Source organism: Crinia signifera, unplaced genomic scaffold (assembly GCF_055691185.1).
Source record: "Crinia signifera unplaced genomic scaffold, ASM5569118v1 HAP2_SCAFFOLD_73, whole genome shotgun sequence".
Taxonomy (NCBI): domain Eukaryota; kingdom Metazoa; phylum Chordata; class Amphibia; order Anura; family Myobatrachidae; genus Crinia; species Crinia signifera.
The window spans coordinates 299,009-371,097 of record NW_028142632.1 but is presented as its reverse complement, the minus strand read 5'-3'; positions in this window follow the sequence as shown (position 1 = coordinate 371,097).

The window sequence follows — 72,089 nt, the reverse complement described above, 5'->3', positions numbered from 1 at the left end:
GTGGAACCCCCCCACAAGTGACCCCATTTTGCAAACTACACCCCTCAGGGAATTCATCTAGGGGTATAGTGTACATTTCAAACCCCCAGGGGTTTCACCAATTGTGGTACAACTGGGCTGTTCAAATGAAAAATTAAATTTTTTACACAAAAATGCAGTTCTGGCTCAAAATTTTTCATTTTCACAAGGAATGAAGGAGACAAAGCACCCGAAAATCTGTGCCCCAATTTCTCCCGAGTACGGCAATGCCTCACATGTGACCAAAAAATACCAGTTGGGTGCATGGCAGGACTCAGAAGGGAAGGAGTGATTTTTGTTTTTTGCAGCTCAGATTCTGGTGGAATGAATGGTGGGTGCTATGTGGCATTAGCAAGACCCCCGAAGCACGGTGAAATGATTAACCTAATAATCCATAGATGTGTGGTATATTTTAAAACACTCCTTTATACATAGGCCGGGTTTGTCGGGGCAAGTTTCACAGTGGAAAATAGTATCCTTTCTTATTCCCTTTTTATAGCAAACTTTGCACCTTTTTTGTGCCCTGCCCTTTCTTGCAGTGGAGGGGATTTCGTTAGGAAAATGCTGCCCTGGTACAATACGGGGACCAGTACTAGAAGTACTGGGGCCCTCTGCCTGCTGGTTCCTAAATATTAGGCCCTTTATGACTTCCTCTTGAAAGTGCATAAATGTCCCCCTCTGGCTGGTAGAACGGAATAGCACGTAAGCGTTATACAGTGCCATCTGGATGATATACACGGCCAGCTTCTTGTACCAGATTTTTGTTTTCCGCAGGGCACTGTACGGCTTCAGTACCTGATCTGAAAGATCCACTCCGCCCATGTACTTATTGTAATCCAGGATACAATTAGGTTTTGAGGTGTGGGTACTGGTACCTCGTACAGGGATGGAGGTGGTACTGTCTCCATGAATTGTTGTCAGTATAAGGACATCCCTCTTGTCCTTATATTTGACCAACAACATATTTTCGGTGCATATTCCCCTGCTTTCACCCCTTCTCAGTACTTGGGCAATGTGCATTTTTGGGAGGCCTCTTTGGTTCTTGCGCACAGTACCGCAAGCTGCTGTACCTCTTGAACCAAGGGCCTTAAACAGGGGGATGCTAGTGTAAAAGTTATCCACATAGAGGTGATAACCTTTATCCAGGAAGGGGTGCACTAAATCCCAGACAATTTTTCCACTAACACCTACGAGGGAGGGGGGGCATTCTGGCGGTTCAATTCTTGAATCCTTCCCTTCATATACCCTAAACCTGTGGGTGTACCCTGAGGTGCTTTCACACAGTTTATACATTTTTATGCCATACCTTGCCCTCTTACTGGGAAGGTACTGGCGGAATTTAACCCTTCCTTTAAAATGTATAAGGGACTCGTCGATACAAATAAATTTTTCAGGGATGTACATCTCTGCAAATTTGGCACTGAAATGATCAATGACCGGCCTGACTTTGAATAGCCGGTCAAAGGTGGGATCATCTCTGGGTGGGCACTGTGCATTATCGGTGTAATGTAAAAATTTAAGGATTATCTCAAAACGAGTCCGAGTCATGGCCATACGGTAAAATGGGGTGCTGTACAGAACATCTGTACTCCAATATTGCCTAATTTCTGGCTTTTTTACTATGCCCATATGTAACACCAGACCCCAAAACGTCATCATCTCTACTGCATCTACAGGGGTCCACCTAGCAAATGATGACGTGGGGTTTCGAGCAATAAACTGCTGGGCATATAAATTACTTTGGTCCACCATTAAATTTATAAAATCATCAGAGAATAATAATTTGAAAAAGTAAATTTCTCTGAGACCTGTTGAATCAAATTGGATTCCTGGGATGGCCAAAAACTCAGGAACCTGGGGCTCAAAATTGTCTGGTGGTGGGGTCCATACGGGATCAATCATTTGGGGGGGGGGGGTCTCAGCTGCTCTACGGGGGTGTCTTTGAGGGGGTCCCTCATCACCAGAGGAGGAAGAGGAGCTTAAGACGAATCCTTCAAATTCCCCGCTTGCATCACTGGCTGTGTCAGAGTCAGAGGCAAGCATGGCATATGCCTCCTCCGCTGAATACATTCTTCTGGATGACTGGGATGACATTTGGGATGACATTTGGGATGCCATTTTTATTTTTGTGTTTCTGTAAGTGTAATGTTTCAACACGTGTATAGTGTAGGGGGGGTACAAACTTTATTTCAACACGGGGGGTATGTAGTGTGTAGTGTGTATGTAGTGCAGAAAAAAAAATACTTTATACAGGAATTTGATCCCAATAAAAAAAAAAAAAATTGAAGGGGTTAAAAAAAAAAAAAAAATTGAAGGGGTTAAAAAAAAAAAAAAAAGGTCCTGCGCCAAAAATTGAGCACAGATGTTGGTCAGTAACGACCGTCACTGAACAGCGCTCAAAGGCAACAGGACACCCACAAAAGCAACGTGGGTGTAAAAACAAAAAAAAAAAAACAATTTAAAAAAACTGCAGAAAAAAAATTATATCAACCCTGTGCCAAAAATGTTGTTCAGTGATGTACGTCACTGATCAGTGGCCACAGGACACCCACAAAAGCAACGTGGGTGTAAAAACAATTTAAAAAAATATACCACAGCACTCTCCAAAAAAAAAAAACAATTTAAAAAAACTGCAGAAAAAAAATTATATCAACCCTGTGCCAAAAATGCTGTTCAGTGATTGTCCGTCACTGATCAGCGCTCAGCGGCCACAGGACACCCACAAAAGCAACGTGGGTGTAAAAAACAAAACCCCACTGCACTCTCCAAAAAAACAACAACTGCAGATCAGTGATGCAGTGATGCAACACTGATTAGCAGTGAGGGGCAGCAGGCACACAACTGTGGGTGCAACCTGACAGGGTATATATAAAAAAAAAACCTGGACCCCCAAAAAGTTGCTGATTAATTAATTTAAACTGATCAGCACAAAAGGGGGGGCAGGGGGGGCAGCAGTCAGTTGCACACGCAGCACAACCTTTGGTGCAACTGACAGGTATATATATATAAAAAAAAAACCTGGACCCCCAAAAAGTTGCTGATCTTAATTAATTTAAACTGATCAGCACAAAAGGGGGGTCAGCAGGGGGGGCAGCAGTCAGTTGCACAGGCAGCACAACCTTTGGTGCAACTGACAGGTATATATATATATATAAAAAAACCTCTGCACTCCCAAAAAGTTGCTGATCAGCTCAGACATAGTGATCAGCACAAAAGGGGGTGCAGCAGACACAAAATATAGCACTCTCTCTCACTATCTCTGACTATCTCTGACTATCTCTGACTATCTCTGACTATCTATCACTATATGTGACTCTATGACACTGCAGCAGCAGCACACAGGAAGTCACAAGATCCAGGAAGCATCCAGCTGCTGGCAGCACGCTACCAGCGGTGATCAGCGGTGATCAGGTAAGTATCAGGCAAGGTTCAGGTATGTATAGCAGGACAGAGTGGCCGGTGACCGCTCTGCACGCAATTCCGGACCGGAATGGCTTCTGCAGCGCAGTCACCGTTAGTTTGAATGGCGCTCCCTGGCTGTGATTGGTCCGTCGGTCCGACGGACCAATCACAGCCTTGGGGGCAGGTGGGGTTAGGTGTCGTCGTCACCGATGACCCCCTCATGCCCCCTCACACCCGGCGGTGATTGACACCTGTGTTACCGAGCGTCTGATTCGCCGGTAACACAGGAAAACGCTGCGAATGGCTGTTCACATTGAACAGCCAATCACAGCGATCGCCGACGGGGGGCGGCATCGCCGCCCCCCCTGGGCATTCAGGGACATGTCTGCTGTCAGGGACAGCAGACATCGTCCCTCTGTCACTGCGTCTCTAGACGCAGTGGAACTTTGAAGTCATGACGTATATATACGTCATGTGTCGGGAAGTACATCCCGGCCATGACGTATATATACGTCAAATGTCGGGAAGGGGTTAAACAAGTCCAATGAGCGTCCCAAAATGGCCGGCCTGCCTGCTTTCATCCATCAATTGTTCAAAATTTTTCATTACCCAATGAGCTGACGTGGAGTCTTAGCCAGTGGTACCATCAGGGAGGTGTGTAAAGCACTTTAGGCTAGACAGCCAATCAGCTGCCAGCTTCCATCTGTCAATCAAATACAGCAACCAATCAGAAAGCTGCCCATTGATCAGCAGGCCCTTTATGACATCACAAACAGACCCTCAGAACTATCTGTGCATGTCTAATGGCTGGCTGTCAGTTGGGCGGGTGGGTGGCAGAGGGAGGGGATGTCTGTCTCGTTTCTCCTGAAAATTGCGGTTTTTCTGCGTTTACGGGAAAAGTTGAGGTCCGACGCGCAAAAGTGGGGTATCGTAGAAATCACAATTTAAAGATGCACATTTCTGGCCCCCCAAAAATGGGCATTTCAAATGAGAAATGAGTCCAATGAACAAAATAGGGTGAATAAGTATGTATTTCAGGGGTGAGTTAGCAGATTATTGGGGAAGTAAGTCCTGATATTTTTGGAGGTTGCAGGGGCCACTACACAATTCAAAATAGGCAGGTTTTAGCATATGCAGTTAGGCCCCGTAGGATGATTTTAGCTAAAAAGTGCCCCAAACACTCAAACGGGCTTGTATCTGGGAAGAGAAAATATGGAAAACATGACTTAGACAGCAAATGATACACTGTTTGCCATGTTTCCAAATTTTATGCACAGTGGTTACAGCATGAAGCAAATGCATGTGAATATACAAAGGTGCATTGCATTAAACAAGTCCACTGAGTGTCCCAAAATGGCCGGCCTGCCTGCTTTCATCCATCAATTGTTCTAAATTTTTCATTACCCAATGAGCTGAGGTGGAGTCTTAGCCAGTGGTACCATCAGGGAGGTGTGTAAAGCACTTTAGGCTAGACAGCCAATCAGCTGCCAGCTTCCATCTGTCAATCAAATACAGCAGCCAATCAGAAAGCTGCCCATTGATCAGCAGGCCCTTTATGACATCACAGACAGACCCTCAGAACTATCTATGCATGTCTAATGGCTGGCTGTCAGTTGGGTGGGTGGGTGGCAGAGGGAGGGGATGTCTGTCTCGTTTCTCCTGAAAATTGCGCTTTTTCTGCGTTTACGGGAAAAGTTGAGGTCCGACGCGCAAAAGTGGGGTATCGTAGAAATCACCTTTTAAAGACACACATTTCTGCCCCCCCCCCCCAAAAAATGGGAATTTCAAATGAGAAATGAGTCCAATGAACAAAATAGGGTGAATAAGTATGTATTTCAGGGGTGATTTAGCAGGTTATTGGGGAAGTAAGTCCTGATATTTTTGGAGGTTGCAGGGGCCACTACAGCATTTAAAATAGGCAGGTTTTAGCATATGCAGTTAGGCCCTGTAGGATGATTTTAGCTAAAAAGTGCCCCAAACACTCAAATGGGCTTGTATCTGGGAAGGGAAAAAATGGGAAACATGACTTAGACATCAAATGATACACTGTTTGCCATGTTTCCAAATTTTTATGCACAGCGGTTACAGCATGAAGCGAATGCATGTGAATATACAAAGGTGCATTGCATTAAACAAGTCCAATGAGCGTCCCAAAATGGCCGGCCTGCCTGCTTTCATCCATCAATTGTTCTAAATTTTTCATTTCCCAACGAGCTGAGGTGGAGTCTTAGCCAGTGGTACCATCAGGGAGGTGTGTAAAGCACTTTAGGCTAGACTGCTAATCAGCTGCCAGCTTCTATCTGTCAATCAAATACAGCAGCCAATCAGAAAGCTGCCCATTGATCAGCAGGCCCTTTATGACATCACAGAAAGACCCTCAGAACTATCTGTGCATGTCTAATGGCTGGCTGTCAGTTGGGCGGGTGGGTGGCAGAGGGAGGGGATGTCTGTCTCGTTTCTCCTGAAAATTGCGTTTTTTCTGCGTTTACGGGAAAAGTTGAGGTCTGACGCGCAAAAGTGGGGTATCGTAGAAATCACCTTTTAAAGAAGCACATTTCTGGCCCCCCAAAAATGGGCATTTCAAATGAGAAATGAGTCCAATGAACAAAATAGGGTGAATAAGTATGTATTTCAGGGGTGAGTTAGCAGGTTATTGGGGAAGTAAGTCCTGATATTTTTGGAGGTTGCAGGGGCCACTACACCATTCAAAATAGGCAGGGTTTAGCATATGCAGTTAGGCCCCGTAGGTTGATTTTAGCTAAAAAGTGCCACAAACACTCAAACGGGCTTGTATCTGGGAAAGGAAAATATGGGAAACATGACTTAGACAGCAAATGATACACTGTTTGCCATGTTTCCAAATTTTTATGCACAGTGGTTACAGCATGAAGCGAATGCATGTGAATATACAAAGGTGCATTGCATTAAACAAGTCCAATGAGCGTCCCAAAATGGCTGGCCTGCCTGCTTTCATCCATCAATTGTTCTAAATTTTTCATTACCCAATGAGCTGAGGTGGAGTCTTAGCCAGTGGTACCATCAGGGAGGTGTATAAAGCACTTTAGGCTAGACAGCCAATCAGCTGCCAGCTTCCATCTGTCAATCAAATACAGCAGCCAATCAGAAAGCTGCCCATTGATCAGCAGGCCCTTTATGACATCACAAACAGACCCTCAGAACTATCTGTGCATGTCTAATGGCTGGCTGTCAGTTGGGTGGGTGGGTGGCAGAGGGAGGGGATGTCTGTCTCGTTTCTCCTGAAAATTGCGCTTTTTCTGCGTTTACGGGAAAAGTTGAGGTCCGACGCGCAAAAGTGGGGTATCGTAGAAATCACCTTTTAAAGACGCACATTTCTGGCCCCCCAAAAATGGGCATTTCAAATGAGAAATGAGTCCAATGAACAAAATAGGGTTAATAAGTATGTATTTCAGGGGTGAGTTAGCAGGTTATTGGGGAAGTAAGTCCTGATATTTTTGGAGGTTGCAGTGGCCACTACACCATTCAAAATAGGCAGGCTTTAGCATATGCAGTTAGGCCCCGTAGGATGATTTTAGCTAAAAAGTGCCCCAAACACTCAAACGGGCTTGTATCTGGGAAGGCAAAATATGAGAAACATGACTTAGACAGCAAATGATACACTGTTTGCCATGTTTCCAAATTTTTATGCACAGTGGTTACAGCATGAAGCGAATGCATGTGAATATACAAAGGTGCATTGCATTAAACAAGTCCACTGAGTGTCCCAAAATGGCTGGCCTGCCTGCTTTCATCCATCAATTGTTCTAAATTTTTCATTACCCAATGAGCTGAGGTGGAGTCTTAGCCAGTGGTACCATCAGGGAGGTGTGTAAAGCACTTTAGGCTAGACAGCCAATCAGCTGCCAGCTTCCATCTGTCAATCAAATACAGCAACCAATCAGAAAGCTGCCCATTGATCAGCAGGCCCTTTATGACATCACAGATAGACCCTCAGAACTATCTGTGCATGTCTAATTGCTGGCTGTCAGTTGGGCGGGTGGGTGGCATAGGGGGGGGGGATGTCTGTCTCGTTTCTCCTGAAAATTGCAGTTTTTCTGCGTTTACGGGAAAAGTTGAGGTCCGACGCGCAAAAGTGGGGTATCGTAGAAATCACCTTTTAAAGTCGCACATTACCGGCCCCCCAAAAATGGGCATTTCAAATGAGAAATGAGTCCAATGAACAAAATAGGGTGAATAAGTATGTATTTCAGGGGTGATTTAGCAGATTATTGGGGAAGTAAGTCCTGATATTTTTGGAGGTTGCAGGGGCCACTACACCATTTAAAATAGGCAGGTTTTAGCATATGCAGTTAGGCCCTGTAGGATGATTTTAGCTAAAAAGTGCCCCAATCACTCAAACGGGCTTGTATCTGGGAAGGGAAAATATGGGAAACATGACTTAGACACCAAATGATACACTGTTTGCCATGTTTCCAAATTTTTATGCACAGCGGTTACAGCATGAAGCGAATGCATGTGAATATACAAAGGTGCATTGCATTAAACAAGTCCAATGAGCGTCCCAAAATGGCCGGCCTGCCTGCTTTCATCCATCAATTGTTCTAAATTTTTCATTTCCCAATGAGCTGAGGTGGAGTCTTAGCCAGTGGTACCATCAGGGAGGTGTGTAAAGCACTTTAGGCTAGACTGCCAATCAGCTGCCAGCTTCTATCTGTCAATCAAATACAGCAGCCAATCAGAAAGCTGCCCCTTAATCAGCAGGCCCTTTATGACATCACAGAAAGACCCTCAGAACTATCTGTGCATGTCTAATGGCTGGCTGTCAGTTGGGCGGGTGGGTGGCAGAGGGAGGGGATGTCTGTCTCGTTTCTCCTGAAAATTGCGTTTTTTCTGCGTTTACGGGAAAAGTTGAGGTCCGACGCGCAAAAGTGGGGTATCGTAGAAATCACCTTTTAAAGAAGCACATTTCTGGCCCCCCAAAAATGGGCATTTCAAATGAGAAATGAGTCCAATGAACAAAATAGGGTGAATAAGTATGTATTTCAGGGGTGAGTTAGCAGGTTATTGGGGAAGTAAGTCCTGATAATTTTGGAGGTTGCAGCGGCCACTACACCATTCAAAATAGGCAGGCTTTAGCATATGCAGTTAGGCCCCGTAGGATGATTTTAGCTAAAAAGTGCCCCAAACACTCAAACGGGCTTGTATCTGGGAAGGGAAAATATGGGAAACATGACTTAGACAGCAAATGATACACTGTTTGCCATGTTTCCAAATTTTTATGCACAGTGGTTACAGCATGAAGCGAATGCATGTGAATATACAAAGGTGCATTGCATTAAACAAGTCCAATGAGCGTCCCAAAATGGCCGGCCTGCCTGCTTTCATCCATCAATTGTTCTAAATTTTTCATTTCCCAATGAGCTGAGGTGGAGTCTTAGCCAGTGGTACCATCAGGGAGGTGTGTAAAGCACTTTAGGCTAGACAGCCAATCAGCTGCCAGCTTCCATCTGTCAATCAAATACAGCAGCCAATCAGAAAGCTGCCCATTGATCAGCAGGCCCTTTATGACATCACAAACAGACCCTCAGAACTATCTGTGCATGTCTAATGGCTGGCTGTCAGTTGGGTGGGTGGGTGGCAGAGGGAGGGGATGTCTGTCTCGTTTCTCCTGAAAATTGCGCTTTTTCTGCGTTTGCGGGAAAAGTTGAGGTCCGACGCGCAAAAGTGGGGTATCGTAGAAATCACCTTTTAAAGACGCACATTTCTGGCCCCCCAAAAATGGGCATTTCAAATGAGAAATGAGTCCAATTAACAAAATAGGGTGAATAAGTATGTATTTCAGGGGTGAGTTAGCAGGTTATTGGGGAAGTAAGTCCTGATATTTTTGGAGGTTGCAGGGACCACTACACCATTCAAAATAGGCAGGGTTTAGCATATGCAGTTAGGCCCCGTAGGTTGATTTTAGCTAAAAAGTGCCCCAAACACTCAAACGGGCTTGTATCTGGGAAGGGAAAATATGGGAAACATGACTTAGACAGCAAATGATACACTGTTTGCCATGTTTCCAAATTTTTATGCACAGTGGTTACAGCATGAAGCGAATGCATGTGAATATACAAAGGTGCATTGCATTAAACAAGTCCAATGAGCGTCCCAAAATGGCCGGCCTGCCTGCTTTCATCCATCAATTGTTCTAAATTTTTCATTACCCAATGAGCTGAGGTGGAGTCTTAGCCAGTGGTACCATCAGGGAGGTGTGTAAAGCACTTTAGGCTAGACAGCCAATCAGCTGCCAGCTTCCATCTGTCAATCAAATACAGCAGCCAATCAGAAAGCTGCCCATTGATCAGCAGGCCCTTTATGACATCACAGAAAGACCCTCAGGACTATCTGTGCATGTCTAATGGCTGGCTGTCAGTTGGGCGGGTGGGTGGCAGAGGGAGGGGATGTCTGTCTCGTTTCTCCCTAAAATTGCGTTTTTTCTGCGTTTACGGGAAAAGTTGAGGTCCGACGCGCAAAAGTGGGGTATCGTAGAAATCATCTTTTAAAGTCGCACATTTCTGGTCCCCCAAAAATGTGCATTTCAAATGAGAAATGAGTCCAATGAACAAAATAGGGTGAATAAGTATGTATTTCAGGGGTGAGTTAGCAGGTTATTGGGGAAGTAAGTCCTGATAATTTTGGAGGTTGCAGCGGCCACTACACCATTCAAAATAGGCAGGCTTTAGCATATGCAGTTAGGCCCCGTAGGATGATTTTAGCTAAAAAGTGCCCCAAACACTCAAACGGGCTTGTATCTGGGAAGGGAAAATATGGGAAACATGACTTAGACAGCAAATGATACACTGTTTGCCATGTTTCCAAATTTTTATGCACAGTGGTTACAGCATGAAGCGAATGCATGTGAATATACAAAGGTGCATTGCATTAAACAAGTCCAATGAGCGTCCCAAATTGGCCGGCCTGCCTGCTTTCATCGATCAATTGTTCTAAATTTTTCATTACCCAATGAGCTGAGGTGGAGTCTTAGCCAGTGGTACCATCAGGGAGGTGTGTAAAGGACTTTAGGCTAGACAGCCAATCAGCTGCCAGCTTCCATCTGTCAATCAAATACAGCAGCCAATCAGAAAGCTGCCCATTGATCAGCAGGCCCTTTATGACATCACAAACAGACCCTCAGAACTATCTGTGCATGTCTAATGGCTGGCTGTCAGTTGGGTGGGTGGGTGGCAGAGGGAGGGGATGTCTGTCTCGTTTCTCCTGAAAATTGCGCTTTTTCTGCGTTTGCGGGAAAAGGTGAGGTCCGACGCGCAAAAGTGGGGTATCGTAGAAATCACCTTTTAAAGACGCACATTTCTGGCCCCCCAAAAATGGGCATTTCAAATGAGAAATGAGTCCAATGAACAAAATAGGATGAATAAGTATGTATTTCAGGGGTGAGTTAGCAGGTTATTGGTAAAGTAAGTCCTGATATTTTTGGAGGTTGCAGGGGCCACTACACCATTCAAAATAGGCAGGCTTTAGCATATGCAGTTATGCCCCGTAGGATGATTTTAGCTAAAAAGTGCCCCAAACACTCAAACGGGCTTGTATCTGGGAAGGGAAAATATGGGAAACATGACTTAGACAGCAAATGATACACTGTTTGCCATGTTTCCAAATTTGTATGCACAGTGGTTACAGCATGAAGCGAATGCATGTGAATATACAAAGGTGCATTGCATTAAACAAGTCCACTGAGTGTCCCAAAATTGACGGCCTGCCTGCATTCATCCATCAATTGTTCTAAATTTTTCATTACCCAATGAGCTGAGGTGGAGTCTTAGCCACTGGTACCATCAGGGAGGTGTGTAAAGCACTTTAGGCTAGACAGCCAATCAGCTGCCAGCTTCCATCTGTCAATCAAATACAGAAACCAATCAGAAAGCTGCCCATTGATCAGCAGGCCCTTTATGACATCACAGACAGACCCTCAGAACTATCTGTGCATGTCTAATTGCTGGCTGTCAGTTGGGCGGGTGGGTGGCAGAGGGAGGGGATGTCTGTCTCGTTTCTCCTGAAAATTGCGCTTTTTCTGCGTTTAGGGGAAAAGTTGAGGTCCGACGCGCAAAAGTGGGGTATCGTAGAAATCACCTTTTAAAGACGCACATTTCTGGCCCCCCAAAAATGGGCATTTCAAATGAGAAATGAGTCCAATGAACAAAATAGGGTGAATAAGTATGTATTTCAGGGGTGATTTAGCAGATTATTGGGGAAGTAAGTCCTGATATTTTTGGAGGTTGCAGGGGCCACTACACCATTCAAAATAGGCAGGCTTTAGCATATGCAGTTAGGCCCCGTAGGATGATTTTAGCTAAAAAGTGCCCCAAACACTCAAACGGGCTTGTATCTGGGAAGGGAAAATATGGGAAACATGACTTAGACAGCAAATGATACACTGTTTGCCATGTTTCCAAATTTTTATGCACAGTGGTTACAGCATGAAGCGAATGCATGTGAATATACAAAGGTGCATTGCATTAAACAAGTCCACTGAGTGTCCCAAAATTGCCGGCCTGCCTGCATTCATCCATCAATTGTTCTAAATTTTTCATTACCCAATGAGCTGAGGTGGAGTCTTAGCCACTGGTCATCAGGGAGGTGTGTAAAGCACTTTAGGCTAGACAGCCAATCAGCTGCCAGCTTCCATCTGTCAATCAAATACAGCAACCAATCAGAAAGCTGCCCATTGATCAGCAGGCCCTTTATGACATCACAGACAGACCCTCAGAACTATCTGCATGTCTAATTGCTGGCTGTCAGTTGGGCGGGTGGGTGGCAGAGGGAGGGGATGTCTGTCTCGTTTCTGCTGAAAATTGCAGTTTTTCTGCGTTTACGGGAAAAGTTGAGGTCCGACGCGCAAAAGTGGGGTATCGTAGAAATCACCTTTTAAAGTCGCACATTTCCGGCCCCCCAAAAATGGGCATTTCAAATGAGAAATGAGTCCAATGAACAAAATAGGGTGAATAAGTATGTATTTCAGGGGTGATTTAGCAGATTATTGGGGAAGTAAGTCCTGATATTTTTGGAGGTTGCAGGGGCCACTACACCATTTAAAATAGGCAGGTTTTAGCATATGCAGTTAGGCCCTGTAGGATGATTTTAGCTAAAAAGTGCCCCAAACACTCAAATGGGCTTGTATCTGGGAAGGGAAAAAATGGGAAACATGACTTAGACACCAAATGATACACTGTTTGCCATGTTTCCAAATTTTTATGCACAGCGGTTACAGCATGAAGCGAATGCATGTGAATATACAAAGGTGCATTGCATTAAACAAGTCCAATGAGCGTCCCAAAATGGCCGGCCTGCCTGCTTTCATCCATCAATTGTTCTAAATTTTTCATTTCCCAACGAGCTGAGGTGGAGTCTTAGCCAGTGGTACCATCAGGGAGGTGTGTAAAGCACTTTAGGCTAGACTGCCAATCAGCTGCCAGCTTCTATCTGTCAATCAAATACAGCAGCCAATCAGAAAGCTGCCCCTTAATCAGCAGGCCCTTTATGACATCACAGAAAGACCCTCAGAACTATCTGTGCATGTCTAATGGCTGGCTGTCAGTTGGGCGGGTGGGTGGCAGAGGGAGGGGATGTCTGTCTCGTTTCTCCTGAAAATTGCGTTTTTTCTGCGTTTACGGGAAAAGTTGAGGTCCGACGCGCAAAAGTGGGGTATCGTAGAAATCACCTTTTAAAGAAGCACATTTCTGGCCCCCCAAAAATGGGCATTTCAAATGAGAAATGAGTCCAATGAACAAAATAGGGTGAATAAGTATGTATTTCAGGGGTGAGTTAGCAGGTTATTGGGGAAGTAAGTCCTGATATTTTTGGAGGTTGCAGGGGCCACTACACCATTCAAAATAGGCAGGGTTTAGCATATGCAGTTAGGCCCCGTAGGTTGATTTTAGCTAAAAAGTGCCACAAACACTCAAACGGGCTTGTATCTGGGAAGGGAAAATATGGGAAACATGACTTAGACAGCAAATGATACACTGTTTGCCATGTTTCCAAATTTTTATGCACAGTGGTTACAGCATGAAGCGAATGCATGTGAATATACAAAGGTGCATTGCATTAAACAAGTCCACTGAGTGTCCCAAAATTGACGGCCTGCCTGCATTCATCCATCAATTGTTCTAAATTTTTCATTACCCAATGAGCTGAGGTGGAGTCTTAGCCACTGGTACCATCAGGGAGGTGTGTAAAGCACTTTAGGCTAGACAGCCAATCAGCTGCCAGCTTCCATCTGTCAATCAAATACAGCAACCAATCAGAAAGCTGCCCATTGATCAGCAGGCCCTTTATGACATCGCAGACAGACCCTCAGAACTATCTGTGCATGTCTAATTGCTGGCTGTCAGTTGGGCGGGTGGGTGGCAGAGGGAGGGGATGTCTGTCTCGTTTCTCCTGAAAATTGCAGTTTTTCTGCGTTTACGGGAAAAGTTGAGGTCCGACGCGCAAAAGTGGGGTATCGTAGAAATCACCTTTTAAAGTCGCACATTTCCGGCCCCCCAAAAATGGGCATTTCAAATGAGAAATGAGTCCAATGAACAAAATAGGGTGAATAAGTATGTATTTCAGGGGTGATTTAGCAGATTATTGGGGAAGTAAGTCCTGATATTTTTGGAGGTTGCAGGGGCCACTACACCATTTAAAATAGGCAGGTTTTAGCATATGCAGTTAGGCCCTGTAGGATGATTTTAGCTAAAAAGTGCCCCAAACACTCAAATGGGCTTGAATCTGGGAAGGGAAAAAATGGGAAACATGACTTAGACATCAAATGATACACTGTTTGCCATGTTTCCAAATTTTTATGCACAGCGGTTACAGCATGAAGCGAATGCATGTGAATATACAAAGGTGCATTGTATTAAACAAGTCCAATGAGCGTCCCAAAATGGCCGGCCTGCCTGCTTTCATCCATCAATTGTTCTAAATTTTTCATTTCCCAACGAGCTGAGGTGGAGTCTTAGCCAGTGGTACCATCAGGGAGGTGTGTAAAGCACTTTAGGCTAGACTGCCAATCAGCTGCCAGCTTCTATCTGTCAATCAAATACAGCAGCCAATCAGAAAGCTGCCCCTTAATCAGCAGGCCCTTTATGACATCACAGAAAGACCCTCAGAACTATCTGTGCATGTCTAATGGCTGGCTGTCAGTTGGGCGGGTGGGTGGCAGAGGGAGGGGATGTCTGTCTCGTTTCTCCTGAAAATTGCGTTTTTTCTGCGTTTACGGGAAAAGTTGAGGTCCGACGCGCAAAAGTGGGGTATCGTAGAAATCACCTTTTAAAGAAGCACATTTCTGGCCCCCCAAAAATGGGCATTTCAAATGAGAAATGAGTCCAATGAACAAAATAGGGTGAATAAGTATGTATTTCAGGGGTGATTTAGCAGATTATTGGGGAAGTAAGTCCTGATATTTTTGGAGGTTGCAGGGGCCACTACACCATTCAAAATAGGCAGGCTTTAGCATATGCAGTTAGGCCCCGTAGGATGATTTTAGCTAAAAAGTGCCCCAAACACTCAAACGGGCTTGTATCTGGGAAGGGAAAATATGGGAAACATGACTTAGACAGCAAATGATACACTGTTTGCCATGTTTCCAAATTTTTATGCACAGTGGTTACCAGGGGCGAATTTAGGGGTCAGGCCGCCCCTAGGCACAACATTTTGGGCCGCCCCCCCCCCCCCTCCATATATATGTATGTATATGTGCACCTGTGTGTGTGTGTGTGTGTGTGTATGTCTGTATGTATGTATGTATATTTATATATATATATATATATATATATATATACACTGTATATGCCATAATTAAAAAAAAAAAACACCAGCACTTAGTCACCAATAACATACTTTATTAGCACTTACTGTTAGACACAGGATGCAAACAGTTAAGTGCTCCAGACACTTTCTGCTCCGTGCAGCATGAAGAGAGGAGAGGAGGGAGGGGGGCTCGTAACCTGAGTGCAGGCAGTAGCAGACGGACGGACTCCGGAGGTTCACATTGTCAGCGTGTGAGCAGGGCACATGCCCTGCTCGGAAGAAGGGAGGGACGAGTATCTGTAGCTTCAGGCTGCAGTGCGGGCAGAGTTGGACAGGTACATCGGCAGCCAAAGAACGGCAGCAGCAGCGCTGCTGACCACACTGGCATAGCTGTGAGGACGGAGGCAGAGAGGATAGAGACCTCCTCCTTGCACTGAGGAGCGGTGGCAGGCTGCCGCTCTGTAAAGGAGTGTCGGACTGACAAACTGCGCGACAGCAGGTGCCTGCCAGCTGCCGCCCATAACAGGTGCCGCCCCTAGGCCCGTGCCTCACGGGCCTAGTGACAAATCCGGCCCTGGTGGTTACAGCATGAAGCGAATGCATGTGAATATACAAAGGTGCATTGCATTAAACAAGTCCACTGAGTGTCCCAAAATTGCCGGCCTGCCTGCATTCATCCATCAATTGTTCTAAATTTTTCATTACCCAATGAGCTGAGGTGGAGTTGTGGCAGTCCACTCCAGAGGTGTCCCTGTGCCCTCAAAGAAGGTCAATTGCAGCTAATGCTGCTCAGAGAAAGAACTGCATTTTTATAGAAACAGCAGGGCTGTGAGGGGTTAACAGACAGCTAGTGTCCCAGCTCCCCTGCACTTGTGACAGGAAGCTGAGAGGTCAGAGGTGATCCCAGAGAGTGTGCAGAGAGTGAGAAGACGTGCTGGGAGCATGGTGAGAGTCAGGCAGAGAGAGGAGAAAGCCCAGCAGCGTGTGTGCAGTGAATGGAGAAGCTGTTCCCCTGTCCTGCACTGAAGAGGAGATCAGGTGCTGCTGATAGGTGCCAGGCAGAGTGAGAGACCCAGAGAGGAGTGAGAGACCCTGAAGAGTCATGACCAGCAGGAGCTGGCATCTGCAGCTGAGAGTTAAGGTACAGGAGCTCCCCTACCCCCAGGCTGGCCTGCACCCCAATTTGGCCCACTTTACCCAGCTATTGAAGTGGCTCTCCACTGCATAGGGGACAACTGTTATTGGGGTGCTGATCACCCTGCGACATTACCAGCCCAGAGACACCTGCAACGCCCCTCTGGCTGCATGCCAGATTTGCCACCACTGCCAAGCCTATATCTACAGCCTGTGTTGTATGTCTAGCAGGGAGTTGCCCTAGGTAACGGGGACTCGCCTGTACCCCATTATAGGGGACCATTAATATTTTCTGGCCGTTATATAGTAGTGTGCACACTAAGGTAGGGCCTACCCTTGTACTTGTGAGGATCTTCCTTCGTGGGACCGTTTCTTCATTGACTGTTTTCCTTGCACCAGGGACTATAGTTCAGTATAGTGTTGTATGTGCAGTATAGTGTTATATGTGCAGTATAGTGTTATATGTGCAGTATTGTGTTATATGTGCGGTATAGTATTCTAGTGATGTCATATTATTGTCTTTAATATTGCTCTCTTTGATGTCATTGTCTTTGTGTTTTTTTTATCTTTCTTATTGATGTTTGCATATGTGTACGAGTATATCACAGCGACTAGTGCAGTTGTTTTCCTTTAATAAATATTTGTCGCTGCTAACCGAAGTAGCGTTGTCTTTTGTGGGTCCCTTGGGTTGTGCCGTTCCCTGCCACGGGTTCTCCAGCAGAAGCCGCAAAGAATCCAGAAGCCGCCGCCGTCACCAGCTCCAGATTAAGGTACGCCATCTTGCACCACACCGAACAGGGGCACTGTCACACTTGGCGTCACGAACAGGATTGCACAAGACCCCTGTGAACGGCAAGATGTGGCGATCGCAGTACATAGAACCGCTGGAGATGCGAAGAACCGCCACTCCACCAGCCCAAGCCAATCAGAACTCGATTGGGGCCATCATCGAAGCGATGACCGAAATGACCAGGATGATCCGTGAGATGCGTCAGGAATGGGCGGAGGATGAAAAGGAAAGACAGCAACGTGAAGGTGGCAGAAGGCATAGATGGCAACAGAATCGCCAATGGAGGTCGGAACGACTACACCGTGACCGAGCCGATGTATGCCCACAGACTGTGAGATGGCATGGGAGAAGAGGTCCACCGGCAGTGTTCCAGAACACGTCAAGAGCATCCGGTGTAACGCAGATGACTCATAGGCCGCGAACCGGCCCAAGAAGGATCACAGGTCGTGTCCTGTGGTTTGATGTGCCACGCGGATATGGATACATTAGACGTGCGGATACTGGGCGGAGCGTCTATGTCCATTACACCGCAATACAGAATGAAGACCCCCAGAATTGCTTTCGGAGCCTGAGCGATGGTGAAGCCGTCGAATTCGAATTAACAAGCGGGAAGAAAGGCACCAAGGCCGCAAAAGTGACGGGGCCGAATGGAACACCGGTGCTACGCAACAGACATGCCCCAGAACATCAGTGGCACTACCCGCACCGTAAAGAGCCTCAACCCTACCACCAATATAGCGGAAGCAGAGTTGAACCGAGAGTGGTCAAGCAGGAGAACGAAAGGGTCAACACCAACCCTCCTCGACCAGGACAGATGCCCCGCCCACCAGAACCTGACATCACGAGGTCAAGCAAGAAAACAGTCGTGCGGAGTGAGGCAGTCCATCAGAACTGGCAAAAAGCGACCAGGCCTCAACTTCCGGAGCCGACGCGGGAGTATGTGCCCAGGATGGACGATGCCGATTACCGGGTGGCGAATCTAAGGCCGAGAAATGTCGGAATGGTAGACCAGCAGAGAAGCCCAGAAATTGTGGTTCACATGGCTGTGACACAGACAGTGGAGCCGTCAGCAGCAGAACCAGTTGTGCCACTGCCTGAATCCAAGGCCAAGGTAGAAGCACCAGAGAGAGAAGACAAGGCCAAGATCTGTTTCATCGGTGGGAAGCCGGTAACAAGTGGTGAATATACGACCATCTCAGGAGAGGAATTCGCCCTCAGAATCCAGCAGGCGATACAGAGGTCGAAGAGGCAAGATCGAGAGGTGAGACATGCCTAAAGATGCGTACATCGTGAGAGTGGGCGCCATCCATTGACAGCCTTGAAGAAGCTGGACCGCGGAGGGATGGAGGTCCTGTGGCAGAGGGATGGTTGACCTGGGGAGCCCACATTAGATATCAGGTGGCAGGAAGGTAGTGATGTTTATAGTTTTTATTGAATGTATAATTGATCGCACCTGTTTTCATTTAGCGTTTGAATGTTGTCATGGACATTGACAGGACTTTGTCAAGAATTTATTGGTCCGGGTAAGTTGCCTGCGGACAGGCAAATTTCCAGCAGGGAGGTGTGTGGCAGTCCACTCCAGAGGTGTCCCTGTGCCCTCAAAGAAGGTCAATTGCAGCTAATGCTGCTCAGAGAAAGAACTGCATTTTTATAGAAACAGCAGGGCTGTGAGGGGTTAACAGACAGCTAGTGTCCCAGCTCCCCTGCACTTGTGACAGGAAGCTGAGAGGTCAGAGGTGATCCCAGAGAGTGTGCAGAGAGTGAGAAGACGTGCTGGGAGCATGGTGAGAGTCAGGCAGAGAGAGGAGAAAGCCCAGCAGCGTGTGTGCAGTGAATGGAGAAGCTGTTCCCCTGTCCTGCACTGAAGAGGAGATCAGGTGCTGCTGATAGGTGCCAGGCAGAGTGAGAGACCCAGAGAGGAGTGAGAGACCCTGAAGAGTCATGACCAGCAGGAGCTGGCATCTGCAGCTGAGAGTTAAGGTACAGGAGCTCCCCTACCCCCAGGCTGGCCTGCACCCCAATTTGGCCCACTTTACCCAGCTATTGAAGTGGCTCTCCACTGCATAGGGGACAACTGTTATTGGGGTGCTGATCACCCTGCGACATTACCAGCCCAGAGACACCTGCAACGCCCCTCTGGCTGCATGCCAGATTTGCCACCACTGCCAAGCCTATATCTACAGCCTGTGTTGTATGTCTAGCAGGGAGTTGCCCTAGGTAACGGGGACTCGCCTGTACCCCATTATAGGGGACCATTAATATTTTCTGGCCGTTATATAGTAGTGTGCACACTAAGGTAGGGCCTACCCTTGTACTTGTGAGGATCTTCCTTCGTGGGACCGTTTCTTCATTGACTGTTTTCCTTGCACCAGGGACTATAGTTCAGTATAGTGTTGTATGTGCAGTATAGTGTTATATGTGCAGTATAGTGTTATATGTGCAGTATTGTGTTATATGTGCGGTATAGTATTCTAGTGATGTCATATTATTGTCTTTAATATTGCTCTCTTTGATGTCATTGTCTTTGTGTTTTTTTTATCTTTCTTATTGATGTTTGCATATGTGTACGAGTATATCACAGCGACTAGTGCAGTTGTTTTCCTTTAATAAATATTTGTCGCTGCTAACCGAAGTAGCGTTGTCTTTTGTGGGTCCCTTGGGTTGTGCCGTTCCCTGCCACGGGTTCTCCAGCAGAAGCCGCAAAGAATCCAGAAGCCGCCGCCGTCACCAGCTCCAGATTAAGGTACGCCATCTTGCACCACACCGAACAGGGGCACTGTCACAGAGTCTTAGCCACTGGTACCATCAGGGAGGTGTGTAAAGCACTTTAGGCTAGACAGCCAATCAGGTGCCAGCTTCCATCTGTCAATCAAATACAGCAACCAATCAGAAAGCTGCCCATTGATCAGCAGGCCCTTTATGACATCACAGACAGACCCTCAGAACTATCTGTGCATGTCTAATTGCTGGCTGTCAGTTGGGCGGGTGGGTGGCAGAGGGAGGGGATGTCTGTCTCGTTTCTCCTGAAAATTGCAGTTTTTCTGCGTTTACGGGAAAAGTTGAGGTCCGACGCGCAAAAGTGGGGTATCGTAGAAATCACCTTTTAAAGTCGCACATTTCCGGCCCCCCAAAAATGGGCATTTCAAATGAGAAATGAGTCCAATGAACAAAATAGGGTGAATAAGTATGTATTTCAGGGGTGATTTAGCAGATTATTGGGGAAGTAAGTCCTGATATTTTTGGAGGTTGCAGGGGCCACTACACCATTTAAAATAGGCAGGTTTTAGCATATGCAGTTAGGCCCTGTAGGATGATTTTAGCTAAAAAGTGCCCCAAACACTCAAATGGGCTTGTATCTGGGAAGGGAAAAAATGGGAAACATGACTTAGACATCAAATGATACACTGTTTGCCATGTTTCCAAATTTTTATGCACAGTGGTTACAGCATGAAGCGAATGCATGTGAATATACAAAGGTGCATTGCATTAAACAAGTCCAATGAGCGTCCCAAAATGGCCGGCCTGCCTGCTTTCATCCATCAATTGTTCTAAATTTTTCATTACCCAATGAGCTGAGGTGGAGTCTTAGCCAGTGGTACCATCAGGGAGGTGTGTAAAGCACTTTAGGCTAGACAGCCAATCAGCTGCCAGCTTCCATCTGTCAATCAAATACAGCAGCCAATCAGAAAGCTGCCCATTGATCAGCAGGCCCTTTATGACATCACAAACAGACCCTCAGAACTATCTGTGCATGTCTAATGGCTGGCTGTCAGTTGGGTGGGTGGGTGGCAGAGGGAGGGGATGTCTGTCTCGTTTCTCCTGAAAATTGCGCTTTTTCTGCGTTTACGGGAAAAGTTGAGGTCCGACGCGCAAAAGTGGGGTATCGTAGAAATCACCTTTTAAAGACGCACATTTCTGGCCCCCCAAAAATGGGCATTTCAAATGAGAAATGAGTCCAATGAACAAAATAGGGTTAATAAGTATGTATTTCAGGGGTGAGTTAGCAGGTTATTGGGGAAGTAAGTCCTGATATTTTTGGAGGTTGCAGGGGCCACTACACCATTCAAAATAGGCAGGCTTTAGCATATGCAGTTAGGCCCCGTAGGATGATTTTAGCTAAAAAGTGCCCCAAACACTCAAACGGGCTTGTATCTGGGAAGGCAAAATATGAGAAACATGACTTAGACAGCAAATGATACACTGTTTGCCATGTTTCCAAATTTTTATGCACAGTGGTTACAGCATGAAGCGAATGCATGTGAATATACAAAGGTGCATTGCATTAAACAAGTCCACTGAGTGTCCCAAAATGGCTGGCCTGCCTGCTTTCATCCATCAATTGTTCTAAATTTTTCATTACCCAATGAGCTGAGGTGGAGTCTTAGCCAGTGGTACCATCAGGGAGGTGTGTAAAGCACTTTAGGCTAGACAGCCAATCAGCTGCCAGCTTCCATCTGTCAATCAAATACAGCAACCAATCAGAAAGCTGCCCATTGATCAGCAGGCCCTTTATGACATCACAGACAGACCCTCAGAACTATCTGTGCATGTCTAATTGCTGGCTGTCAGTTGGGCGGGTGGGTGGCATAGGGGGGGGGATGTCTGTCTCGTTTCTCCTGAAAATTGCAGTTTTTCTGCGTTTACGGGAAAAGTTGAGGTCCGACGCGCAAAAGTGGGGTATCGTAGAAATCACCTTTTAAAGTCGCACATTACCGGCCCCCCAAAAATGGGCATTTCAAATGAGAAATGAGTCCAATGAACAAAATAGGGTGAATAAGTATGTATTTCAGGGGTGATTTAGCAGATTATTGGGGAAGTAAGTCCTGATATTTTTGGAGGTTGCAGGGGCCACTACACCATTTAAAATAGGCAGGTTTTAGCATATGCAGTTAGGCCCTGTAGGATGATTTTAGCTAAAAAGTGCCCCAAACACTCAAATGGGCTTGTATCTGGAAAGGGAAAAAATGGGAAACATGACTTAGACACCAAATGATACACTGTTTGCCATGTTTCCAAATTTTTATGCACAGCGGTTACAGCATGAAGCGAATGCATGTGAATATACAAAGGTGCATTGCATTAAACAAGTCCAATGAGCGTCCCAAAATGGCCGGCCTGCCTGCTTTCATCCATCAATTGTTCTAAATTTTTCATTTCCCAATGAGCTGAGGTGGAGTCTTAGCCAGTGGTACCATCAGGGAGGTGTGTAAAGCACTTTAGGCTAGACTGCCAATCAGCTGCCAGCTTCTATCTGTCAATCAAATACAGCAGCCAATCAGAAAGCTGCCCCTTAATCAGCAGGCCCTTTATGACATCACAGAAAGACCCTCAGAACTATCTGTGCATGTCTAATGGCTGGCTGTCAGTTGGGCGGGTGGGTGGCAGAGGGAGGGGATGTCTGTCTCGTTTCTCCTGAAAATTGCGTTTTTTCTGCGTTTACGGGAAAAGTTGAGGTCCGACGCGCAAAAGTGGGGTATCGTAGAAATCACCTTTTAAAGAAGCACATTTCTGGCCCCCCAAAAATGGGCATTTCAAATGAGAAATGAGTCCAATGAACAAAATAGGGTGAATAAGTATGTATTTCAGGGGTGAGTTAGCAGGTTATTGGGGAAGTAAGTCCTGATATTTTTGGAGGTTGCAGGGGCCACTACACCATTCAAAATAGGCAGGCTTTAGCATATGCAGTTAGGCCCCGTAGGTTGATTTTAGCTAAAAAGTGCCACAAACACTCAAACGGGCTTGTATCTGGGAAGGGAAAATATGGGAAACATGACTTAGACAGCAAATGATACACTGTTTGCCATGTTTCCAAATTTTTATGCACAGTGGTTACAGCATGAAGCGAATGCATGTGAATATACAAAGGTGCATTGCATTAAACAAGTCCAATGAGCGTCCCAAAATGGCCGGCCTGCCTGCTTTCATCCATCAATTGTTCTAAATTTTTCATTACCCAATGAGCTGAGGTGGAGTCTTAGCCAGTGGTACCATCAGGGAGGTGTGTAAAGCACTTTAGGCTAGACAGCCAATCAGCTGCCAGCTTCCATCTGTCAATCAAATACAGCAGCCAATCAGAAAGCTGCCCATTGATCAGCAGGCCCTTTATGACATCACAAACAGACCCTCAGAACTATCTGTGCATGTCTAATGGCTGGCTGTCAGTTGGGCGGGTGGGTGGCAGAGGGAGGGGATGTCTGTCTCGTTTCTCCTGAAAATTGCGCTTTTTCTGCGTTTACGGGAAAAGTTGAGGTCCGACGCGCAAAAGTGGGGTATCGTAGAAATCACCTTTTAAAGACGCACATTTCTGCCCCCCCCAAAAATGGGCATTTCAAATGAGAAATGAGTCCAATGAACAAAATAGGGTTAATAAGTATGTATTTCAGGGGTGAGTTAGCAGGTTATTGGGGAAGTAAGTCCTGATATTTTTGGAGGTTGCAGGGGCCACTACACCATTCAAAATAGGCAGGCTTTAGCATATGCAGTTAGGCCCCGTAGGATGATTTTAGCTAAAAAGTGCCCCAAACACTCAAACGGGCTTGTATCTGGGAAGGCAAAATATGAGAAACATGACTTAGACAGCAAATGATACACTGTTTGCCATGTTTCCAAATTTTTATGCACAGTGGTTACAGCATGAAGCGAATGCATGTGAATATACAAAGGTGCATTGCATTAAACAAGTCCACTGAGTGTCCCAAAATGGCTGGCCTGCCTGCTTTCATCCATCAATTGTTCTAAATTTTTCATTACCCAATGAGCTGAGGTGGAGTCTTAGCCAGTGGTACCATCAGGGAGGTGTGTAAAGCACTTTAGGCTAGACAGCCAATCAGCTGCCAGCTTCCATCTGTCAATCAAATACAGCAACCAATCAGAAAGCTGCCCATTGATCAGCAGGCCCTTTATGACATCACAGACAGACCCTCAGAACTATCTGTGCATGTCTAATTGCTGGCTGTCAGTTGGGCGGGTGGGTGGCATAGGGGGGGGATGTCTGTCTCGTTTCTCCTGAAAATTGCAGTTTTTCTGCGTTTACGGGAAAAGTTGAGGTCCGACGCGCAAAAGTGGGGTATCGTAGAAATCACCTTTTAAAGTCGCACATTTCCGGCCCCCCAAAAATGGGCATTTCAAATGAGAAATTAGTCCAATGAACAAAATAGGGTGAATAAGTATGTATTTCAGGGGTGATTTAGCAGATTATTGGGGAAGTAAGTCCTGATATTTTTGGAGGTTGCAGGGGCCACTACACCATTTAAAATAGGCAGGTTTTAGCATATGCAGTTAGGCCCTGTAGGATGATTTTAGCTAAAAAGTGCCCCAAACACTCAAATGGGCTTGTATCTGGGAAGGGAAAAAATGGGAAACATGACTTAGACACCAAATGATACACTGTTTGCCATGTTTCCAAATTTTTATGCACAGCGGTTACAGCATGAAGCGAATGCATGTGAATATACAAAGGTGCATTGCATTAAACAAGTCCAATGAGCGTCCCAAAATGGCCGGCCTGCCTGCTTTCATCCATCAATTGTTCTAAATTTTTCATTTCCCAACGAGCTGAGGTGGAGTCTTAGCCAGTGGTACCATCAAGGAGGTGTGTAAAGCACTTTAGGCTAGACTGCCAATCAGCTGCCAGCTTCTATCTGTCAATCAAATACAGCAGCCAATCAGAAAGCTGCCCCTTAATCAGAAGGCCCTTTATGACATCACAGAAAGACCCTCAGAACTATCTGTGCATGTCTAATGGCTGGCTGTCAGTTTGGCGGGTGGGTGGCAGAGGGAGGGGATGTCTGTCTCGTTTCTCCTGAAAATTGCGTTTTTTCTGCGTTTACGGGAAAAGTTGAGGTCCGACGCGCAAAAGTGGGGTATCGTAGAAATCACATTTTAAAGAAGCACATTTCTGGCCCCCCAAAAATGGGCATTTCAAATGAGAAATGAGTCCAATGAACAAAATAGGGTGAATAAGTATGTATTTCAGGGGTGAGTTAGCAGGTTATTGGGGAAGTAAGTCCTAATATTTTTGTAGGTTGCAGGGGCCACTACACCATTCAAAATAGGCAGGGTTTAGCATATGCAGTTAGGCCCCGTAGGTTGATTTTAGCTAAAAAGTGCCACAAACACTCAAACGGGCTTGTATCTGGGAAGGGAAAATATGGGAAACATGACTTAGACAGCAAATGATACACTGTTTGCCATGTTTCCAAATTTTTATGCACAGTGGTTACAGCATGAAGCGAATGCATGTGAATATACAAAGGTGCATTGCATTAAACAAGTCCAATGAGCGTCCCAAAATGGCCGGCCTGCCTGCTTTCATCCATCAATTGTTCTAAATTTTTCATTACCCAATGAGCTGAGGTGGAGTCTTAGCCAGTGGTACCATCAGGGAGGTGTGTAAAGCACTTTAGGCTAGACAGCCAATCAGCTGCCAGCTTCCATCTGTCAATCAAATACAGCAGCCAATCAGAAAGCTGCCCATTGATCAGCAGGCCCTTTATGACATCACAAACAGACCCTCAGAACTATCTGTGCATGTCTAATGGCTGGCTGTCAGTTGGGTGGGTGGGTGGCAGAGGGAGGGGATGTCTGTCTCGTTTCTCCTGAAAATTGCGCTTTTTCTGCGTTTACGCGAAAAGTTGAGGTCCGACGCGCAAAAGTGGGGTATCGTAGAAATCACCTTTTAAAGACGCACATTTCTGGCCCCCCAAAAATGGGCATTTCAAATGAGAAATGAGTCCAATGAACAAAATAGGGTTAATAAGTATGTATTTCAGGGGTGAGTTAGCAGGTTATTGGGGAAGTAAGTCCTGATATTTTTGGAGGTTGCAGGGGCCACTACAACATTCAAAATAGGCAGGCTTTAGCATATGCAGTTAGGCCCCGTAGGATGATTTTAGCTAAAAAGTGCCCCAAACACTCAAACGGGCTTGTATCTGGGAAGGCAAAATTAGAGAAACATGACTTAGACAGCAAATGATACACTGTTTGCCATGTTTCCAAATTTTTATGCACAGTGGTTACAGCATGAAGCGAATGCATGTGAATATACAAAGGTGCATTGCATTAAACAAGTCCACTGAGTGTCCCAAAGTGGCTGGCCTGCCTGCTTTTATCCATCAATTGTTCTAAATTTTTCATTACCCAATGAGCTGAGGTGGAGTCTTAGCCAGTGGTACCATCAGGGAGGTGTGTAAAGCACTTTAGGCTAGACAGCATATCAGCTGCCAGCTTCCATCTGTCAATCAAATACAGCAACCAATCAGAAAGCTGCCCATTGATCAGCAGGCCCTTTATGACATCACAGACAGACCCTCAGAACTATCTGTGCATGTCTAATTGCTGGCTGTCAGTTGGGCGGGTGGGTGGCATAGGGGGGGGATGTCTGTCTCGTTTCTCCTGAAAATTGCAGTTTTTCTGCGTTTACGGGAAAAGTTGAGGTCCGACGCGCAAAAGTGGGGTATCGTAGAAATCACCTTTTAAAGTCGCACATTTCCGGCCCCCCAAAAATGGGCATTTCAAATGAGAAATGAGTCCAATGAACAAAATAGGGTGAATAAGTATGTATTTCAGGGGTGATTTAGCAGATTATTGGGGAAGTAAGTCCTGATATTTTTGGAGGTTGCAGGGGCCACTACACCATTTAAAATAGGCAGGTATTAGCATATGCAGTTAGGCCCTGTAGGATGATTTTAGCTAAAAAGTGCCCCAAACACTCAAATGGGCTTGTATCTGGGAAGGGAAAAAATGGGAAACATGACTTAGACACCAAATGATACACTGTTTGCCATGTTTCCAAATTTTTATGCACAGCGGTTACAGCATGAAGCGAATGCATGTGAATATACAAAGGTGCATTGCATTAAACAAGTCCAATGAGCGTCCCAAAATGGCCGGCCTGCCTGCTTTCATCCATCAATTGTTCTAAATTTTTCATTTCCCAACGAGCTGAGGTGGAGTCTTAGCCAGTGGTACCATCAGGGAGGTGTGTAAAGCACTTTAGGCTAGACTGCCAATCAGCTGCCAGCTTCTATCTGTCAATCAAATACAGCAGCCAATCAGAAAGCTGCCCCTTAATCAGCAGGCCCTTTATGACATCACAGAAAGACCCTCAGAACTATCTGTGCATGTCTAATGGCTGGCTGTCAGTTGGGCGGGTGGGTGGCAGAGGGAGGGGATGTCTGTCTTGTTTCTCCTGAAAATTGCGTTTTTTCTGCGTTTACGGGAAAAGTTGAGGTCCGACGCGCAAAAGTGGGGTATCGTAGAAATCACCTTTTAAAGAAGCACATTTCTGGCCCCCCAAAAATGGGCATTTCAAATGAGAAATGAGTCCAATGAACAAAATAGGGTGAATAAGTATGTATTTCAGGGGTGAGTTAGCAGGTTATTGGGGAAGTAAGTCCTGATATTTTTGGAGGTTGCAGGGGCCACTACACCATTCAAAATAGGCAGGATTTAGCATATGCAGTTAGGCCCCGTAGGTTGATTTTAGCTAAAAAGTGCCACAAACACTCAAACGGGCTTGTATCTGGGAAGGGAAAATATGGGAAACATGACTTAGACAGCAAATGATACACTGTTTGCCATGTTTCCAAATTTTTATGCACAGTGGTTACAGCATGAAGCGAATGCATGTGAATATACAAAGGTGCATTGCATTAAACAAGTCCAATGAGCGTCCCAAAATGGCCGGCCTGCCTGCTTTCATCCATCAATTGTTCTAAATTTTTCATTACCCAATGAGCTGAGGTGGAGTCTTAGCCAGTGGTACCATCAGGGAGGTGTGTAAAGCACTTTAGGCTAGACAGCCAATCAGCTGCCAGCTTCCATCTGTCAATCAAATACAGCAGCCAATCAGAAAGCTGCCCATTGATCAGCAGGCCCTTTATGACATCACAAACAGACCCTCAGAACTATCTGTGCATGTCTAATGGCTGGCTGTCAGTTGGGTGGGTGGGTGGCAGAGGGAGGGGATGTCTGTCTCGTTTCTCCTGAAAATTGCGCTTTTTCCGCGTTTACGGGAAAAGTTGAGGTCCGACGCGCAAAAGTGGGGTATCGTAGAAATCACCTTTTAAAGACGCACATTTCTGGCCCCCCAAAAATGGGCATTTCAAATTAAAAATGAGTCCAATGAACAAAATAGGGTTAATAAGTATGTATTTCAGGGGTGAGTTAGCAGGTTATTGGGGAAGTAAGTCCTGATATTTTTGGAGGTTGCAGGGGCCACTACACCATTCAAAATAGGCAGGCTTTAGCATATGCAGTTAGGCCCCGTAGGATGATTTTAGCTAAAAAGTGCCCCAAACACTCAAACGGGCTTGTATCTGGGAAGGCAAAATATGAGAAACATGACTTAGACAGCAAATGATACACTGTTTGCCATGTTTCCAAATTTTTAAGCTCAGTGGTTACAGCATGAAGCGAATGCATGTGAATATACAAAGGTGCATTGCATTAAACAAGTCCAATGAGTGTCCCAAAATGGCTGGCCTGCCTGCTTTCATCCATCAATTGTTCTAAATTTTTCATTACCCAATGAGCTGAGGTGGAGTCTTAGCCAGTGGTACCATCAGGGAGGTGTGTAAAGCACTTTAGGCTAGACAGCCAATCAGCTGCCAGCTTCCATCTGTCAATCAAATACAGCAACCAATCAGAAAGCTGCCCATTGATCAGCAGGCCCTTTATGACATCACAGACAGACCCTCAGAACTATCTGTGCATGTCTAATTGCTGGCTGTCAGTTGGGCGGGTGGGTGGCATAGGGGGGGGATGTCTGTCTCGTTTCTCCTGAAAATTGCAGTTTTTCTGCGTTTACGGGAAAAGTTGAGGTCCGACGCGCAAAAGTGGGGTATCGTAGAAATCACCTTTTAAAGTCGCACATTTCCGGACCCCCAAAAATGGGCATTTCAAATGAGAATTGAGTCCAATGAACAAAATAGGGTGAATAAGTATGTATTTCAGGGGTGAGTTAGCAGGTTATTGGGGAAGTAAGTCCTGATATTTTTGGAGGTTGCAGGGGCCACTACACCATTCAAAATAGGCAGGCTTTAGCATATGCAGTTAGGCCCCGTAGGTTGATTTTAGCTAAAAAGTGCCCCAAACACTCAAACGGGCTTGTATCTGGGAAGGGAAAATAAGGGAAACATGACTTAGACAGCAAATGATACACTGTATGCCATGTTTCCAAATTTTTATGCACAGTGGTTACAGCATGAAGCGAATGCATGTGAATATACAAAGGTGCATTTCATTAAACAAGTCCAATGAGCATCCCAAAATGGCCGGCCTGCCTGCTTTCATCCATCAATTGTTCTAAATTTTTCATTTCCCAACGAGCTGAGGTGGAGTCTTAGCCAGTGGTACCATCAGGGAGGTGTGTAAAGCACTTTAGGCTAGACAGCCAATCAGCTGCCAGCTTCCATCTGTCAATCAAATACAGCAGCCAATCAGAAAGCTGCCCATTGATCAGTAGGCCCTTTATGACATCACAGACAGACCCTCAGAACTATCTGTGCATGTCTAATGGCGGGCTGTCAGTTGGGCGGGTGGGTGGCAGAGGGAGGGGATGTCTGTCTCGTTTCTCCTGAAAATTGTGCTTTTTCTGCGTTTACGGGAAAAGTTGAGGTCCGACGCGCAAAAGTGGGGTATCGTAGAAATCACCTTTTAAAGACGCACATTTCTGCCCCCCCAAAAATGGGCATTTCAAATGAGAAATGAGTCCAATGAACAAAATAGGGTGAATAAGTATGTATTTCAGGGGTGAGTTAGCAGGTTATTGGGGAAGTATGTCCTGATATTTTTGGAGGTTGCAGGGGCCACTACACCATTCAAAATAGGCAGGCTTTAGCATATGCAGTTAGGCCCCGTAGGATGATTTTAGCTAAAAAGTGCCCCAAACACTCAAACGGGCTTGTATCTGGGAAGGGAAAATATGGGAAACATGACTTAGACAGCAAATGATACACTGTTTGTCATGTTTTCAAATTTTTATGCACAGTGGTTACAGCATGAAGCGAATGCATGTGAATATACAAAGGTGCATTGCATTAAACAAGTCCACTGAGTGTCCCAAAATGGCCTACCTGCCTGCTTTCATCCATCAATTGTTCTAAATTTTTCATTACCCAATGAGCTGAGGTGGAGTCTTAGCCAGTGGTACCATCAGGGAGGTGTGTAAAGCACTTTAGGCTAGACAGCCAATCAGCTGCCAGCTTCCATCTGTCAATCAAATACAGCTGCCAATCAGAAAGCTGCCCATTGATCAGCAGGCCCTTTATGACATCACAGAAAGACCCTCAGAACTATCTGTGCATGTCTAATGGCTGGCTGTCAGTTGGGCGGGTGGGTGGCAGAGGGAGGCGATGTCTGTCTCGTTTCTCATTTAAAATTACGGTTTTTCTGCGTTTACGGGAAAAGTTGAGGTCCGACGCGCAAAAGTGGGGTATCGTAGAAATCACCTTTTAAAGACGCACATTTCTGTCCCCCAAAAAATGGGCATTTTAAATGAGAAATGAGTCCAATGAACAAAATAGGGTGAATAAGTATGTATTTCAGGGGTGAGTTAGCAGGTTATTGCGGAAGTAAGTCCTGATATTTTTGGAGGTTGCAGGGGCCACTACACCATTCAAAATAGGAAGGCTTTAGCATATGCAGTTAGGCCCCGTAGGTTGATTTTAGCTAAAAAGTGCCCCAAACACTCAAACGGGCTTGTATCTGGGAAGGCAAAAATAGAGAAACATGACTTAGACAGCAAATGATACACTGTTTGCCATGTTTCCAAATTTTTATGCACAGTGGTTACAGCTTGAAGCGAATGCATGTGAATATACAAAGGTGCATTGCATTAAACAAGTCCACTGAGTGTCCCAAAGTGGCTGGCCTGCCTGCTTTCATCCATCAATTGTTCTAAATTTTTCATTACCCAATGAGCTGAGGTGGAGTCTTAGCCAGTGGTACCATCAGGGAGGTGTGTAAAGCACTTTAGGCTAGACAGCCAATCAGCTGCCAGCATCCATCTGTCAATCAAATACAGCAACCAATCAGAAAGCTGCCCATTGATCAGCAGGCCCTTTATGACATCACAGACAGACCCTCAGAACTATCTGTGCATGTCTAATTGCTGGCTGTCAGTTGGGCGGGTGGGTGGCATAGGGGGGGGATGTCTGTCTCGTTTCTCCTGAAAATTGCAGTTTTTCTGCGTTTACGGGAAAAGTTGAGGTCCGACGCGCAAAAGTGGGGTATCGTAGAAATCACCTTTTAAAGTCGCACATTTCCGGCCCCCCAAAAATGGGCATTTCAAATGAGAAATGAGTCCAATGAACAAAATAGGGTGAATAAGTATGTATTTCAGGGGTGATTTAGCAGATTATTGGGGAAGTAAGTCCTGATATTTTTGGAGGTTGCAGGGGCCACTACACCATTTAAAATAGGCAGGTATTAGCATATGCAGTTAGGCCCTGTAGGATGATTTTAGCTAAAAAGTGCCCCAAACACTCAAATGGGCTTGTATCTGGGAAGGGAAAAAATGGGAAACATGACTTAGACACCAAATGATACACTGTTTGCCATGTTTCCAAATTTTTATGCACAGCGGTTACAGCATGAAGCGAATGCATGTGAATATACAAAGGTGCATTGCATTAAACAAGTCCAATGAGCATCCCAAAATGGCCGGCCTGCCTGCTTTCATCCATCAATTGTTCTAAATTTTTCATTTCCCAACGAGCTGAGGTGGAGTCTTAGCCAGTGGTACCATCAGGGAGGTGTGTAAAGCACTTTAGGCTAGACTGCCAATCAGCTGCCAGCTTCTATCTGTCAATCAAATACAGCAGCCAATCAGAAAGCTGCCCCTTAATCAGCAGGCCCTTTATGACATCACAGAAAGACCCTCAGAACTATCTGTGCATGTCTAATGGCTGGCTGTCAGTTGGGCGGGTGGGTGGCAGAGGGAGGGGATGTCTGTCTCGTTTCTCCTGAAAATTGCGTTTTTTCTGCGTTTACGGGAAAAGTTGAGGTCCGACGCGCAAAAGTGGGGTATCGTAGAAATCACCTTTTAAAGAAGCACATTTCTGGCCCCCCAAAAATGGGCATTTCAAATGAGAAATGAGTCCAATGAACAAAATAGGGTGAATAAGTATGTATTTCAGGGGTGAGTTAGCAGGTTATTGGGGAAGTAAGTCCTGATATTTTTGGAGGTTGCAGGGGCCACTACACCATTCAAAATAGGCAGGATTTAGCATATGCAGTTAGGCCCCGTAGGTTGATTTTAGCTAAAAAGTGCCACAAACACTCAAACGGGCTTGTATCTGGGAAGGGAAAATATGGGAAACATGACTTAGACAGCAAATGATACACTGTTTGCCATGTTTCCAAATTTTTATGCACAGTGGTTACAGCATGAAGCGAATGCATGTGAATATACAAAGGTGCATTGCATTAAACAAGTCCAATGAGCGTCCCAAAATGGCCGGCCTGCCTGCTTTCATCCATCAATTGTTCTAAATTTTTCATTACCCAATGAGCTGAGGTGGAGTCTTAGCCAGTGGTACCATCAGGGAGGTGTGTAAAGCACTTTAGGCTAGACAGCCAATCAGCTGCCAGCTTCCATCTGTCAATCAAATACAGCAGCCAATCAGAAAGCTGCCCATTGATCAGCAGGCCCTTTATGACATCACAAACAGACCCTCAGAACTATCTGTGCATGTCTAATGGCTGGCTGTCAGTTGGGTGGGTGGGTGGCAGAGGGAGGGGATGTCTGTCTCGTTTCTCCTGAAAATTGCGCTTTTTCTGCGTTTACGGGAAAAGTTGAGGTCCGACGCGCAAAAGTGGGGTATCGTAGAAATCACCTTTTAAAGACGCACATTTCTGGCCCCCCAAAAATGGGCATTTCAAATTAAAAATGAGTCCAATGAACAAAATAGGGTTAATAAGTATGTATTTCAGGGGTGAGTTAGCAGGTTATTGGGGAAGTAAGTCCTGATATTTTTGGAGGTTGCAGGGGCCACTACACCATTCAAAATAGGCAGGCTTTAGCATATGCAGTTAGGCCCCGTAGGATGATTTTAGCTAAAAAGTGCCCCAAACACTCAAACGGGCTTGTATCTGGGAAGGCAAAATATGAGAAACATGACTTAGACAGCAAATGATACACTGTTTGCCATGTTTCCAAATTTTTATGCTCAGTGGTTACAGCATGAAGCGAATGCATGTGAATATACAAAGGTGCATTGCATTAAACAAGTCCAATGAGTGTCCCAAAATGGCTGGCCTGCCTGCTTTCATCCATCAATTGTTCTAAATTTTTCATTACCCAATGAGCTGAGGTGGAGTCTTAGCCAGTGGTACCATCAGGGAGGTGTGTAAAGCACTTTAGGCTAGACTGCCAATCAGCTGCCAGCTTCTATCTGTCAATCAAATACAGCAGCCAATCAGAAAGCTGCCCCTTAATCAGCAGGCCCTTTATGACATCACAGAAAGACCCTCAGAACTATCTGTGCATGTCTAATGGCTGGCTGTCAGTTGGGCGGGTGGGTGGCAGAGGGAGGGGATGTCTGTCTCGTTTCTCCTGAAAATTGCGTTTTTTCTGCGTTTACGGGAAAAGTTGAGGTCCGACGCGCAAAAGTGGGGTATCGTAGAAATCACCTTTTAAAGAAGCACATTTCTGGCCCCCCAAAAATGGGCATTTCAAATGAGAAATGAGTCCAATGAACAAAATAGGGTGAATAAGTATGTATTTCAGGGGTGAGTTAGCAGGTTATTGGGGAAGTAAGTCCTGATATTTTTGGAGGTTGCAGGGGCCACTACACCATTCAAAATAGGCAGGATTTAGCATATGCAGTTAGGCCCCGTAGGTTGATTTTAGCTAAAAAGTGCCACAAACACTCAAACGGGCTTGTATCTGGGAAGGAAAAATATGGGAAACATGACTTAGACAGCAAATGATACACTGTTTGCCATGTTTCCAAATTTTTATGCACAGTGGTTACAGCATGAAGCGAATGCATGTGAATATACAAAGGTGCATTGCATTAAACAAGTCCAATGAGCGTCCCAAAATGGCCGGCCTGCCTGCTTTCATCCATCAATTGTTCTAAATTTTTCATTACCCAATGAGCTGAGGTGGAGTCTTAGCCAGTGGTACCATCAGGGAGGTGTGTAAAGCACTTTAGGCTAGACAGCCAATCAGCTGCCAGCTTCCATCTGTCAATCAAATACAGCAGCCAATCAGAAAGCTGCCCATTGATCAGCAGGCCCTTTATGACATCACAAACAGACCCTCAGAACTATCTGTGCATGTCTAATGGCTGGCTGTCAGTTGGGTGGGTGGGTGGCAGAGGGAGGGGATGTCTGTCTCGTTTCTCCTGAAAATTGCGCTTTTTCTGCGTTTACGGGAAAAGTTGAGGTCCGACGCGCAAAAGTGGGGTATCGTAGAAATCACCTTTTAAAGACGCACATTTCTGGCCCCCCAAAAATGGGCATTTCAAATTAAAAATGAGTCCAATGAACAAAATAGGGTTAATAAGTATGTATTTCAGGGGTGAGTTAGCAGGTTATTGGGGAAGTAAGTCCTGATATTTTTGGAGGTTGCAGGGGCCACTACACCATTCAAAATAGGCAGGCTTTAGCATATGCAGTTAGGCCCCGTAGGATGATTTTAGCTAAAAAGTGCCCCAAACACTCAAACGGGCTTGTATCTGGGAAGGCAAAATATGAGAAACATGACTTAGACAGCAAATGATACACTGTTTGCCATGTTTCCAAATTTTTATGCTCAGTGGTTACAGCATGAAGCGAATGCATGTGAATATACAAAGGTGCATTGCATTAAACAAGTCCAATGAGTGTCCCAAAATGGCTGGCCTGCCTGCTTTCATCCATCAATTGTTCTAAATTTTTCATTACCCAATGAGCTGAGGTGGAGTCTTAGCCAGTGGTACCATCAGGGAGGTGTGTAAAGCACTTTAGGCTAGACAGCCAATCAGCTGCCAGCTTCCATCTGTCAATCAAATACAGCAACCAATCAGAAAGCTGCCCATTGATCAGCAGGCCCTTTATGACATCACAGACAGACCCTCAGAACTATCTGTGCATGTCTAATTGCTGGCTGTCAGTTTGGCGGGTGGGTGGCATAGGGGGGGGATGTCTGTCTCGTTTCTCCTGAAAATTGCAGTTTTTCTGCGTTTACGGGAAAAGTTGAGGTCCGACGCGCAAAAGTGGGGTATCGTAGAAATCACCTTTTAAAGTCGCACATTTCCGGCCCCCCAAAAATGGGCATTTCAAATGAGAATTGAGTCCAATGAACAAAATAGGGTGAATAAGTATGTATTTCAGGGGTGAGTTAGCAGGTTATTGGGGAAGTAAGTCCTGATATTTTTGGAGGTTGCAGGGGCCACTACACCATTCAAAATAGGCAGGCTTTAGCATATGCAGTTAGGCCCCGTAGGTTGATTTTAGCTAAAAAGTGCCCCAAACACTCAAACGGGCTTGTATCTGGGAAGGGAAAATAAGGGAAACATGACTTAGACAGCAAATGATACACTGTATGCCATGTTTCCAAATTTTTATGCACAGTGGTTACAGCATGAAGCGAATGCATGTGAATATACAAAGGTGCATTTCATTAAACAAGTCCAATGAGCATCCCAAAATGGCCGGCCTGCCTGCTTTCATCCATCAATTGTTCTAAATTTTTCATTTCCCAACGAGCTGAGGTGGAGTCTTAGCCAGTGGTACCATCAGGGAGGTGTGTAAAGCACTTTAGGCTAGACAGCCAATCAGCTGCCAGCTTCCATCTGTCAATCAAATACAGCAGCCAATCAGAAAGCTGCCCATTGATCAGTAGGCCCTTTATGACATCACAGACAGACCCTCAGAACTATCTGTGCATGTCTAATGGCGGGCTGTCAGTTGGGCGGGTGGGTGGCAGAGGGAGGGGATGTCTGTCTCGTTTCTCCTGAAAATTGTGCTTTTTCTGCGTTTACGGGAAAAGTTGAGGTCCGACGCGCAAAAGTGGGGTATCGTAGAAATCACCTTTTAAAGACGCACATTTCTGCCCCCCCAAAAATGGGCATTTCAAATGAGAAATGAGTCCAATGAACAAAATAGGGTGAATAAGTATGTATTTCAGGGGTGAGTTAGCAGGTTATTGGGGAAGTATGTCCTGATATTTTTGGAGGTTGCAGGGGCCACTACACCATTCAAAATAGGCAGGCTTTAGCATATGCAGTTAGGCCCCGTAGGATGATTTTAGCTAAAAAGTGCCCCAAACACTCAAACGGGCTTGTATCTGGGAAGGGAAAATATGGGAAACATGACTTAGACAGCAAATGATACACTGTTTGTCATGTTTCCAAATTTTTATGCACAGTGGTTACAGCATGAAGCGAATGCATGTGAATATACAAAGGTGCATTGCATTAAACAAGTCCACTGAGTGTCCCAAAATGGCCTACCTGCCTGCTTTCATCCATCAATTGTTCTAAATTTTTCATTACCCAATGAGCTGAGGTGGAGTCTTAGCCAGTGGTACCATCAGGGAGGTGTGTAAAGCACTTTAGGCTAGACAGCCAATCAGCTGCCAGCTTCCATCTGTCAATCAAATACAGCTGCCAATCAGAAAGCTGCCCATTGATCAGCAGGCCCTTTATGACATCACAGAAAGACCCTCAGAACTATCTGTGCATGTCTAATGGCTGGCTGTCAGTTGGGCGGGTGGGTGGCAGAGGGAGGCGATGTCTGTCTCGTTTCTCATTTAAAATTACGGTTTTTCTGCGTTTACGGGAAAAGTTGAGGTCCGACGCGCAAAAGTGGGGTATCGTAGAAATCACCTTTTAAAGACGCACATTTCTGTCCCCCAAAAAATGGGCATTTTAAATGAGAAATGAGTCCAATGAACAAAATAGGGTGAATAAGTATGTATTTCAGGGGTGAGTTAGCAGGTTATTGCGGAAGTAAGTCCTGATATTTTTGGAGGTTGCAGGGGCCACTACACCATTCAAAATAGAAAGGCTTTAGCATATGCAGTTAGGCCCAGTAGGTTGATTTTAGCTAAAAAGTGCCCCAAACACTCAAACGGGCTTGTATCTGGGAAGGCAAAATTAGAGAAACATGACTTAGACAGCAAATGATACACTGTTTGCCATGTTTCCAAATTTGTATGCACAGTGGTTACAGCATGAAGCGAATGCATGTGAATATACAAAGGTGCATTGCATTAAACAAGTCCACTGAGTGTCCCAAAGTGGCTGGCCTGCCTGCTTTCATCCATCAATTGTTCTAAATTTTTCATTACCCAATGAGCTGAGGTGGAGTCTTAGCCAGTGGTACCATCAGGGAGGTGTGTAAAGCACTTTAGGCTAGACAGCCAATCAGCTGCCAGCATCCATCTGTCAATCAAATACAGCAACCAATCAGAAAGCTGCCCATTGATCAGCAGGCCCTTTATGACATCACAGACAGACCCTCAGAACTATCTGTGCATGTCTAATTGCTGGCTGTCAGTTGGGCGGGTGGGTGGCATAGGGGGGGGATGTCTGTCTCGTTTCTCCTGAAAATTGCAGTTTTTCTGCGTTTACGGGAAAAGTTGAGGTCCGACGCGCAAAAGTGGGGTATCGTAGAAATCACCTTTTAAAGTCGCACATTTCCGGCCCCCCAAAAATGGGCATTTCAAATGAGAAATGAGTCCAATGAACAAAATAGGGTGAATAAGTATGTATTTCAGGGGTGATTTAGCAGATTATTGGGGAAGTAAGTCCTGATATTTTTGGAGGTTGCAGGGGCCACTACACCATTTAAAATAGGCAGGTTTTAGCATATGCAGTTAGGCCCTGTAGGATGATTTTAGCTAAAAAGTGCCCCAAACACTCAAATGGGCTTGTATCTGGGAAGGGAAAAAATGGGAAACATGACTTAGACACCAAATGATACACTGTTTGCCATGTTTCCAAATTTTTATGCACAGCGGTTACAGCATGAAGCGAATGCATGTGAATATACAAAGGTGCATTGCATTAAACAAGTCCAATGAGCGTCCCAAAATGGCCGGCCTGCCTGCTTTCATCCATCAATTGTTCTAAATTTTTCATTTCCCAACGAGCTGAGGTGGAGTCTTAGCCAGTGGTACCATCAGGGAGGTGTGTAAAGCACTTTAGGCTAGACTGCCAATCAGCTGCCAGCTTCTATCTGTCAATCAAATACAGCAGCCAATCAGAAAGCTGCCCCTTAATCAGCAGGCCCTTTATGACATCACAGAAAAACCCTCAGAACTATCTGTGCATGTCTAATGGCTGGCTGTCAGTTGGGCGGGTGGGTGGCAGAGGGAGGGGATGTCTGTCTCGTTTCTCCTGAAAATTGCGTTTTTTCTGCGTTTACGGGAAAAGTTGAGGTCCGACGCGCAAAAGTGGGGTATCGTAGAAATCACCTTTTAAAGAAGCACATTTCTGGCCCCCCAAAAATGGGCATTTCAAATGAGAAATGAGTCCAATGAACAAAATAGGGTGAATAAGTATGTATTTCAGGGGTGAGTTAGCAGGTTATTGGGGAAGTAAGTCCTGATATTTTTGGAGGTTGCAGGGGCCACTACACCATTCAAAATAGGCAGGGTTTAGCATATGCAGTTAGGCCCCGTAGGTTGATTTTAGCTAAAAAGTGCCCCAAACACTCAAACGGGCTTGTATCTGGGAAGGGAAAATATGGGAAACATGACTTAGACAGCAAATGATACACTTTTTGCCATGTTTCCAAATTTTTATGCACAGTGGTTACAGCATGAAGCGAATGCATGTGAATATACAAAGGTGCATTGCATTAAACAAGTCCAATGAGCGTCCCAAAATGGCCGGCCTGCCTGCTTTCATCCATCAATTGTTCTAAATTTTTCATTACCCAATGAGCTGAGGTGGAGTCTTAGCCAGTGGTACCATCAGGGAGGTGTGTAAAGCACTTTAGGCTAGACAGCCAATCAGCTGCCAGCTTCCATCTGTCAATCAAATACAGCAACCAATCAGAAAGCTGCCCATTGATCAGCAGGCCCTTTATGACATCACAGACAGACCCTCAGAACTATCTGTGCATGTCTAATTGCTGGCTGTCAGTTGGGCGGGTGGGTGGCATAGGGGGGGGATGTCTGTCTCGTTTCTCCTGAAAATTGCAGTTTTTCTGCGTTTACGGGAAAAGTTGAGGTCCGACGCGCAAAAGTGGGGTATCGTAGAAATCACCTTTTAAAGTCGCACATTTCCGGCCCCCCAAAAATGGGCATTTCAAATGAGAATTGAGTCCAATGAACAAAATAGGGTGAATAAGTATGTATTTCAGGGGTGAGTTAGCAGGTTATTGGGGAAGTAAGTCCTGATATTTTTGGAGGTTGCAGGGGCCACTACACCATTCAAAATAGGCAGGCTTTAGCATATGCAGTTAGGCCCCGTAGGTTGATTTTAGCTAAAAAGTGCCCCAAACACTCAAACGGGCTTGTATCTGGGAAGGGAAAATATGGGAAACATGACTTAGACAGCAAATGATACACTGTATGCCATGTTTCCAAATTTTTATGCACAGTGGTTACAGCATGAAGCGAATGCATGTGAATATACAAAGGTGCATTTCATTAAACAAGTCCAATGAGCATCCCAAAATGGCCGGCCTGCCTGCTTTCATCCATCAATTGTTCTAAATTTTTCATTTCCCAACGAGCTGAGGTGGAGTCTTAGCCAGTGGTACCATCAGGGAGGTGTGTAAAGCACTTTAGGCTAGACAGCCAATCAGCTGCCAGCTTCCATTCTTCAATCAAATACAGCAGCCAATCAGAAAGCTGCCCATTGATCAGTAGGCCCTTTATGACATCACAGACAGACCCTCAGAACTATCTGTGCATGTCTAATGGCGGGCTGTCAGTTGGGCGGGTGGGTGGCAGAGGGAGGGGATGTCTGTCTCGTTTCTCCTGAAAATTGTGCTTTTTCTGCGTTTACGGGAAAAGTTGAGGTCCGACGCGCAAAAGTGGGGTATCGTAGAAATCACCTTTTAAAGACGCACATTTCTGCCCCCCCCCAAAATGGGCATTTCAAATGAGAAATGAGTCCAATGAACAAAATAGGGTGAATAAGTATGTATTTCAGGGGTGAGTTAGCAGGTTATTGGGGAAGTATGTCCTGATATTTTTGGAGGTTGCAGGGGCCACTACACCATTCAAAATAGGCAGGCTTTAGCATATGCAGTTAGGCCCCGTAGGATGATTTTAGCTAAAAAGTGCCCCAAACACTCAAACGGGCTTGTATCTGGGAAGGGAAAATATGGGAAACATGACTTAGACAGCAAATGATACACTGTTTGTCATGTTTCCAAATTTTTAGGCACAGTGGTTACAGCATGAAGCGAATGCATGTGAATATACAAAGGTGCATTGCATTAAACAAGTCCACTGAGTGTCCCAAAATGGCCTACCTGCCTGCTTTCATCCATCAATTGTTCTAAATTTTTCATTACCCAATGAGCTGAGGTGGAGTCTTAGCCAGTGGTACCATCAGGGAGGTGTGTAAAGCACTTTAGGCTAGACAGCCAATCAGCTGCCAGCTTCCATCTGTCAATCAAATACAGCTGCCAATCAGAAAGCTGCCCATTGATCAGCAGGCCCTTTATGACATCACAGAAAGACCCTCAGAACTATCTGTGCATGTCTAATGGCTGGCTGTCAGTTGGGCGGGTGGGTGGCAGAGGGAGGGGATGTCTGTCTCGTTTCTCCCTAAAATTACGGTTTTTCTGCGTTTACGGGAAAAGTTGAGGTCCGACGCGCAAAAGTGGGGTATCGTAGAAATCACCTTTTAACCCCTTCCCGACATTTGACGTACATTTACGTCATGGTCGGGAAGCACTTCCCGACACATGGCGTAAATGTACGTCATGGATTTAAACTGTCACCGCGTCTATAGACGCGGTGACAGTTTCAACATGTCTGCTGTCCCTGACAGCAGACATGTCCGTGCATGCCCAGGGGGGGCTGCGATGCCGCCCCCCCGTCGGCGATCGCTGTGATTGGCTGTTCAGTGTGAACAGCCATTCACAGCGTTTTCCTGTGTCACCGGCGAATAACGTTCGCCGGTGACACGGGATCGGAGGTGATTGGTGCTGTAAAGTACAGCACCAATCACCGCGGGGTGTAAGGGTGACACTGGTGTCACCCCACCTCACCCCGCCCGCCCCCAAAGGCCGTGATTGGTCCGTCGGACCGACGGACCAATCACAGCCATGGAGGGGGGTTTAAACTAACGGTGACTGCACTGCAGACGCCATTCCGGTCTGGATAAGCGTGCAGTGCGGTCACCGTGCCCACCTGCCGCCATATACTGACCAGAACCTTGCTCCATACTTACCTGATCACTGCTTCATCACTGCTTGATCACTGCTTGATCTGTGCTTGTAGTGTGCTGGATGCTTCCTGGATCCTGTTGCTACTTGTGCCTTCCTGTGCTGTGAAATTGTGCTGCTGCAGTGTAATAGCTAGATAGAGAGATAGATAGAGAGAGATAGAGAGATAGAGAGAGATAGAGAGAGATAGAGAGAGAGATAGTGTCAGAGAGTGCTATATTTTGTGCTGCTGCAGTGTGATATAGTTATAGATAGAGAGAGAGAGATAGAGAGAGATAGAGAGAGAGAGATAGATAGAGAGGCCTAGTGACAGAGTGCTATATTTTGTGCTGCTGCAGTGTGATAGTTATAGAGAGATAGAGAGAGATAGAGAGAGAGAGATAGAGAGAGATAGTGACAGATTGTGCTATATATTTTTTATATAACTGACTGCTGCCCCCTCCTTTTGTGCTGATCAGTATAAATTAACTGATCAGCAACTTTTTGGGGGCGCAGGTTTTTTTTTATATATAGATATACCTGTCAGTGCTGCTGCTGCAGTGTCATAGAGTGATAGATAGTGAGAGATAGAGAGATAGAGAGAGATAGTGACAGAGAGTGCTAAATTTTGTGTCTGCTGCCCCCGCCTTTTGTGCTGATCACTATATCTGAGGTGATCAGCAACTTTTTTGGGGGTACAGAGGTTTTTTTTTTTTATATATACCTGTCAGTTGCACTGTCAGTTGCACCAAAGGTTGTGCACCTGCTGCACCTCACTGGTAATCAGTGTCGCATCACTGATCACCTTTTTTTTTTTTTGTGAGTGCTGTGGGGTCTTTTTTTAATTTTTTTTTTACACACACTGTGATTTTGTGGGTGTCCTGTGGCCACTGTGCGCTGATCAGTGACGTACATCACTGATCAGCTTTTTCGGCACAGGGTTGATCTATTTTTTTTTTTTTTTTGATCAAATTCCTGTTGCCTTTGAGCGCTGTTCAGTGACAGACGTTACTGACCAACATCTGTGCTCAATTTTTGGCGCAGGACCTTTTTTTTTTTTTTTTTTAACCCCTACAATTTTTTATTTTTAACCCCTTCATTTTTTTTTTTTTTTATTGGTATAAAGTATTTTTTTTTTTCTGCACTACATACACACTACACACTACATACCCCCCGGGTTGAAATAAAGTTTGTACCCCCCCCTACACTATACACGTGTTGAAACATTTCACTACCAGTAACACAAAAATAAAAATGGCATCCCAAATGTCCTCCCAAATGTCCTCCCAAATGTCCTCCCAGTCATCCAGGAGAATGTATTCAGTGGAGGAGGCATATGCCATGCTTGCCTCTGACTCTGACACAGCCAGTGATGCAAGCGGGGAATTTGAAGGATTCGTCTTAAGCTCCTCTTCCTCCTCTGGTGATGAGGGACCCCCTCAAAGACGCCCCCGTAGAGCAGCTGAGACCCCCCCCCCAACAATTGATCTCGTATGGACCCCACCACCAGACAATTTTGAGCCCCAGGTTCCTGAGTTTTTGGCCATGCCAGGAATCCAATTTGATTCCACAGGTCTCAGAGAAATTGACTTTTTCAAATTATTTTTCTCTGATGATTTTATAAATTTAATGGTGGACCAAACTAATTTATATGCCCAGCAGTTTATTGCTCAAAACCCCACGTCATCATTTGCTAGGTGGACCCCTGTAGATGCAGTAGAGATGATGACGTTTTGGGGTCTGGTGTTTCATATGGGCATAGTAAAAAAGCCAGAAATTAGGCAATATTGGAGTACAGATGTTCTGTACAGTACTCCATTTTACCGTATGGCCATGACCCGGACTCGATTTGAGACAATTCTTAAATTTATACATTACACCGATAATGCACAGTGCCCACCCAGAGATGATCCCACCTTTGACCGGCTATTCAAAGTCAGGCCGGTCATTGATCATTTCAGTGCCAAATTTGAAGAGGTGTACATCCCTGAAAAATTTATTTGTATCGACGAGTCCCTTATACATTTTAAAGGAAGGGTTAAATTCCGCCAGTACCTTCCCAGTAAGAGGGCAAGGTATGGCATAAAAATGTATAAACTGTGTGAAAGCACCTCAGGGTACACCCACAGGTTTAGGGTTTATGAAGGGAAGGATTCAAGAATTGAACCGCCAGAATGCCCCCCCTCCCTCGTAGGTGTTAGTGGGAAAATTGTCTGGGATTTAGTGCACCCCTTCCTGGATAAAGGTTATCACCTCTATGTGGATAACTTTTACACTAGCATCCCCCTGTTTAAGGCCCTTGGTTCAAGAGGTACAGCAGCTTGCGGTACTGTGCGCAAGAACCAAAGAGGCCTCCCAAAAACGCACATTGCCCAAGTAATGAGAAGGGGTGAAAGCAGGGGAATATGCAACGAAAATATGTTGTTGGTCAAATATAAGGACAAGAGGGATGTCCTTATACTGACAACAATTCACGGAGACAGTACCACCTCCGTCCCTGTACGAGGTACCAGTACCCACACCTCCAAACCTAATTGTATCCTGGATTACAATAGGTACATGGGCGGAGTGGATCTTTCAGATCAGGTACTGAAGCCGTACAGTGCCCTGCGGAAAACAAAAATCTGGTACAAGAAGGTGGCCGTGTATATCATCCAGATGGCACTGTATAACGCTTACGTGCTATTCCGTTCTACCGGCCAGAGGGGGACATTTATGCACTTTCAAGAGGAAGTCATAAAGGGCCTAATATTTGGGAACCAGCAGGCAGAGGGCCCCAGTACTTCTAGTACTGGCCCCCGTATTGTACCAGGGCAGCATTTTCCTGATGAAATCCCCTCCACTGGAAAAAAGGGCAGGACACAAAAAAGGTGCAAAGTTTGCTATAAAAAGGGAATAAGAAAGCAAACTATTTTCCAGTGTGACACTTGCCCCGACAAACCCGGCCTATGTATAAAGGAGTGTTTTAAAATATACCACACATCTATGGAATATTAGGTTCATAATTTCACCGTGCTTCGGGGGTCTTGCTAATGCCACATAGCACCCACCATTCATTCCACCAGAATCTGAGCCGCAAAATCCAAAAATCACTCCTTCCCTTCTGAGTCCTGCCATGCACCCAACTGGTATTTTTTGGTCACATGTGAGGCATTGCCGTACTTGGGAGATATTGGGGCACAGATTTTGGGGTGCTTTTTCTCCTTCATTCCTTGTGAAAATGAAAAATTTTGAGCCAGAACTGCATTTTTGTGTAAAAAAATGTAATTTTTCATGTTCACTGCCCAGTTTTATCAAAATTGGTGAAACCCCTGGGGGTTTGAAATGTACACTATACCCCTAGATGAATTCCCTGAGGGGTGTAGTTTGCAAAATGGGGTCACTTGTGGGGGGGTTCCACTGTATTGGTGCTTTGGGGGTCTTGCTAATGCGACATAGCACCCACCATCATTCCACCAGAATTTGTGCTGCAAACTCCAAATATCACTCCTTCCCTTCTGAGTCCTGCCACTTTTTGGTCACACATGAGGCATTGCCGTACTCGGGAGAAATTGGGGCACAGATTTTGGGGTGCTTTGTCTCCTTCATTCCTTCTGAAAATGAAAAATTTTGAGCCAGAACTGCATTTTTGTGTAAAAAAATGTAATTTTTCATTTTCACTGCCCATTTGTATCAAAATTGGTGAAACCCCTGGGGGTTTGAAATGTACACTATACCCCTAGATGAATTCCCTGAGGGGTGTAGTTTGCAAAATGGGGTCACTTGTGGGGGGGTTCCACTGTATTGGTGCTTTGGGGGTCTTGCTAATGCGACATAGCACCCACCAAAATTCCACCAGAATCTGAGCTGCAAAATCCAAAAATCACTCCTTCCCTTCTGAGTCCTGCCATGCACCCAACTGGTATTTTTTGGTCACATGTGAGGCATTGCCGTACTCGGGAGAAATTGGGGCACAGATTTTGGGGTGCTTTTTCTCCTTCATACCTTCTGAAAATGAAAAATTTTGAGCCAGAACTGCATTTTTGTGTAAAAAAATGTAATTTTTCATGTTCACTGCCCACTTGTATCAAAATTGGTGAAACCCCTGGGGGTTTGAAATGTACACTATACCCCTAGATGAATTCCCTGAGGGGTGTAGTTTGCAAAATGGGGTCACTTGTGGGGGGGTTCCACTGTCTTGGTGCTTGGGGGGTCTTGCTAATGCGACATAGCACCCACCAAAATTCCACCAGAATCTGAGCTGCAAAATCCAAAAATCACTCCTTCCCTTCTGAGTCCTGCCATGCACCCAACTGGTATTTTTTGTTCACATGTGAGGCATTGCCGTACTCGGGAGAAATTGGGGCACAGATTTTGGGGTGCTTTTTCTCCTTCATACCTTCTGAAAATGAAAAATTTTGAGCCAGAACTGCATTTTTGTGTAAAAAAATGTAATTTTTCATTTTCACTGCCCACTTGTATCAAAATTGGTGAAACCCCTGGGGGTTTGAAATGTACACTATACCCCTAGATGAATTCCCTGAGGGGTGTACTTTGCAAAATGGGGTGACTTGTGGGGGGGTTCCACTGTATTGGTGCAACATAGCACCCACCATTCATTCCACCAAAATCTGTGCTGCAAAATCCAAAAATCACTCCTTCCCTTCTGAGTCCTGCCATGCACCCAACTGGTATTTTTTGTTCACATGTGAGGCATTGCCGTACTCGGGAGAAATTGGGGCACAGATTTTGGGGTGCTTTTTCTCCTTCATACCTTCTGAAAATGAAAAATTTTGAGCCAGAACTGCATTTTTGTGTAAAAAAATGTAATTTTTCATGTTCACTGCCCAATTGTATCAAAATTGGTGAAACCCCTGGGGGTTTGAAATGTACACTATACCCCTAGATGAATTCCCTGAGGGGTGTAGTTTGCAAAATGGGGTCACTTGTGGGGGGGTTCCACTGTATTGGTGCTTTGGGGGTCTTGCTAATGCGACATAGCACCCACCAAAATTCCACCAGAATCTGAGCTGCAAAATCCAAAAATCACTCCTTCCCTTCTGAGTCCTGCCATGCACCCAACTGGTATTTTTTGGTCACATGTGAGGCATTGCCGTACTCGGGAGAAATTGGGGCACAGATTTTGGGGTGCTTTTTCTCCTTCATACCTTCTGAAAATGAAAAATTTTGAGCCAGAACTGCATTTTTGTGTAAAAAAATGTAATTTTTCATGTTCACTGCCCACTTGTATCAAAATTGGTGAAACCCCTGGGGGTTTGAAATGTACACTATACCCCTAGATGAATTCCCTGAGGGGTGTAGTTTGCAAAATGGGGTCACTTGTGGGGGGGTTCCACTGTCTTGGTGCTTGGGGGGTCTTGCTAATGCGACATAGCACCCACCAAAATTCCACCAGAATCTGAGCTGCAAAATCCAAAAATCACTCCTTCCCTTCTGAGTCCTGCCATGCACCCAACTGGTATTTTTTGTTCACATGTGAGGCATTGCCGTACTCGGGAGAAATTGGGGCACAGATTTTGGGGTGCTTTTTCTCCTTCATACCTTCTGAAAATGAAAAATTTTGAGCCAGAACTGCATTTTTGTGTAAAAAAATGTAATTTTTCATTTTCACTGCCCACTTGTATCAAAATTGGTGAAACCCCTGGGGGTTTGAAATGTACACTATACCCCTAGATGAATTCCCTGAGGGGTGTACTTTGCAAAATGGGGTGACTTGTGGGGGGGTTCCACTGTATTGGTGCAACATAGCACCCACCATTCATTCCACCAAAATCTGTGCTGCAAAATCCAAAAATCACTCCTTCCCTTCTGAGTCCTGCCATGCACCCAACTGGTATGTTTTGTTCACATGTGAGGCATTGCCGTACTCGGGAGAAATTGGGGCACAGATTTTGGGGTGCTTTTTCTCCTTCATACCTTCTGAAAATGAAAAATTTTGAGCCAGAACTGCATTTTTGTGTAAAAAAATGTAATTTTTCATTTTCACTGCCCACTTGTATCAAAATTGGTGAAACCCCTGGGGGTTTGAAATGTACACTATACCCCTAGATGAATTCCCTGAGGGGTGTAGTTTGCAAAATGGGGTCACTTGTGGGGGGGTTCCACTGTATTGGTGCTTGGGGGGTCTTGCTAATGCGACATAGCACCCACCAAAATTCCACCAGAATCTGAGCTGCAAAATCCAAAAATCACTCCTTCCCTTCTGAGTCCTGCCATGCACCCAACTGGTATTTTTTGGTCACATGTGAGGCATTGCGGTACTCGGGAGAAATTGGGGCACAGATTTTGGGGTGCTTTGTCTCCTTCATTCCTTGTGAAAATGAAAAATTTTGAGCCAGAACTGCATTTTTGTGTAAAAAATGTAATTTTTCATTTTCACTGCCCAGTTGTACCACAATTGGTGAAACCCCTGGGGGTTTGAAATGTACACTATACCCCTAGATGAATTCCCTGAGGGGTGTAGTTTGCAAAATGGGGTAACTTGTGGGGGGGTTCCTAAATTTTAGCATCTTATGGTGCCTAGAAACCTACATGGTGCCTAAAAAATAATCTCATAAAAAGGAGGCTCCAAAATCAAGTAGGTGCTCCTTCTATTATGAAGCCTGTGGTTTGGTCAACGTGCACACTAGGGCCACATATAGGATATTTTTGAAAACAAAAGAATTGGGGGAATCAATTTTTAGTCACATTTCTCTAGTAAAATCTACTGTGTTCCTTAGAAAAATGTATTAAAATTGCAAATCTGCAAAAAAAAATGAAATTTTGAAATTTCACCTACACTTTGTTTTAATTCCTGTGAAACACCTAAAGGGTTAACAAACTTCCAAAATACTGTTTTGAATACTGTAAGGGGTGCAGTTTTTGAAATGGCATCATTTATGGGGGTGTCTCACATACAAGTCCCTCAAAGTCATATCAGAACTGAACTGGTCCCTAAAAAAATCAGTGTTTGAAATTTTCTTGAAAATTTGAGAATTTGCTATTCATATTGTAAGCCTCCTAGTGTCCAAAAAAATTAAAAGGAAGTTGAAATAATGATGGAAACATAAAGTAGACATATGGTCTATGTTAGTTATTAACTATTTTGAGTGGTATGATTATTTGTCTCACAAGCAGAAAATTTAACATTTTGCAAATCGCTAAATTTTCCATTTTTTCACGACATTTTGGTATTTTTCACAAAAAAACACAGACTGTATCGACCCAAATTTACCACTAATTTGAAGTACAATGTGTCACGAAAAAACAATCTCAAAATCACTGGGATAAGTAAAAGCAAAAAAAAGTTATCCCCACTTAAGTGAGACATGTCAGATTTGAAAAAAATGGCTCTGTCAGGAACGCAAAAACTAGCTCTGTCAGGAAGGGGTTAAAGACGCACATTTCTGCCCCCCAAAAAATGGGCATTTTAAATGAGAAATGAGTCCAATGAACAAAATAGGGTGAATAAGTATGTATTTCAGGGGTGAGTTAGCAGGTTATTGCGGAAGTAAGTCCTGATATTTTTGGAGGTTGCAGGGGCCACTACACCATTCAAAATAGGAAGGCTTTAGCATATGCAGTTAGGCCCCGTAGGTTGATTTTAGCTAAAAAGTGCCCCAAACACTCAAACGGGCTTGTATCTGGGAAGGGAAAATATGGGAAACATGACTTAGACAGCAAATGATACACTGTATGCCATGTTTCCAAATTTTTATGCACAGTGGTTACAGCATGAAGCGAATGCATGTGAATATACAAAAGGTGCATTGCATTAAACAAGTCCAATGAGCGTCCCAAAATGGCCGGCCTGCCTGCTTTCATCCATCAATTGTTCTAAATTTTTCATTACCCAATGAGCTGAGGTGGAGTCTTAGCCAGTGGTACCATCAGGGAGGTGTGTAAAGCACTTTGGGCTAGACAGCCAATCAGCTGCCAGCTTCCATCTGTCAATCAAATACAGCAACCAATCAGAAAGCTGCCCTTTGATCAGCAGGCCCTTTATGACATCACAGACAGACCCTCAGAACTATCTGTGCATGTCTAATGGCGGGCTGTCAGTTGGGCGGGTGGGTGGCAGAGGGAGGGGATGTCTGTCTCGTTTCTCCCTAAAATTGCGGTTTTTCTGCGTTTACGGGAAAAGTTGAGGTCCGACGCGCAAAAGTGGGGTATCGTAGAAATCACCTTTTAAAGACGCACATTTCTGGCCCCCCCAAAAATGGGCATTTCATATGAGAATTGAGTCCAATGAACAAAATAGGGTGAATAAGTATGTATTTCAGGGGTGAGTTAGCAGGTTATTGGGGAAGTAAGTCCTGATATTTTTGGAGGTTGCAGGGGCCACTACACCATTCAAAATAGGCAGGCTTTAGCATATGCAGTTAGGCCCCGTAGGATGATATTAGCTAAAAAGTGCCCCAAACACTCAAACGGGCTTGCATCTGGGAAGGGAAAATATGGGAAACATGACTTAGACACCAAAAGATACACTATATGCCATGTTTCCAAATTTTTATGCACAGTGGTTACAGCATGAAGCGAATGCATGTGAATATACAAAGGTGCATTGCATTAAACAAGTCCACTGAGTGACCCAAAATTGCCGGCCTGCCTGCTTTCATCCATCAATTGTTCTAAATTTTTCATTACCCAATGAGCTGAGGTGGAGTCTTAGCCACTGGTACCATCAGGGAGGTGTGTAAAGCACTTTAGGCTAGACAGCCAATCAGCTGCCAGCTTCCATCTGTCAATCAAATACAGCAACCAATCAGAAAGCTGCCCATTGATCAGCAGGCCCTTTATGACATCACAGACATACCCTCAGAACTATCTGTGCATGTCTAATGGCTGGCTGTCAGTTGGGCGGGTGGGTGGCAGAGGGAGGGGATGTCTGTCTCGTTTCTCCTGAAAATTGCAGTTTTTCTGCGTTTACGGGAAAAGTTGAGGTCCGACGCGCAAAAGTGGGGTATCGTAGAAATCACCTTTTAAAGTCGCACATTTCCAGCCCCCCAAAAATGGGCATTTCAAATGAGAAATAAGTCCAATGAACAAAATAGGGTTAATAAGTATGTATTTCAGGGGTGAGTTAGCAGGTTATTGGGGAAGTAAGTCCTGATATTTTTGGAGGTTGCAGGGGCCACTACACCATTTAAAATAGGCAGGTTTTAGCATATGCAGTTAGGCCCTGTAGGATGATTTTAGCTAAAAAGTGCCCCAAACACTCAAATGGGCTTGTATCTGGGAAGGGAAAAAATGGGAAACATGACTTAGACACCAAATGATACACTGTTTGCCATGTTTCCAAATTTTTATGCACAGCGGTTACAGCATGAAGCGAATGCATGTGAATATACAAAGGTGCATTTCATTAAACAAGTCCAATGAGCATCCCAAAATGGCCGGCCTGCCTGCTTTCATCCATCAATTGTTCTAAATTTTTCATTACCCAATGAGCTGAGGTGGAGTCTTAGCCAGTGGTACCATCAGGGAGGTGTGTAAAGCACTTTAGGCTAGACAGCCAATCAGCTGCCAGCTTCCATCTGTCAATCAAATACAGCAGCCAATCAGAAAGCTGCCCATTGATCAGCAGGCCCTTTATGACATCACAGAAAGACCCTCAGAACTATCTGTGCATGTCTAATGGCTGGCTGTCAGTTGGGTGGGTGGGTGGCAGAGGGAGGGGATGTCTGTCTCGTTTCTCCTGAAAATTGCGCTTTTTCTGCGTTTACGGGAAAAGTTGAGGTCCGACGCGCAAAACTGGGGTATCGTAGAAATCACCTTTTAAAGACGCACATTTCTGCCCCCCCAAAAATGGGCATTTCAAATGAGAAATGAGTCCAATGAACAAAATAGGGTGAATAAGTATGTATTTCAGGGGTGAGTTAGCAGGTTATTGGGGAAGTAAGTCCTGATATTTTTGGAGGTTGCAGGGGCCACTACACCATTCAAAATAGGCAGGCTTTAGCATATGCAGTTAGGCCCCGTAGGATGATATTAGCTAAAAAGTGCCCCAAACACTCAAACGGGCTTGCATCTGGGAAGGGAAAATATGGGAAACATGACTTAGACACCAAAAGATACACTATATGCCATGTTTCCAAATTTTTATGCACAGTGGTTACAGCATGAAGCGAATGCATGTGAATATACAAAGGTGCATTGCATTAAACAAGTCCACTGAGTGACCCAAAATTGCCGGCCTGCCTGCTTTCATCCATCAATTGTTCTAAATTTTTCATTACCCAATGAGCTGAGGTGGAGTCTTAGCCACTGGTACCATCAGGGAGGTGTGTAAAGCACTTTAGGCTAGACAGCCAATCAGCTGCCAGCTTCCATCTGTCAATCAAATACAGCAACCAATCAGAAAGCTGCCCATTGATCAGCAGGCCCTTTATGACATCACAGACATACCCTCAGAACTATCTGTGCATGTCTAATGGCTGGCTGTCAGTTGGGCGGGTGGGTGGCAGAGGGAGGGGATGTCTGTCTCGTTTCTCCTGAAAATTGCAGTTTTTCTGCGTTTACGGGAAAAGTTAAGGTCCGACGCGCAAAAGTGGGGTATCGTAGAAATCACCTTTTAAAGTCGCACATTTCCAGCCCCCCAAAAATGGGCATTTCAAATGAGAAATGAGTCCAATGAACAAAATAGGGTTAATAAGTATGTATTTCAGGGGTGAGTTAGCAGGTTATTGGGGAAGTAAGTCCTGATATTTTTGGAGGTTGCAGGGGCCACTACACCATTTAAAATAGGCAGGTTTTAGCATATGCAGTTAGGCCCTGTAGGATGATTTTAGCTAAAAAGTGCCCCAAACACTCAAATGGGCTTGTATCTGGGAAGGGAAAAAATGGGAAACATGACTTAGACACCAAATGATACACTGTTTGCCATGTTTCCAAATTTTTATGCACAGCGGTTACAGCATGAAGCGAATGCATGTGAATATACAAAGGTGCATTTCATTAAACAAGTCCAATGAGCATCCCAAAATGGCCGGCCTGCCTGCTTTCATCCATCAATTGTTCTAAATTTTTCATTACCCAATGAGCTGAGGTGGAGTCTTAGCCAGTGGTACCATCAGGGAGGTGTGTAAAGCACTTTAGGCTAGACAGCCAATCAGCTGCCAGCTTCCATCTGTCAATCAAATACAGCAGCCAATCAGAAAGCTGCCCATTGATCAGCAGGCCCTTTATGACATCACAGAAAGACCCTCAGAACTATCTGTGCATGTCTAATGGCTGGCTGTCAGTTGGGTGGGTGGGTGGCAGAGGGAGGGGATGTCTGTCTCGTTTCTCCTGAAAATTGCGCTTTTTCTGCGTTTACGGGAAAAGTTGAGGTCCGACGCGCAAAACTGGGGTATCGTAGAAATCACCTTTTAAAGACGCACATTTCTGCCCCCCCAAAAATGGGCATTTCAAATGAGAAATGAGTCCAATGAACAAAATAGGGTGAATAAGTATGTATTTCAGGGGTGAGTTAGCAGGTTATTGGGGAAGTAAGTCCTGATATTTTTGGAGGTTGCAGGGCCACTACACCATTCAAATTAGGCAGGCTTTAGCATATGCAGTTAGGCCCCGTAGGATGATTTTAGCTAAAAAGTGCCCCAAACACTCAAACGGGCTTGTATCTGGGAAGGGAAAATATGGGAAACATGACTTAGACAGCAAATGATACACTGTTTTCCATGTTTACAAATTTTTATGCACAGTGGTTACAGCATGAAGCGAATGCATGTGAATATACAAAGGTGCATTGCATTAAACAAGTCCACTGAGTGACCCAAAATTGCCGGCCTGCCTGCTTTCATCCATCAATTGTTCTAAATTTTTCATTACCCAATGAGCTGAGGTGGAGTCTTAGCCACTGGTACCATCAGGGAGGTGTGTAAAGCACTTTAGGCTAGACAGCCAATCAGCTGCCAGCTTCCATCTGTCAATCAAATACAGCAACCAATCAGAAAGCTGCCCATTGATCAGCAGGCCCTTTATGACATCACAGACATACCCTCAGAACTATCTGTGCATGTCTAATGGCTGGCTGTCAGTTGGGCGGGTGGGTGGCAGAGGGAGGGGATGTCTGTCTCGTTTCTCCTGAAAATTGCAGTTTTTCTGCGTTTACGGGAAAAGTTGAGGTCCGACGCGCAAAAGTGGGGTATCGTAGAAATCACCTTTTAAAGTCGCACATTTCCAGCCCCCCAAAAATGGGCATTTCAAATGAGAAATGAGTCCAATGAACAAAATAGGGTTAATAAGTATGTATTTCAGGGGTGAGTTAGCAGGTTATTGGGGAAGTAAGTCCTGATATTTTTGGAGGTTGCAGGGGCCACTACACCATTTAAAATAGGCAGGTTTTAGCATATGCAGTTAGGCCCTGTAGGATGATTTTAGCTAAAAAGTGCCCCAAACACTCAAATGGGCTTGTATCTGGGAAGGGAAAAAATGGGAAACATGACTTAGACACCAAATGATACACTGTTTGCCATGTTTCCAAATTTTTATGCACAGCGGTTACAGCATGAAGCGAATGCATGTGAATATACAAAGGTGCATTTCATTAAACAAGTCCAATGAGCATCCCAAAATGGCCGGCCTGCCTGCTTTCATCCATCAATTGTTCTAAATTTTTCATTACCCAATGAGCTGAGGTGGAGTCTTAGCCAGTGGTACCATCAGGGAGGTGTGTAAAGCACTTTAGGCTAGACAGCCAATCAGCTGCCAGCTTCCATCTGTCAATCAAATACAGCAGCCAATCAGAAAGCTGCCCATTGATCAGCAGGCCCTTTATGACATCACAGAAAGACCCTCAGAACTATCTGTGCATGTCTAATGGCTGGCTGTCAGTTGGGTGGGTGGGTGGCAGAGGGAGGGGATGTCTGTCTCGTTTCTCCTGAAAATTGCGCTTTTTCTGCGTTTACGGGAAAAGTTGAGGTCCGACGCGCAAAACTGGGGTATCGTAGAAATCACCTTTTAAAGACGCACATTTCTGCCCCCCCAAAAATGGGCATTTCAAATGAGAAATGAGTCCAATGAACAAAATAGGGTGAATAAGTATGTATTTCAGGGGTGAGTTAGCAGGTTATTGGGGAAGTAAGTCCTGATATTTTTGGAGGTTGCAGGGCCACTACACCATTCAAATTAGGCAGGCTTTAGCATATGCAGTTAGGCCCCGTAGGATGATTTTAGCTAAAAAGTGCCCCAAACACTCAAACGGGCTTGTATCTGGGAAGGGAAAATATGGGAAACATGACTTAGACAGCAAATGATACACTGTTTTCCATGTTTACAAATTTTTATGCACAGTGGTTACAGCATGAAGCGAATGCATGTGAATATACAAAGGTGCATTGCATTAAACAAGTCCACTGAGTGTCCCAAAATTGCCGGCCTGCCTGCATTCATCCATCAATTGTTCTAAATTTTTCATTACCCAATGAGCTGAGGTGGAGTCTTAGCCACTGGTACCATCAGGGAGGTGTGTAAAGCACTTTAGGCTAGACAGCCAATCAGCTGCCAGCTTCCATCTTTCAATCAAATACAGCAGCCAATCAGAAAGCTGCCCATTGATCAGCAGGCCCTTTATGACATCACAGAAAGACCCTCAGAACTATCTGTGCATGTCTAATGGCTGGCTGTCAGTTGGGCGGGTGGGTGGCAGAGGGAGGGGATGTCTGTCTCGTTTCTCCCTAAAATTGCGGTTTTTCTGCGTTTACGGGAAAAGTTGAGGTCCGACGCGCAAAAGTGGGGTATCGTAGAAATCACCTTTTAAAGACGCACATTTCTGTCCACCCAAAAATGGGCATTTCAAATGAGAAATGAGTCCAATGAACAAAATAGGGTGAATAAGTATGTATTTCAGGCGTGAGTTAGCAGGTTATTGGGGAAGTAAGTCCTGATATTTTTGGAGCTTGCAGGGGCCACTACACCATTCAAAATAGGCAGGCTTTAGCATATGCAGTTAGGCCCCGTAGGTTGATTTTAGCTAAAAAGTGCCCCAAACACTCAAACGGGCTTGTATCTGGGAAGGGAAAATATGGGAAACATGACTTAGACAGCAAATGATACACTGTTTGCCATGTTTCCAAATTTTTATGCACAGTGGTTACAGCATGAAGCGAATGCATGTGAATATACAAAGGTGCATTGCATTAAACAAGTCCACTGAGTGTCCCAAAATTGCCGGCCTGCCTGCATTCATCCATCAATTGTTCTAAATTTTTCATTACCCAATGAGCTGAGGTGGAGTCTTAGCCACTGGTACCATCAGGGAGGTGTGTAAAGCACTTTAGGCTAGACAGCCAATCAGCTGCCAGCTTCCATCTGTCAATCAAATACAGCAACCAATCAGAAAGCTGCCCATTGATCAGCAGGCCCTTTATGACATCACAGACAGACCCTCAGAACTATCTGTGCATGTCTAATTGCTGGCTGTCCGTTGGGCGGGTGGGTGGCAGAGGGAGGGGATGTCTGTCTCGTTTCTCCTGAAAATTGCAGTTTTTCTGCGTTTACGGGAAAAGTTGAGGTCCGACGTGCAAACGTGGGGTATCGTAGAAATCACCTTTTAAAGTCGCACATTTCCGGCCTCCCAAAAATGGGCATTTCAAATGAGAAATGAGTCCAATGAACAAAATAGGGTGAATAAGTATGTATTTCAGGGGTGAGTTAGCAGATTATTGGGGAAGTAAATCCTGATATTTTTGGAGGTTGCAGGGGCCACTACACCATTTAAAATAGGCAGGTTTTAGCATATGCAGTTAGGCCCTGTAGGATGATTTTAGCTAAAAAGTGCCCCAAACACTCAAATGGGCTTGTATCTGGGAAGGGAAAAAATGGGAAACATGACTTAGACACCAAATGATACACTGTTTGCCATGTTTCCAAATTTTTATGCACAGCGGTTACAGCATGAAGCGAATGCATGTGAATATACAAAGGTGCATTGCATTAAACAAGTCCAATGAGCGTCCCAAAATGGCCGGCCTGCCTGCTTTCATCCATCAATTGTTCTAAATTTTTCATTTCCCAACGAGCTGAGGTGGAGTCTTAGCCAGTGGTACCATCAGGGAGGTGTGTAAAGCACTTTAGGCTAGACTGCCAATCAGCTGCCAGCTTCTATCTGTCAATCAAATACAGCAGCCAATCAGAAAGCTGCCCCTTAATCAGCAGGCCCTTTATGACATCACAGAAAGACCCTCAGAACTATCTGTGCATGTCTAATGGCTGGCTGTCAGTTGGGCGGGTGGGTGGCAGAGGGAGGGGATGTCTGTCTCGTTTCTCCTGAAAATTGCGTTTTTTCTGCGTTTACGGGAAAAGTTGAGGTCCGACGCGCAAAAGTGGGGTATCGTAGAAATCACCTTTTAAAGAAGCACATTTCTGGCCCACCAAAAATGGGCATTTCAAATGAGAAATGAGTCCAATGAACAAAATAGGGTGAATAAGTATGTATTTCAGGGGTGAGTTAGCAGGTTATTGGGGAAGTAAGTCCTGATATTTTTGGAGGTTGCAGGGGCCACTACACCATTCAAAATAGGCAGGGTTTAGCATATGCAGTTAGGCCCGTAGGTTGATTTTAGCTAAAAAGTGCCACAAACACTCAAACGGGCTTGTATCTGGGAAGGGAAAATATGGGAAACATGACTTAGACAGCAAATGATACACTGTTTGCCATGTTTCCAAATTTTTATGCACAGTGGTTACAGCATGAAGCGAATGCATGTGAATATACAAAGGTGCATTGCATTAAACAAGTCCAATGAGCGTCCCAAAATGGCCGGCCTGCCTGCTTTCATCCATCAATTGTTCTAAATTTTTCATTACCCAATGAGCTGAGGTGGAGTCTTAGCCAGTGGTACCATCAGGGAGGTGTGTAAAGCACTTTAGGCTAGACAGCCAATCAGCTGCCAGCTTCCATCTGTCAATCAAATACAGCAGCCAATCAGAAAGCTGCCCATTGATCAGCAGGCCCATTATGACATCACAAACAGACCCTCAGAACTATCTGTGCATGTCTAATGGCTGGCTGTCAGTTGGGTGGGTGAGTGGCAGAGGGAGGGGATGTCTGTCTCGTTTCTCCTGAAAATTGCGTTTTTTCTGCGTTTACGGGAAAAGTTGAGGTCCGACGCGCAAAAGTGGGGTATCGTAGAAATCACCTTTTAAAGAAGCACATTTCTGGCCCCCCAAAAACGGGCATTTCAAATGAGAAATGAGTCCAATGAACAAAATAGGGTGAATAAGTATGTATTTCAGGGGTGAGTTAGCAGGTTATTGGGGAAGTAAGTCCTGATATTTTTGGAGGTTGCAGGGGCCACTACACCATTCAAAATAGGCAGGGTTTAGCATATGCAGTTAGGCCCCGTAGGTTGATTTTAGCTAAAAAGTGCCCCAAACACTCAAACGGGCTTGTATCTGGGAAGGGAAAATATGGGAAACATGACTTAGACAGCAAATGATACACTGTTTGCCATGTTTCCAAATTTTTATGCACAGTGGTTACAGCATGAAGCGAATGCATGTGAATATACAAAGGTGCATTTCATTAAACAAGTCCAATGAGCGTCCCAAAATGGCCGGCCTGCCTGCTTTCATCCATCAATTGTTCTAAATTTTTCATTACCCAATGAGCTGAGGTGGAGTCTTAGCCAGTGGTACCATCAGGGAGGTGTGTAAAGCACTTTAGGCTAGACAGCCAATCAGCTGCCAGCTTCCATCTGTCAATCAAATACAGCAGCCAATCAGAAAGCTGCCCAGTGATCAGCAGGCCCTTTATGACATCACAAACAGACCCTCAGAACTATCTGTGCATGTCTAATGGCTGGCTGTCAGTTGGGTGGGTGGGTGGCAGAGGGAGGGGATGTCTGTCTCATTTCTCCTGAAAATTGCGCTTTTTCTGCGTTTACGGGAAAAGTTGAGGTCCGACGCGCAAAAGTGGGGTATCGTAGAAATCACCTTTTAAAGACGCACATTTCTGGCCCCCCAAAAATGGGCATTTCAAATGAGAAACGAGTCCAATGAACAAAATAGGGTTAATAAGTATGTATTTCAGGGGTGAGTTAGCAGGTTATTGGGGAAGTAAGTCCTGATATTTTTGGAGGTTGCAGGGGCCACTACACCATTCAAAATAGGCAGGCTTTAGCATATTCAGTTAGGCCCCGTAGGATGATCTTAGCTAAAAAGTGCCCCAAACACTCAAACGGGCTTGTATCTGGGAAGGGAAAATATGGGAAACATGACTTAGACAGCAAATGATACACTGTTTGCCATGTTTACAAATTTTTATGCACAGTGGTTACAGCATGAAGCGAATGCATGTGAATATACAAAGGTGCATTGCATTAAACAAGTCCACTGAGTGTCCCAAAATGGCCGGCCTGCCTGCTTTCATCCATCAATTGTTCTAAATTTTTCATTACCCAATGAGCTGAGGTGGAGTCTTAGCCAGTGGTACTATCAGGGAGGTGTGTAAAGCACTTTAGGCTAGACAGCCAATCAGCTGCCAGCTTCCATCTGTCAATCAAATACAGCAACCAATCAGAAAGCTGCCCATTGATCAGCAGGCCCTTTATGACATCACAGACAGACCCTCAGAACTATCTGTGCATGTCTAATTGCTGGCTGTCATTTGGGCGGGTGGGTGGCAGAGGGAGGGGATGTCTGTCTCGTTTCTCCTGAAAATTGCAGTTTTTCTGCGTTTACGGGAAAAGTTGAGGTCCGACGCGCAAACGTGGGGTATCGTAGAAATCACCTTTTAAAGTCGCACATTTCCGGCCCCCCAAAAATGGGCATTTCAAATGAGAAATGAGTCCAATGAACAAAATAGGGTGAATAAGTATGTATTTCAGGGGTGATTTAGCAGATTATTGGGGAAGTAAGTCCTGATATTTTTGGAGGTTGCAGGGGCCACTACACCATTTAAAATAGGCAGGTTTTAGCATATGCAGTTAGGCCCTGTAGGATGATTTTAGCTAAAAAGTGCCCCAAACACTCAAATGGGCTTGTATCTGGGAAGGGAAAAAATGGGAAACATGACTTAGACACCAAATGATACACTGTTTGCCATGTTTCCAAATTTTTATGCACAGCGGTTACAGCATGAAGCGAATGCATGTGAATATACAAAGGTGCATTGCATTAAACAAGTCCAATGAGCGTCCCAAAATGGCCGGCCTGCCTGCTTTCATCCATCAATTGTTCTAAATTTTTCATTTCCCAACGAGCTGAGGTGGAGTCTTAGCCAGTGGTACCATCAGGGAGGTGTGTAAAGCACTTTAGGCTAGACTGCCAATCAGCTGCCAGCTTCTATCTGTCAATCAAATACAGCAGCCAATCAGAAAGCTGCCCCTTAATCAGCAGGCCCTTTATGACATCACAGAAAGACCCTCAGAACTATCTGTGCATGTCTAATGGCTGGCTGTCAGTTGGGCGGGTGGGTGGCAGAGGGAGGGGATGTCTGTCTCGTTTCTCCTGAAAATTGCGTTTTTTCTGCGTTTACGGGAAAAGTTGAGGTCCGACGCGCAAAAGTGGGGTATCGTAGAAATCACCTTTTAAAGAAGCACATTTCTGGCCCACCAAAAATGGGCATTTCAAATGAGAAATGAGTCCAATGAACAAAATAGGGTGAATAAGTATGTATTTCAGGGGTGATTTAGCAGATTATTGGGGAAGTAAGTCCTGATATTTTTGGAGGTTGCAGGGGCCACTACACCATTTAAAATAGGCAGGTTTTAGCATATGCAGTTAGGCCCCGTAGGATGATCTTAGCTAAAAAGTGCCCCAAACACTCAAACGGGCTTGTATCTGGGAAGGGAAAATATGGGAAACATGACTTAGACAGCAAATGATACACTGTTTGCCATGTTTCCAAATTTTTATGCACAGTGGTTACAGCATGAAGCGAATGCATGTGAATATACAAAGGTGCATTGCATTAAACAAGTCCAGTGAGCGTCCCAAAATGGCCGGCCTGCCTTCTTTCATCCATCAATTGTTCTAAATTTTTCATTACCCAATGAGCTGAGGTGGAGTCTTAGCCAGTGGTACCATCAGGGAGGTGTGTAAAGCACTTTAGGCTAGACAGACAATCAGCTGCCAGCTTCCATCTGTCAATCAAATACAGCAGCCAATCAGAAAGCTGCCCATTGATCAGCAGGCCCATTATGACATCACAAACAGACCCTCAGAACTATCTGTGCATGTCTAATGGCTGGCTGTCAGTTGGGTGGGTGGGTGGCAGAGGGAGGGGATGTCTGTCTCGTTTCTCCTGAAAATTGCGCTTTTTCTGCGTTTACGGGAAAAGTTGAGGTCCGACGCGCAAAAGTGTGGTATCGTAGAAATCACCTTTTAAAGACGCACATTTCTGGCCCCCCAAAAATGGGCATTTCAAATGAGAAATGAGTCCAATGAACAAAATAGGGTTAATAAGTATGTATTTCAGGGGTGAGTTAGAAGGTTATTGGGGAAGTAAGTCCTGATATTTTTGGAGGTTGCAGGGGCCACTACACCATTTAAAATAGGCAGGCTTTAGCATATGCAGTTAGGCTCCGTAGGATGATTTTAGCTAAAAAGTGCCCCAAACACTCAAACGGGCTTGTATCTGGGAAGGCAAAATATGAGAAACATGACTTAGACAGCAAATGATACACTGTTTGCCATGTTTCCAAATTTTTATGCACAGTGGTTACAGCATGAAGCGAATGCATGTGAATATACAAAGGTGCATTGCATTAAACAAGTCCACTGAGTGTCCCAAAATGGCTGGCCTGCCTGCTTTCATCCATCAATTGTTCTAAATTTTTCGTTACCCAATGAGCTGAGGTGGAGTCTTAGCCAGTGGTACCATCAGGGAGGTGTGTAAAGCACTTTAGGCTAGACAGCCAATCAGCTGCCAGCTTCCATCTGTCAATCAAATACAGGGTACTCTTTACCTAGAACGGCGCCCACGATTGAAATCGCGGGCATCGGGGGTAAAATCGCGGTAATCGCGGTAATCGCGGGTAAATCGCGGGTACATCAAAATCGGGTACCCGCGATTACCGCGATTTTCCCATAGGGAACAATGTTAAAAAGACAGATTGACCGCGATTTTAGCGTTAAATGCCTCAATGCCCGCGATTTTTACATAGGAAACAATGTTAAATGGGCCACAGAGCCCTAATAGTCCCCCTGAAGTGTTAAATGGCCCCCAAAATTTTTAACGCCACCCCACGATCCACGTGAACCCGAAGCGTGGCGAGCGCAGCGAGCCCGCGAGGGGCGGCGGTACGCGTCCTACGACCTTTTCATGCCCTACTATCCACGTCGGCGTGGAGTTGAGAATAGAATAGTGTGGCGAGCGCAGCGAGCCACCGAGCCCGAAGCGTGGCGAGCGCAGCGAGCCCCGCGAGGGGACGCGGATACCTTCACAGTTATACGCGTCCCCTCGCGGGCTTCACAGGTGTCCGTGGCGACGCCGACACCTGTGAAGCCCGCGAGGGGACGCGTCTACCTGTGAAGGTATCCGCGTCCCCTCGCGGGGCTCGCTGCGCTCGCCACGCTTCGGGCTCGGTGGCTCGCTGCGCTCGCCACACTATTCTATTCTCAACTCCACGCCGACGTGGATAGTAGGGCATGAAAAGGTCGGAGGACGCGTACCGCCGCCGCTCGCCACGCTTCGGGTTCACGTCGATCGTGGGGTGGCGTTAAAAATTGGGGGGGACATTTAAGGGTTAATGGGCTCTGTGGCCCATTTAACATTGATTCCTATGGCAAAATCGGGTCCATTGAGCCATTTAACAGTAAAATCGGGTCCATCGCGGGCATTTAACATTGATTCCTATGGGAAATCGGGAGCATCGCGTCGCGGGCATCGCGGGTACATTTATGGCCGGCCGCGACGCGACCGACGCGATTTTTCATTTTTAACATTGGTTTCAATGGGGAAATCGCGGGCATCGCGTCGCGGGCAGCCATAAATGTACCCGCGATGCCCGCGACGGGCGCCGTTCTAGGTAAAGAGTACCAAATACAGCAACCAATCAGAAAGCTGCCCATTGATCAGCAGGCCCTTTATGACATCACAGACAGACCCTCAGAACTATCTGTGCATGTCTAATTGCTGGCTGTCAGTTGGGCGGGTGGGTGGCATAGGGGGGGATGTCTGTCTCGTTTCTCCTGAAAATTGCAGTTTTTCTGCGTTTACGGGAAAAGTTGAGGTCCGACGCGCAAAAGTGGGGTATCGTAGAAATCACCTTTTAAAGACGCACATTTCTGGCCCCCCAAAAATGGGCATTTCAAATGAGAAATGAGTCCAATGAACAAAATAGGGTGAATAAGTATGTATTTCAGGGGTGATTTAGCAGATTATTGGGGAAGTAAGTCCTGATATTTTTGGAGGTTGCAGGGGCCACTACACCATTTAAAATAGGCAGGCTTTAGCATATGCAGTTAGGCTCCGTAGGATGATTTTAGCTAAAAAGTGCCCCAAACACTCAAACGGGCTTGTATCTGGGAAGGCAAAATATGAGAAACATGACTTAGACAGCAAATGATACACTGTTTGCCATGTTTCCAAATTTTTATGCACAGCGGTTACAGCATGAAGCGAATGCATGTGACTATACAAAGGTGCATTGCATTAAACAAGTCCAATGAGCGTCCCAAAATGGCCGGCCTGCCTGCTTTCATCCATCAATTGTTCTAAATTTTTCATTTCCCAACGAGCTGAGGTGGAGTCTTAGCCAGTGGTACCATCAGGGAGGTGTGTAAAGCACTTTAGGCTAGACTGCCAATCAGCTGCCAGCTTCCATCTGTCAATCAAATACAGCAGCCAATCAGAAAGCTGCCCCTTAATCAGCAGGCCCTTTATGACATCACAGAAAAACCCTCAGAACTATCTGTGCATGTCTAATGGCTGGCTGTCAGTTGGGCGGGTGGGTGGCAGAGGGAGGGGATGTCTGTCTCGTTTCTCCTGAAAATTGCGTTTTTTCTGCGTTTACGGGAAAAGTTGAGGTCCGACGCGCAAAAGTGGGGTATCGTAGAAATCACCTTTTAAAGAAGCACATTTCTGGCCCCCCAAAAATGGGCATATCAAATGAGAAATGAGTCCAATGAACAAAATAGGGTGAATAAGTATGTATTTCAGGGGTGAGTTAGCAGGTTATTGGGGAAGTAAGTCCTGATATTTTTGGAGGTTGCAGGGGCCACTACACCATTCAAAATAGGCAGGGTTTAGCATATGCAGTTAGGCCCCGTAGGTTGATTTTAGCTAAAAAGTGCCCCAAACACTCAAACGGGCTTGTATCTGGGAAGGGAAAATATGGGAAACATGACTTAGACAGCAAATGATACACTGTTTGCCATGTTTCCAAATTTTTATGCACAGTGGTTACAGCATGAAGCGAATGCATGTGAATATACAAAGGTGCATTTCATTAAACAAGTCCAATGAGCGTCCCAAAATGGCCGGCCTGCCTGCTTTCATCCATCAATTGTTCTAAATTTTTCATTACCCAATGAGCTGAGGTGGAGTCTTAGCCAGTGGTACCATCAGGGAGGTGTGTAAAGCACTTTAGGCTAGACAGCCAATCAGCTGCCAGCTTCCATCTGTCAATCAAATACAGCAGCCAATCAGAAAGCTGCCCAGTGATCAGCAGGCCCTTTATGACATCACAAACAGACCCTCAGAACTATCTGTGCATGTCTAATGGCTGGCTGTCAGTTGGGTGGGTGGGTGGCAGAGGGAGGGGATGTCTGTCTCGTTTCTCCTGAAAATTGCGCTTTTTCTGCGTTTACGGGAAAAGTTGAGGTCCGACGCGCAAAAGTGGGGTATCGTAGAAATCACCTTTTAAAGACGCACATTTCTGGCCCCCCAAAAATGGGCATTTCAAATGAGAAACGAGTCCAATGAACAAAATAGGGTTAATAAGTATGTATTTCAGGGGTGAGTTAGCAGGTTATTGGGGAAGTAAGTCCTGATATTTTTGGAGGTTGCAGGGGCCACTACACCATTCAAAATAGGCAGGCTTTAGCATATGCAGTTAGGCCCCGTAGGATGATTTTAGCTAAAAAGTGCCCCAAACACTTAAACGGGCTTGTATCTGGGAAGGCAAAATATGAGAAACATGACTTAGATAGCAAATGATACACTGTTTGCCATGTTTCCAAATTTTTATGCACAGTGGTTACAGCATGAAGCGAATGCATGTGAATATACAAAGGTGCATTGCATTAAACAAGTCCACTGAGTGTCCCAAAATGGCTGGCCTGCCTGCTTTCATCCATCAATTGTTCTAAATTTTTCATTACCCAATGAGCTGAGGTGGAGTCTTAGCCAGTGGTACCATCAGGGAGGTGTGTAAAGCACTTTAGGCTAGACAGCCAATCAGCTGCCAGCTTCCATCTGTCAATCAAATACAGCAACCAATCAGAAAGCTGCCTATTGATCAGCAGGCCCTTTATGACATCACAGACAGACCCTCAAAACTATCTGTGCATGTCTAATGGCTGGCTGTCAGTTGGGCGGGTGGGTGGCAGAGGGAGGGGATGTCTGTCTCGTTTCTCCTGAAAATTGCAGTTTTTCTGCGTTTACGGGAAAAGTTGAGGTCCGACGCGCAAAAGTGGGGTATCGTAGAAATCACCTTTTAAATTCGCACATTTCCAGCCCCCCAAAAATGGGCATTTCAAATGAGAAATGAGTCCAATGAACAAAATAGAGTGAATAAGTATGTATTTCAGGGGTGAGTTAGCAGGTTATTGGGGAAGTAAGTCCTGATATTTTTGGAGGTTGCAGGGGCCACTACACCATTTAAAATAGGCAGGTTTTAGCATATGCAGTTAGGCCCTGTAGAATGATTTTAGCTAAAAAGTGCCCCAAACACTCAAATGGGCTTGTATCTGGGAAAGGAAAAAATGGGAAACATGACTTAGACACCAAATGATACACTGTATGCCATGTTTCCAAATTTTTATGCACAGCGGTTACAGCATGAAGCGAATGCATGTGAATATACAAAGGTGCATTTCATTAAACAAGTCCAATGAGCATCCCAAAATGGCCGGCCTGCCTGCTTTCATCCATCAATTGTTCTAAATTTTTCATTTCCCAACGAGCTGAGGTGGAGTCTTAGCCAGTGGTACCATCAGGGAGGTGTGTAAAGCACTTTAGGCTAGACAGCCAATCAGCTGCCAGCTTCCATTCTTCAATCAAATACAGCAGCCAATCAGAAAGCTGCCCATTGATCAGTAGGCCCTTTATGACATCACAGACAGACCCTCAGAACTATCTGTGCATGTCTAATGACGTGCTGTCAGTTTGGCGGGTGGGTGGCAGAGGGAGGGGATGTCTGTCTCGTTTCTCCTGAAAATTGCGCTTTTTCTGCGTTTACGGGAAAAGTTGAGGTCCGACGCGCAAAAGTGGGGTATCGTAGAAATCACCTTTTAAAGACGCACATTTCTGCCCCCCCCCCAAAAATGGGCATTTCAAATGAGAAATGAGTCCAATGAACAAAATAGGGTGAATAAGTATGTATGTATCAGGGGTGAGTTAGCAGGTTATTGGGGAAGTATGTCCTGATATTTTTGGAGGTTGCAGGGGCCACTACACCATTCAAAATAGGCAGGCTTTAGCATATGCAGTTAGGCCCCGTAGGATGATTTTAGCTAAAAAGTGCCCCAAACACTCAAACGGGCTTGTATCTGGGAAGGGAAAATATGGGAAACATGACTTAGACAGCAAATGATACACTGTTTGCCATGTTTCCAAATTTTTATGCACAGTGGTTACAGCATGAAGCGAATGCATGTGAATATACAAAGGTGCATTGCATTAAACAAGTCCACTGAGTGTCCCAAAATGGCCTACCTGCCTGCTTTCATCACTCAATTGTTCTAAATTTTTCATTACCCAATGAGCTGAGGTGGAGTCTTAGCCAGTGGTACCATCAGGGAGGTGTGTAAAGCACTTTAGGCTAGACAGCCAATCAGCTGCCAGCTTCCATCTGTCAATCAAATACAGCAGCCAATCAGAAAGCTGCCCATTGATCAGCAGGCCCATTATGACATCACAAACAGACCCTCAGAACTATCTGTGCATGTCTAATGGCTGGCTGTCAGTTGGGTGGGTGGGTGGCAGAGGGAGGGGATGTCTGTCTCGTTTCTCCTGAAAATTGCGCTTTTTCTGCGTTTACGGGAAAAGTTGAGGTCCGACGCGCAAAAGTGGGGTATCGTAGAAATCACCTTTTAAAGACGCACATTTCTGGCCCCCCAAAAATGGGCATTTCAAATGAGAAATGAGTCCAATGAACAAAATAGGGTTAATAAGTATGTATTTCAGGGGTGAGTTAGAAGGTTATTGGGGAAGTAAGTCCTGATATTTTTGGAGGTTGCAGGGGCCACTACACCATTTAAAATAGGCAGGCTTTAGCATATGCAGTTAGGCTCCGTAGGATGATTTTAGCTAAAAAGTGCCCCAAACACTCAAACGGGCTTGTATCTGGGAAGGCAAAATATGAGAAACATGACTTAGACAGCAAATGATACACTGTTTGCCATGTTTCCAAATTTTTATGCACAGTGGTTACAGCATGAAGCGAATGCATGTGAATATACAAAGGTGCATTGCATTAAACAAGTCCACTGAGTGTCCCAAAATGGCTGGCCTGCCTGCTTTCATCCATCAATTGTTCTAAATTTTTCGTTACCCAATGAGCTGAGGTGGAGTCTTAGCCAGTGGTACCATCAGGGAGGTGTGTAAAGCACTTTAGGCTAGACAGCCAATCAGCTGCCAGCTTCCATCTGTCAATCAAATACAGCAACCAATCAGAAAGCTGCCCATTGATCAGCAGGCCCTTTATGACATCACAGACAGACCCTCAGAACTATCTGTGCATGTCTAATTGCTGGCTGTCAGTTGGGCGGGTGGGTGGCATAGGGGGGGATGTCTGTCTCGTTTCTCCTGAAAATTGCAGTTTTTCTGCGTTTACGGGAAAAGTTGAGGTCCGACGCGCAAAAGTGGGGTATCGTAGAAATCACCTTTTAAAGACGCACATTTCTGGCCCCCCAAAAATGGGCATTTCAAATGAGAAATGAGTCCAATGAACAAAATAGGGTGAATAAGTATGTATTTCAGGGGTGATTTAGCAGATTATTGGGGAAGTAAGTCCTGATATTTTTGGAGGTTGCAGGGGCCACTACACCATTTAAAATAGGCAGGCTTTAGCATATGCAGTTAGGCTCCGTAGGATGATTTTAGCTAAAAAGTGCCCCAAACACTCAAACGGGCTTGTATCTGGGAAGGCAAAATATGAGAAACATGACTTAGACAGCAAATGATACACTGTTTGCCATGATTCCAAATTTTTATGCACAGCGGTTACAGCATGAAGCGAATGCATGTGACTATACAAAGGTGCATTGCATTAAACAAGTCCAATGAGCGTCCCAAAATGGCCGGCCTGCCTGCTTTCATCCATCAATTGTTCTAAATTTTTCATTTCCCAACGAGCTGAGGTGGAGTCTTAGCCAGTGGTACCATCAGGGAGGTGTGTAAAGCACTTTAGGCTAGACTGCCAATCAGCTGCCAGCTTCTATCTGTCAATCAAATACAGCAGCCAATCAGAAAGCTGCCCCTTAATCAGCAGGCCCTTTATGACATCACAGAAAAACCCTCAGAACTATCTGTGCATGTCTAATGGCTGGCTGTCAGTTGGGCGGGTGGGTGGCAGAGGGAGGGGATGTCTGTCTCGTTTCTCCTGAAAATTGCGTTTTTTCTGCGTTTACGGGAAAAGTTGAGGTCCGACGCGCAAAAGTGGGGTATCGTAGAAATCACCTTTTAAAGAAGCACATTTCTGGCCCCCCAAAAATGGGCATTTCAAATGAGAAATGAGTCCAATGAACAAAATAGGGTGAATAAGTATGTATTTCAGGGGTGAGTTAGCAGGTTATTGGGGAAGTAAGTCCTGATATTTTTGGAGGTTGCAGGGGCCACTACACCATTCAAAATAGGCAGGGTTTAGCATATGCAGTTAGGCCCCGTAGGTTGATTTTAGCTAAAAAGTGCCCCAAACACTCAAACGGGCTTGTATCTGGGAAGGGAAAATATGGGAAACATGACTTAGACAGCAAATGATACACTGTTTGCCATGTTTCCAAATTTTTATGCACAGTGGTTACAGCATGAAGCGAATGCATGTGAATATACAAAGGTGCATTTCATTAAACAAGTCCAATGAGCGTCCCAAAATGGCCGGCCTGCCTGCTTTCATCCATCAATTGTTCTAAATTTTTCATTACCCAATGAGCTGAGGTGGAGTCTTAGCCAGTGGTACCATCAGGGAGGTGTGTAAAGCACTTTAGGCTAGACAGCCAATCAGCTGCCAGCTTCCATCTGTCAATCAAATACAGCAGCCAATCAGAAAGCTGCCCAGTGATCAGCAGGCCCTTTATGACATCACAAACAGACCCTCAGAACTATCTGTGCATGTCTAATTGCTGGCTGTCAGTTGGGCGGGTGGGTGGCATAGGGGGGGATGTCTGTCTCGTTTCTCCTGAAAATTGCAGTTTTTCTGCGTTTACGGGAAAAGTTGAGGTCCGACGCGCAAAAGTGGGGTATCGTAGAAATCACCTTTTAAAGACGCACATTTCTGGCCCCCCAAAAATGGGCATTTCAAATGAGAAATGAGTCCAATGAACAAAATAGGGTGAATAAGTATGTATTTCAGGGGTGATTTAGCAGATTATTGGGGAAGTAAGTCCTGATATTTTTGGAGGTTGCAGGGGCCACTACACCATTTAAAATAGGCAGGCTTTAGCATATGCAGTTAGGCTCCGTAGGATGATTTTAGCTAAAAAGTGCCCCAAACACTCAAACGGGCTTGTATCTGGGAAGGCAAAATATGAGAAACATGACTTAGACAGCAAATGATACACTGTTTGCCATGTTTCCAAATTTTTATGCACAGCGGTTACAGCATGAAGCGAATGCATGTGACTATACAAAGGTGCATTGCATTAAACAAGTCCAATGAGCGTCCCAAAATGGCCGGCCTGCCTGCTTTCATCCATCAATTGTTCTAAATTTTTCATTTCCCAACGAGCTGAGGTGGAGTCTTAGCCAGTGGTACCATCAGGGAGGTGTGTAAAGCACTTTAGGCTAGACAGCCAATCAGCTGCCAGCTTCCATCTGTCAATCAAATACAGCAGCCAATCAGAAAGCTGCCCAGTGATCAGCAGGCCCTTTATGACATCACAAACAGACCCTCAGAACTATCTGTGCATGTCTAATGGCTGGCTGTCAGTTGGGTGGGTGGGTGGCAGAGGGAGGGGATGTCTGTCTCGTTTCTCCTGAAAATTGCGCTTTTTCTGCGTTTACGGGAAAAGTTGAGGTCCGACGCGCAAAAGTGGGGTATCGTAGAAATCACCTTTTAAAGACGCACATTTCTGGCCCCCCAAAAATGGGCATTTCAAATGAGAAACGAGTCCAATGAACAAAATAGGGTTAATAAGTATGTATTTCAGGGGTGAGTTAGCAGGTTATTGGGGAAGTAAGTCCTGATATTTTTGGAGGTTGCAGGGGCCACTACACCATTCAAAATAGGCAGGCTTTAGCATATGCAGTTAGGCCCCGTAGGATGATTTTAGCTAAAAAGTGCCCCAAACACTCAAACGGGCTTGTATCTGGGAAGGCAAAATATGAGAAACATGACTTAGATAGCAAATGATACACTGTTTGCCATGTTTCCAAATTTTTATGCACAGTGGTTACAGCATGAAGCGAATGCATGTGAATATACAAAGGTGCATTGCATTAAACAAGTCCACTGAGTGTCCCAAAATGGCTGGCCTGCCTGCTTTCATCCATCAATTGTTCTAAATTTTTCATTACCCAATGAGCTGAGGTGGAGTCTTAGCCAGTGGTACCATCAGGGAGGTGTGTAAAGCACTTTAGGCTAGACAGCCAATCAGCTGCCAGCTTCCATCTGTCAATCAAATACAGCAACCAATCAGAAAGCTGCCTATTGATCAGCAGGCCCTTTATGACATCACAGACAGACCCTCAAAACTATCTGTGCATGTCTAATGGCTGGCTGTCAGTTGGGCGGGTGGGTGGCAGAGGGAGGGGATGTCTGTCTCGTTTCTCCTGAAAATTGCAGTTTTTCTGCGTTTACGGGAAAAGTTGAGGTCCGACGCGCAAAAGTGGGGTATCGTAGAAATCACCTTTTAAATTCGCACATTTCCAGCCCCCCAAAAATGGGCATTTCAAATGAGAAATGAGTCCAATGAACAAAATAGAGTGAATAAGTATGTATTTCAGGGGTGAGTTAGCAGGTTATTGGGGAAGTAAGTCCTGATATTTTTGGAGGTTGCAGGGGCCACTACACCATTTAAAATAGGCAGGTTTTAGCATATGCAGTTAGGCCCTGTAGAATGATTTTAGCTAAAAAGTGCCCCAAACACTCAAATGGGCTTGTATCTGGGAAAGGAAAAAATGGGAAACATGACTTAGACACCAAATGATACACTGTATGCCATGTTTCCAAATTTTTATGCACAGCGGTTACAGCATGAAGCGAATGCATGTGAATATACAAAGGTGCATTTCATTAAACAAGTCCAATGAGCATCCCAAAATGGCCGGCCTGCCTGCTTTCATCCATCAATTGTTCTAAATTTTTCATTTCCCAACGAGCTGAGGTGGAGTCTTAGCCAGTGGTACCATCAGGGAGGTGTGTAAAGCACTTTAGGCTAGACAGCCAATCAGCTGCCAGCTTCCATTCTTCAATCAAATACAGCAGCCAATCAGAAAGCTGCCCATTGATCAGTAGGCCCTTTATGACATCACAGACAGACCCTCAGAACTATCTGTGCATGTCTAATGACGTGCTGTCAGTTTGGCGGGTGGGTGGCAGAGGGAGGGGATGTCTGTCTCGTTTCTCCTGAAAATTGCGCTTTTTCTGCGTTTACGAGAAAAGTTGAGGTCCGACGCGCAAAAGTGGGGTATCGTAGAAATCACCTTTTAAAGACGCACATTTCTGCCCCCCCCCCCAAAAATGGGCATTTCAAATGAGAAATGAGTCCAATGAACAAAATAGGGTGAATAAGTATGTATTTCAGGGGTGAGTTAGCAGGTTATTGGGGAAGTATGTCCTGATATTTTTGGAGGTTGCAGGGGCCACTACACCATTCAAAATAGGCAGGCTTTAGCATATGCAGTTAGGCCCCGTAGGATGATTTTAGCTAAAAAGTGCCCCAAACACTCAAACGGGCTTGTATCTGGGAAGGGAAAATATGGGAAACATGACTTAGACAGCAAATGATACACTGTTTGCCATGTTTCCAAATTTTTATGCACAGTGGTTACAGCATGAAGCGAATGCATGTGAATATACAAAGGTGCATTGCATTAAACAAGTCCACTGAGTGTCCCAAAATGGCCTACCTGCCTGCTTTCATCACTCAATTGTTCTAAATTTTTCATTACCCAATGAGCTGAGGTGGAGTCTTAGCCAGTGGTACCATCAGGGAGGTGTGTAAAGCACTTTAGGCTAGACAGCCAATCAGCTGCCAGCTTCCATCTGTCAATCAAATACAGCAGCCAATCAGAAAGCTGCCAATTGATTTGCAGGCCCTTTATGACATCACAGAAAGACCCTCAGAACTATCTGTGCATGTCTAATGGCTGGCTGTCAGTTGGGCGGGTGGG